Raw genomic sequence first — 72,089 nt, forward strand, 5'->3', positions numbered from 1 at the left:
TGTTAACCCGCAAAAAATCTCGTAAACCGTAGCATTTCAAGAAAGCGAGACTCGTGCCCTACAGCGGAGGAATCTTGGTTCTTTGAGCCCGATGAGTTTCTGATGGGAGATTGGTGACGTAAGAGCCATCAACAGCGACAGGCTGATCGAGGTAGGCGCGAGGATGGATAGATGGACAGATGTTGGGGCGGAACTTGGACATATTTCCACATTATTAGCCCCTACCGACAGACGTACGGCATAAATGATCAGTTAGATTGCAACTGGCAGTGGCTCAAGGATGCGCAGAAGCGTCAAAGGTAAGAACATGATTTAAACGTCGCGAATAGAAATATCAAGGCTTTGGCGGTGGTGATGTATAATATCCTAGCGCCCTGGCTTATACATTTACACTGTACTAACAAATGTGCACTCACCGGGATGCGATATGCAAGGCGAAGCTCTCGCGTCGGTCCACAGGCTGAAATCCACCGCGTGTCGAACCCACGCGCGCGACGAACAACCTTTAAAATCCGTTAGAACATCAGGCGACCGGAGCGAGCCAAGGCCACCTCAAAAAAAAAAAAAAAAAACCTCTCGTATTTCTCGCCGTTCCCCTTCCCAGCGATTAAAAAACACGCACACACACCCACCCACTCGCCAACTTACAGAAAGAGTGGACATTGCGTCAACGCTGGTATAAAGACAAAAACAAAGTTGAGATTTAACTACGATTTTGGGGGCTGCCAGGTACACCGGTGACAACAAAGTACCGAAGAGCAGATATGCGGTGGATTTATTACGCTTCTTAACCTAATAGGATCCGAAATGTCTAACATCGTGGACACGTTATTTAATTTGTGGATGTTTTGCAATTGATGAATAAGTAATGTGTAAGCGTTGTAGAAAGGCTTGTTACGGTCATACTCAACTTGTTTCAGGAGTCCCTCCCCTTCCCGTGCAAAGTGTTCACTTCCTAGTAAGGTGTAACGAATCAATCTGTAACTTCCAACTGTCCTTTTTTTCGGCGATTGAAAAAAGGTCGCAAATGATTTCTTTTTTGGACGTCTAAAATAGTTGTTCGTCTCTGCAAAAGTGCGCTAGAAAGAAAAACAAAACTGGCTATGGGGTGAAAGGACAGTGGGAGGATCAAAATGTTATGGACTTGAAATAAAAATGTTTAAAACATCAAAACGAAATGTTTACAGACGACAGCCCCTGCTTAAAGCGTTTGAATGTTTACGCGCGACGTAAACTTGTTTTATTTTCACGAGAAAGCTGCAAAACAGTAGTGGCACATAATTGTAAAACCACTATTTTCTTAATGAAGCCGGGTAGTTTGAATGGGCGACATATTAAACAAGTGATGTCTTCTCCAAAAAGGCAGTTCGTTGTCTTTCAAACGATCCTGTTTTGTGGGGAGGGAAAAAACAGAACAATTAAAAAGATTGACAGGTGGGTTTTCACTGTCAGAGTGACGCTCCGGAGGGGTGGAGTAAAGAGAGAGAGGCAGGAAAGGCAACTCGATGTGTCTGTCTATCACTTGAGACTGTCTGAACCGCTCACGCATCCTGAACGCGCGATACATATTTCAGCGAAGAGACCGAGAACGCCGTTTCGCTCCTTGGGAGTTTTTTGTTTTTTTTTTCACAAAAAAAGAGTAATTAGTCCACGTTCGCTGCGAGAGAGTGTGTGTTTTTGTGTTTATATATCGCTCTGTAGTAAACGCGTCACGCTCGCCCGAATCAACTGTCCACATGTTTCCCTGAGCATGGACGGACAGTGTGTTTGGTGAATATCGGGAGGAGCTCGAGCAGAGACTCTCCACTGCGCGCGTGGGGAATTTAGTCCGTTGAAAATGCGCACTGAGCTCGAGCCCCGTTTGTGACTGACATTAACTGTCTCCTGTCTGCCTGTCTCTTCCCTTGGTTTTGTCCCGTTTTTAGGCTTTCCACCGAGCGCGAGGACGGAAATACAGTTGGACGGGCTCTCCATAACTGGAAGTTTCTTCTTCGTTTGCTACAAACTATTGCCATATCCAAGGAGAACCTAAGGAAGCGTTTTTCTGCTGCGCCGTTAGACATGGACGGAGATATATCTGTGATCTTGGCAATCATGCTCTGACTTCCAGTCATTAAACGTGTCGGCCAGATACACCTATATTTTCTTTTTATTTTTGCAGCGTTTTTAGTCTGTAAAAGCAATCTACAACCTCTCAAGACCTATTGACCCCTCTTAGACTTTGCATCGGCTCAAAGTGACATTTTAAAGAGGTGGAATAAAGGGACTCTGAGGAGAAGAGGAGCGCCGTAAATACACACTTTGTATTACATTTTTTTAAATTAATTCTTTTCCCCTGTCACTGGCAATTTGGTTCTGTATGAGAAGTCAAGTGGAGGGTGGGACGACAGCATGCCGCGGAGAAAGCAGCAAGCGCCGAGGCGATCTTCAGGTAAGCGGTGCAAACGTTTTGTTTACTAATAGCTTATTATTGCGTAGGTTGAAACAAGTCATCCCTTAAACTGCATTGGTTTGACATGCTTAAAGTACATATTGACTTATTTTTTTATATACATTTCTAATTATTTCATCTTTTTTAAGTTTTAAAGCTTGTCAAAACAAATGTAATTTTCCAAGAATGCATCAATTTGTTTTTTAAAACAACGCGTGAGTAACTTTTTTTTTAAATTTATTTTGAAGTTGTGCCAAATTAAAACTTCACAGCCTACCGTGGCCTATGTAGTCGAGTGAAAATGCAGTTTCAAAGTGCTCCAGTTCATCTATTTAGATGCGGATTGCCATCCTTGATTTGATGCTTGATTGATCGCCTGTCATGTGGCCGCCTTTGATCTATTCATTCCTGATAAACATCAGTAAATCATTCACCATGGAAACACGCATGCGCCTTTCGGCTGCAGCCACTCAAAGGACAACTTTTGCCCCCGTCGTGCGCGAAAATAGAGAATGGAAAGAAGTTTTCGGCAGGGTTATACACCACTTTTTTTCGTCGTTCAAAGAGGGAGAGAAAAAGGGGATAAGGAGTTGCTGGGGCGTGTCGAGAGCACAAAATGTAGTAGAGAGAACATCTCTTCCCTGATAGATGTCACTGAGCAAGGCCTCTGTAAGATCTGTTTTCCTCTCAGCTCAATTTATTCATGTGAAATGTACCTGTGCTCTTTGATGTTACAAGGAGCCGATTTCTGTTTTAATGAATCTTCTGTGAAGATCAAGAGAGCGGACCTTTGATTTGTAATGAACGCTGTTGGATTTCTTTTGTTGTGACTAAATATAAAAATAGTGATATATTATACACCATTTTGTTGTATTATACTGAGGGAGTTCCACTTTGCCCTTTCGCCTGTCTTTTTTTTCGTTTTCATTCCTTCGTTTTTTTCCCCTCATTTAATCTCTGTGACTAACAGGTCCATTCTCTTCGAATGAAGGCTCTCTTTCAAGTTCAAGCATCGGCAGTCACAGATCTGCAGAATTAGGCCCTGATATTTGACTGATGAGGGAACAGCCGACATACCAGACACACTGCTGTTACCGAGGTCAACTTTATTAAGGGCTAACAAGCACAATACACAGTTGACGTTTCATTGTAAAGTTTATTGTTCCTTCGTTTTTGCCTTTACCTTTCCGCTCAGCGGATTGAAATGGTATTTTTAAGGGATCATTTTGTCTCCCTGGCTGTATGGTGAGACTGACGTGGGGAGTTCGAAAGCTCACAGAGGTGAGATGGCGCCTGGTAATCTGACCTGGCAGCTCCTCCACAAAAACAAGCCATCAGCCCCCTCCACCTCAGCTGAATATTGATTTAATTTTCTCTATTCTGACAGGCATGTTCATCATTTGCTTTAATGGTCATTCAAAAGTTGGCAGGCACAGTGTTTCCGTTTTTCCCAGAGTCTGACACTTTTCCCCTCTCCATCAAAATAAAAATGTGAGGAATTATTGATTGACGGAATAAAAAGAAACGCAGATTAACGTAACAATGCGATTTGTTTTCAAAAACTTTTAAATCGTTCAAGATGATTTTGTTAGAAAATAGGCTGTGCACTAGAACCACTTTCGTTCCACCGCTCCACTCTCCCGTTGCTCCACCTCTTTTAACGGATGAGTTTGCTTGCTATCATTGCCATTGTTTGCTCTGAGTGATTTACATGCGTCGACTGTGGGCTTAGGTCGTTTTGGTGCAGTGGGATCGGAGTGGCCCTCTCTGTGTTGGGCTGCTGCAGTCATTGTATTTATTTGCTGGCTTTTCTCTGAAACAGACACAGGCCTCCCACGTAGAGCACAGACTGTGTCTGTGAGTTTGAGCTCTAGCAGAGAGGAGAGGAGCCAGGGGAGGACTCTTCGATGAATGCGGTATCTCTCCGCTGCTCCAGGTTTCATTTGGTTTTGTGTTTTCACAACCTCCCACACAGATAGAGACACGCTCGGTTTGCGTCCATTCTGCGCTCTCTGTCCTCTGGATAGCCATAGCATAAACACTGCCATGAGGTGGTTTGCAGTATTTTAGCTGCTTTTGACTTATTTACAGATCATTTTCAGCTTTTTAAAAAAATACTTTTTATTTTCAAAATACAATTTTGTAGCAGTTTGATTCTATTTCTTTTACATTCACATTTGAGAAGCTATTCAGAAAGGGGAAAAAACACCAACACACTCAAAAGAAGAAAATAAAACGTGAGGAGGGAGGAACTAGCAAGGGGAGTCATTAAAACACATTCTGTCCTCAGCACCAGAGGCTTCTTAATTATCCGACATAAAGGTAAGGTTCCTCTGCTGGCTTCATTAGGGAGGAACCCTAATTATCTGTGCTCCTGATGGATTTGTGACAGGCTCTAACGATTAAAGCTGACAAATTCAGCGAAGTGTCAGGTCTGCAGCTGCCTTGATGTAATCAAGTTGATATTATACAGTCCCTTAGCCTGTAGTGCTGAATTAACTCAATTTTGGTGCAGGTGACAAATGGACTTTGCTACCTGACTAATCACGTCACCGTGGCAATGCTGCCTAATGACCTCAGTAATCCAGGCTCTTAACCGCACCGCTGGGCCCAGAAAGCATTTGAGGCAGCCAATCAGAACACCTCTGCTTTAGCCAATCGGCTGGGTGCTCAAAAACACGCCATCGCTCCGTCTCTGTTTTGATGGACGTACCACTGTTCTGTGTCATTGGTCACACTACCTGTTCAAGCTCTGAGTGTACCGACATACCATGCTCCTGCTGACAATAATCGCACCACCATGCTCACGAAATCTGAAAATACTGTCAGAATTTGAGTGCTGTAGAGCGCTCGCTTTGCTTAAGTCTCCAAGTGCAGCGTTACATACAAATCAGCCTGCGTTTACAGATATTTTTGTGTGCAGTGCTGTTACAGCGCCGTTGATTTATATGCGTTTTTGTAGGTTAATACCTTTTATTCTCTAACACAGATTTATTAAAGATGTGTAGGTTTCATTATAGTCTGTTAAGCAGCGTGGTTCCACTTCATATTCATTCTCATCTAGTGAGAAATGTGAACTATTCCCGATTACCATTTCTCAATTTAGGCTATATTTGTATTAAGAGATAGGAGTTGACGGTTATCATTTGTTTTGGTATGTCTAAATTATAGAAATAAATCTATAGAGGGTACATTTCGAGTTCTAGTTTGTTTGTTTTTATGTCACGACAGAAGATAAATGCGTCCAAAAACGTGAGAATGCAGCATGACATCTGGGCTCACCTTGTGTCGGCTTCGCTGGAGGGTAGACTCATCTGCTCTCATGTCATTAACAGGTGACATTGACCCATTTAGTCAATATTCATGTTGGGACCCACCACTTACAACTAATAGTTTAATTTGCATTTGGGGATCAAGCCAGTGGCCTATAGGAAATCAAAGCGTATCCAGTTATTCTGAGTCCCGAGCTTGCCGTTCCCCTTGTCCGAGATCGTGGAGGTTGAGCTTGATTAATGAAGATCGATGACAGGTTTTATGGGAAAGTGGATCAAAATGAAAATATGTTGGGACTTTGCGTGAGCCAAGTGTGATGGTATGGTAAACACTTCTCTGTGGTTTTAACAAGACACATTTGGGGGTTATCTAGTTTCAAGCAAGTTTTGTCTAACATTATTGGTACTTCAAGACTTGTGTTTGAGCATGAAGAATGTGAATATGTCTGCTGATGGTTTTTGAAAAATGAGCACACAGTGGACCACAGAAAGCTAGCATGTCACCAGAGGAGCTTTGGATTAGAGGTACTGTAGCATTATGGGAACTCCGAACTATCAAAAGGGCCAGCTGTGTTTTTTCTTACTCTTTCCCTCTCTCTCTCTCTTCTCGTCCTGTCTGTTTTGATCCCCCATGTTTCATTTCTCAGCTAATTTAGTCCACAGTGAGTCAGAAAGATGAGAGGGAGGGGAAAGAAAGACAAAAGAGAGAAAAGCCTCAAGTCATGACCCAGCAACGGGAGTCTCAAGCTTGAGGAGTACACGGAGGTCAACGTGTACCCGGGGGAGCACACGTCTGCCTTCTCTCTGTCCTGCCCTGCACTCATCTGTTGCTGCTTTCCCTTGCTTTTTTTTCCCGAGCTCACAGGAAGGATGGGGTGTTTTTAGAGGCTCTGTGGAGTTTTCTCATCCCAGTATGCCGTTTTCCTCATGGAGAGCCTTATACATCCTCATCAGATAAAACACAAACGGCTCGGCCAACAGATCTGTGCCGATGTTTTATAACGGACCAGCAGGAGATTGAGCTTTGATGTTCGTGTTGTAGGATGTGAGGAGCGTGTAGCGTCGCGGACAGGACGATGCTGTTTATGAGTTTGATTAGCTGCGTGTTTTAATAGATAGCTTAGTTAATGTGATGTTTCAACAGTTGACATCATTTTATCAAGGACGGCCGGATCAAGCCTTGCGGTCATGCGTTCATATTTAGCAACATCCATTTTGACAGATGAGCATGAAACGAAAGGAAGCTCTTTGATGATGTTAAGTAAACACCCATGAAGCCCCCTCAAACATGGGGAAGTCACGTCCTGGGACTCGCTGTTCCTCCTCCCATCAACTGCTGTATTCTCAACTCAAATATCCTGCTTTTCTGAGCACAAAAGCTAAAGACAGATGAAAGAAAAATACCTTTTTTTATCTCCAGGCCTAACTTTGGCAACAAAATTTGTTTTGTCTAGGGATGTAAGGTAGTGTCTGCGTTAGGGCTGTGTGATTTGGGGAAAACATCTAATTATCTGTTTGGTGTGTGACTTTGAATCCAAAAGATTCCCATATAACCGACGTGCTGTTTTTCTTTAATATTAATTCATCTATTAATGCTTGTGAAGTGCAGACGCCATCATCCCACTTGTCCGCTCTTTCCTGTTGTTTTTTATGTGGGGTGTTCTGTTGCACAATTCTGATTGGGCAGGATGAAAATGTGCTCATTCAATTGGCTAGTAAGACTGTCACACACAGACGGCAGTCATGAATTTGTTGTGGGGTAGGGGGGGGGTGAAAGTTAAATAACATCACAGCCTTTTGCGATTAGCTAATCGGAACTTTTCAAATCACAATTTAGATTCGATTTCAATAAATTTGCAAAATATTGTTCAAGCTACAACCTTGTGTTATGTGTTAAAGAATCATAATCCCACCTCGCAACTTTCATCTGTGCTAGTTGCGAGGCTCTTAGGGCGCACCCAGATTAGGTACAATTGCCTTGAACCGTGCCAAAGCGCGATCCACCAGATCCACCACTTTTGACGCTCATAAATTATCATAAAAGTCCTCGTGCTACACGTATTAGGTGGTTCCCTGAAGGTGCAGCGAGGGGTTTGCGTCTTTAATGCCTTACGAAAGTTTGCGTTCATTGAAAATTAAGAATGATTAATAAATCCATATGAAACAGTCCCCTAAAAGTGACATCGCGGCTTCAGTTTCAGGCTCAGGCATGATTTGCACTCACTACAAGCGTACTGCGCCAACCCCAAGTATCCTGGCTCTGGCACACCTCTTCCAACCGGGCCAGGGCCGGCCAACTGAACTGTGCCTGAGCCTGATTCAGAGCACTCACACTTCTCAAATGAATCGGGCATAGTGTGAGTGTGTCTTTTGTCTTGTTCACTAATAATTCTGTGGATAATTTCAAATGGTTTTTGCTTAACACTTGGTTAAACGTTTGGATCAAGTAAGGTCAAGTGTTGGGATAGATTTTTTAACTTATCTCTGCTCATGAAACTGGTTTATGTAATTTCATATAAATAAATCATGTTTTTAACCAATGAGCCTCAGGAATAACAGTGCGAACAGGAAACCAAGGGTTTAGTGGGGGGGGAATGGTGATGTTTAAAAATGCAGAAAGTCTGGGGAAAAAAAGGAGGAAGTGAAAAAATAAAAAAGGGAGCAAGTGATAGAAGAAAGGAGTGGTGCTCAGAAAGGTATTAGAGCTGACAGATGAACAGGAGTGGGGAGAAATTCTCCCGCAGCAGCTGGGACTGCAGTCATTATCCTGACAGGTGTCAATTAAGAATTACTGCCTGCCTCAGTCCTCTGCGCAGCCCAGCTGTCTGCGCAGCAGAGAAATAACACTTTACCCTTGTCACTTTGTTAGTTCGTAGCCATAGCCTCCGAAAATGAGTCGCCCCAACGCTAATCGATAACCAGTGTATTAGCAATTATTTTGCACATTGATTTACGAGGGCCAACGACGACTTCTGTGCTGTTATTAGCCCTTGATTAGATCTGCCCGCACACGTGAGCGCGCACACACACACACACACACACACACACACACACACACACACACACACGCATTCATAGCATGCTGCCCTGTTGCCAGGTGGATATATGTTTCCTCCGAGGCCCTGAGGTCTAGAACAATCTTAGTGCACAGTCTTAGTGGCCCTGTTGGGCCTTCCATCACCCGTGGCCGTTACAGAGACAGGCCCCTCTTAGGCCCCACATGCACCCACACACACAAACATGTACAACACCTCTGTGGGGGTTGAAATACAGCCCCATTTCAGGCAGGCCCTGGATGAACGCTGATAGGCTTTGAGTATGTGTGTGTGTGTGTGTGTGTGTGTGAGAGAGGGGCTTGTAAAAGGCAAGAGTATTAGCGAGGTGTCGTGGTCTGTTTCAGCTAAATGAATGGCCCTTTGCTGTAGAAGGTGCTCCTGGTTACAGAGAGTTATGGCTGACCAGATAGGGGGCTTCTGGGTAATGTCTGTGTGAAGGAGCGCTGAACCTCCGCTACATTTATTTTCATGCCTGCAGTTATTTAATACTCAACTTTAAAGCCGTCATCAAGAGCTTTTGTCGGGGTCTTCATGCGTATGCAACAAGTGTGGCATTGCAAGGTCTGGATTTGGATTTATTAGTTGTTAAAAGGTTAGTTCACCCAATAAGAACATTTTGTCATCATTTACTCACCCCTAGGTCATGCTAAACTTGCTTTGTTCTTCTGTAGAATCTGAAATGACGGAAGCTTTTAAGTGTGTTATCTATTTACTGCCAAAAATTTGGGTTTGAAAGGTTCTCTTGAAATGAGTTCATATGCAGAAATGATATTTTCTCAAATACTTCATTCAAATAAATGCTTGTTTTGAACTTTCTATTTACCCATAAATTTAAAAGAAATTAGTCACAGTATCCAGAAAAAAAAAATTGAACTGCACAAACATGACTAAACAGAAGAAATGACTTATGGTTGCTGAAACTTTAGCAGAAATTGAAGGCATTTTAAAATTGATGAATATAGAAAACATTTATTTCATATTGTAAAATAAATATAGCCTTGGTTAGTATAAAATAATATAATTAAAGCTTTATCAACCCCAATCTTTGAATGGCATTTTTTTTTCCACAGTAATTACTGTATATGTCTTCAAACGGTATTAGTTGGCCACCTCATAAGCACCATATTTGATTAGATCAAATTCTAATTGCATGTAAAGGAGCAATCGGCACATTCTTTAAAATGTCTGCTTTTTTAAAAAAATCTGTTATATGCTTTGAAACAAAATGGTGGTGAAGAAAATGATGCAGAATATTTATTTTTAGGAGAGCTATTCCTGTAAATATTGTACTTTCACAAGCCGTAAGGTAACTGGGTTATCGTGTCACCTGTGAAAACAAGCTTGCGTATGTGCTAGGTCGAGGTGAGTGCAACAGACTCCCGAGTCTGAAGTCGCCCTCTCACCCGTACGTAGTGGTGGATTATGCTCTTTATGCTGAGAGTGGGATTCGTGTTTGCTCGAGTGAGACCTTTGCCCTACAGGAACTAAAAAGAGAACCTAATCCCTGGGTTCCCCCTGATGTGGCGATGTAAGAATGGTGATTCCTCTCCCTCCGCTCTTGATCAGAGGCGTTCCGATTCTCCTCTATGAGCGCTAAGCCACTGGACACACAATGAGTGGATAAAGATAAGCCTCCAGCTTGTGTTGACACTCTCATTGAGCCCCATAATGCACTGCTCCGGATCGCTCTCATAAAGACTTGGCTCCCTTTTTTTACGAGCCGTCTTTGAACGCTCTCACAAAATGCCTCGATTTGTGTTTTTACCCTGACACTTTCATTGCTCGTTTTTCGTGCGGTGTTTAAGAGCGCATTTGCAGTCTATCACCCCTAAAGCTAGGTAAAGAGCCGCATGTCACCCCCCATCTCCAGCAGAGGGTCACTTTTATTAGCTCCATTTGATAAAAGCCTGTCTGTGCACATAGACAATAGCTGATAGGTCCTCCAAGTGGCTGTATTTTTTCTTCGAGTTTTATTTAAACTGATAGGACACTGGAAAGTAATGAATATCATTTTTCCTTTTTTTTTCTCCCCTCAGTTTTATGGTGCTGATAAGGCATCTACAGGAAGTATATAGCAAATGGTACTGTCTTCTATTGTTTTTTTTAGTTGGACAACAGTCAGGATAGTTTCCTTTCTCGCTGTATATCATCACTGTGTCTTTTGATTATTCCTTCAATCTTGTCTCACAATCGCCTCCTAAAATATGAATCTCTGGCATTCATATTTCAGGGCCTTTGATAAATACATGAGTTAATATCAGTTTAAAATAACTAAAGCGACTAAATAACGTCTGGTTTTCATTTCTTTCACATACAGAAGCCCTGAGGGACTTGAACTATATTCGAATCCTCCTCATATCCGTTAATAGACGGGCGAACATGTCGTGACTAGTCTCAACTTTATAGGTATTTATAGTGATTTGGACACAATCACATTCAAATGCCACATGTTCTGAGAGGCCTAAAGCTTGTTTGGAGACGGAGTCGCCCAGACAGTGTCAATCATAGTGCTAAGCCTTGCTCTGAATCTTCTGTCTGAGAAACCAGTGGGGGGTGTCTTCTTCAAATCTGCCCCCGTCTCCCTCCCTGTTTTTTGCCCTCTCCTCTACTGGCCACTGCTTTCTTTAAAAAGCCATATGCTTCGCAGTTAGACTTGTGCGCGCATACACGCAGAGGCTGCGACACACATGAGGATCAACTATTAACCTTGTCCAGCTGACTGAAAGCCATACGGTTGGTAGAACTTTAACCGAGGGACGCATCATTGATCATTGACTTGTTCTGCTCAGCCCTTGAAGTCTGAGCTTGGGAACTTGAGATGAACAGATGTGCAGTAAAGAAGAAAAGTCAGGTGACTCGAATCCAGGAAGTAAACATTTAGTCTTCCATTAACAGAACTGGGCTGTATAAAAGCAAGCCTAATTTAATCTACAGAATAATAAAACCAGGCGTTTTTAGGTCTTATTGAACGTTGAGACATGTTGATTCACAAGTTCAATGTCTAAACCGGTTTTAAACCAAAACATTACATTACATCAATCATATTTGATAAAAAAAAAACAGGAAATATGCCAGGGAATTTTTTTTTTCATTGACCGACAATTGGAAACAAGTGGTTTCAGTGTTCTGCTGAAATGTACTGTTGACATATGTGTGTGTCGGCGTGTTTTGTATGTGCATATGTGTGTGTGTAGCTCTTCTTCACTAGCACACCGTCTCCATGTTAAATTGGTTATGGCAGCGCAATCCAGCCCTACTTAGAGCCGTCAGAGCAGCCGCCGTGTGACGAGCCTCAGCGAGGACGTGTCATAAATACTGAGGTGTCGTTTCTTTCATGTAAATATACCTCTGTTTCAAGTATCGTCCGTCAATACTGCACATGGGAGAGATAGCTAGATGCTGCACAAAAAGTGTGTGCTCTGAGAAGCTGCAGCTGCACCTATTAGGCCTAGTTTTGGCTGGTATTTTTTTTGAGGGGACATTTTGTTTAAAGATATATAAGCATTTAAACTCTGCTTAGAATGTTTGTCAAGGTTTTCTTGCGCATAGAAAAGGGTAATTTCAAATTACAGATTTTCCTCCCGTCGCACGGATACAGTGAATTAAAGTCAAAATTAAATGGATAAAATACAGATTTATAAGCTTGTTAAATAGCTGAAAGGTCAGTTTCAATAAATTAAGTAAGTTATTGTACAGTCATTACTTTTTGTAGTCCACTAATAAATGATTCCATGCACTTTTCTAATAACATTTTTCATTTTGATTTCATATCTTAGTTTCTGTGTTCTTTTACATTCACATTTCATTCAAAATTTTGGTATATGTATTTTATTATATATATGTATATTTTGGCATTTTAAAATAGTTTTTTTAGTGTTTTATGACAGGACTGTTTTATTTTTTATTTGACCAGTAGTTTATGGATAATTCAATGCGAATATACTTGAAAAACAGAAATATTGTGGAATGTTCCTTGTCTTAAGAAAGATTTAATTATAATTTCGCCTATTTTTCATTGATTAATAGTAGGGCTGCATGATATTACAAAAATCAATTGCGATATTTGTTTATTCTGCAGTTTTATATATTGTGAAATGAATAGAGTTTCACCAGATGACTTGAATATTTCTGTTTGGAAATGATTTATAATTTTCGACTAAGCGAGTGTAAGGGAAAATATAATCAACAATCTACAATTATAGATAAATTCAATAAATAAAGACATACAAATAAAATAAACGGTGTCTTATTATTTTCCATAGGGTGTTAACACTTTTCAGGTATACAGTAATTGAATAATCAAATGTAAACTAATACTATGTAGTCTTGGTTGTATAAACGGTTTGATGAAATTAATCGTTATTAAAGTTACAAATGGTACAATTTCTTAGGCCTGAAAGCTTTTAAAATCCTCACACAGTCACTGGTGTCAAAAAACACAAATTATCAAATAATCCAGACTAGGGCTGGGCCGATAAATGATATTGTATCAAATCACAATAATTAATGTCAATAACAATGATAACCTCTGGACTTTTTTTTACTCCATATTGTTCTAAGAGCCAATCACACAGCAGAAATGTGCAATGCAATGGGAATCTAAAAGTGTGTTGATAGTAGAGCATAGCTGTCAACATTGGGATGTGAAAATAAGGGATATGCCCACCATAATAAGGGACCCCATATTTTTATTATTAATTATATGTATTTGCCTGTTCAATCAAATCAAATGTACAGAATTAGTTTGGGAAACAGCATCTATTTATCACTGTCAGCTGATAGTCACGCACCGCTATATGACTGTTTTAAGGGTTGCATAGGAGGGGCGATGACTGTACTCGCATTTAAGAGCAAGGGGCGGCCCCTGGTGGTTCGGTGGTATGGGTTGCGTATAGGGAGGCTTGACTCTTTAATGTTTATTGCCACCTTTCAAAGAAAGACAAAAAAAAAAAACAGGAGAAATATGGGAAAATACCTTTACAGCATGATAGCGGGATAGAACTGTAAAATATGGCAGATTCCCAGGAAAAACTGGAGGGTTGACTGGTATGTGTTAGAGATGTACTGAATTTTCGGCCACCAAAAGTTTGAATGAATGTTAAAATGAACAGCCTTTTAAAAATACTCTTACTACATGGTTTACTCTCACTTTAATCCATATGTCATAAATAAAAGAGATTCAATAAAAAGAAAAAACAACTAACTATTGAATGGTAGTGCAAGTAACTGACCTCTGTAATGGTTGTCTTCCTATACACACTTTACATTTTAATTTATTAGCAAAGTTTAAATTGATGCATACTCCTTCCCATGCCAATAAATATGATTTCATATCCATTTATTAATGCACTTTTTCCACCTTAGTTTCTGGGAATTGTTGCTTGGACCTTAAATGCAGTTAGAATCATAGGTGGTGGGTACAGTATCCAAATAATGCACTCAAGTAAAAGTACTAGTACTTACTAACAAAATACTTAGTAATCCTAATATTTATTGTCCTAAGACTAAATAAAAGCTTTGTGTCTTCTTTTAGACATAATACCTTGTTGGAGTTGCAGCCATTTGGTTTCAAAATGGCGGTGTGTTTGATGTTTAAGTGAATAGTGGCTTTGGTGCTGAATGTTAGGACACTGTTGTGGGACAGACAGTGCAGGGAGAATGGGAGGGAGGAGGGGCCAGCACTGTCTAAAACTCATCACTCATTGGTTAATGATACTCTCCTCTCATTTAGCCACACCATTCTCCCATTCCCTCCTTCTTTTAACCCTTCACAAATCAAACATGGGGTCATTCACAGTTCACAACCCCCAGGTGGTCAGGAAAGCACTACCACACCCTCGAGGGTCCATTTGACGGCTCGTCTGTGTGTACATTTCCCCCTAAACTGTTGTCCAGGTGCCTATTTCTCCACAACTTCATCGCCGCAGCTCTGTTTTTTGTCTCGTTGCCTGTTTGTCTGGTGTCAGTCTCGTGGTGTATGTGTGTGTGAGGTGTTTTTTGAGCCCGGTGGCAGATTTATTGCCTCTGCGCTGTTATTGTGGTGTAAGAGCTGAAAAGTGTCTGTCTGTTCCTGTCACTAAAATATGTCAGATGTTTTTCCTTTCGTCTTTTTAATGTGTCTGTTGATTGTAACCTACAGGCTGTATAAAGTTCAGGATTCCAGATGAAGATGTATAAAGAGAACGCTTTGTTGTTTGGTTTACACGGTTTTAGCAGAAGTGACTTTTAAAGTTCTACACACGATTGTTTATTGGATAATTTGACTAATTTGATTGTGCCCAGCCTCCGACAAGGAATTCACCATGATACAAACGATTTAAAATCTAAGTTTCAATGCTGAAAATGGCTACATATTTGCCTTGCAAAAACGTTAGCCTGCGCGAACATTCTTTGTTCGGCTCGCCTACGTCCATCCTTGAGCTTTTCCTGCAAACTGTCAACTAACAAAATGCAAAATGAAACCTCTCCTCCCTCCCTCTCTCTCTCTCTTCCTTTCCACAGTATCCTCTTTTCTCACACTAAATTTAGGTCACAGCTGTAAAGACAATGAAGCTGATTTGAGTATTTCTCTAGTACTTCCTCTGATGTTTGGTTTCTGTCAGTGACGACTGCGAGTAGACACGTTTTCATTTGATGTTTTTATCGTGGCGTGTCTCTCCGAGTACAGTTTGGTAGTTTCTTAGTAGTAATATCGCGTCTGTTTGTTTCCTCTCAGGTAAAGACAAACCCCAGAGCTGTGGAATTAAAGCTTTTACCCATAATCCATCTGACCTGTGTTTGCAATTCCCTCACCGCAAACCTTAAATCAATCTACAAATTCAGCTCCATGTCCCTGCTCATAAAAGGCTCTCCTTTCGCGTTCAAAAAAAAGAGAAGAAAAGAATGGGAGATGGGGGGAAAAACAGCCGTGTAGGAAAGCAGGGACCTTATATAAAGGGCATGGTCTGCGTCCATGCCAGAAAAGGCTGATTTCCTTTTGCAGTGCGGCCATACATCAGAGGCCCTCCCAGCTGGACTGTCACACTCTGACAGAATGACATGTGTCATTTATCAAAGGGGCCAGAGCTTGGGAAAACTCATATGACAAAGCCTGGGAGAGTTCATTCCCCCTTATCCACAACACACACACACACACACTCACACACACACATATAATCCATCTCTAGTTCTTTCACTCTCTCACACACAATTCCCTCCCACCTTTTCGCCGCTTGCCTGTTGCCAAAAAATGGGTCTGTAATATTTCTGTCATCCACACACCAACTTGCTGTTCTTTTCCCCTTCTTCCTCAGCACTCTCTAGCCACGTTTTTACTGTGCTTTGTTCTTCCCAAAAGCTTGCTACTTTTTATCCGCATAATTCCTTTGTTAATTACAGTATTCAAAGTGATTAAACTTGATCTGGTATATCCTACATTTTGCGAGTGTTGCTCTGTTGGAATCCATTCATCATTTTTGAGCAAACTTCATTCTTAAGTCTACTTGCACCAGCTGAGAAAGAGAGAGAGCGAGAGAGGGAGTGAAAGCGGGAAGGAGAGGGGTCAAATATAGTTCACACCGCTGTGTACTACTCTACAGGGCACAGTCACCCATCACTCAAAATGTGCTTTCTGTCTCTCACTCTGAGGGGCGGGAATAGATGAATTCCACAGACTCTGAGCTCTGGGTTCCAGCGCTGCGCGGTTGACCTTCGACCTCTCAAACGAGCTCTGAATATGTGGTGTGTAATGATCCTCGCGCTGTAAACATTTAATGACGCAGAGACTGTTATGGGAATCTTTGCGTTCTCGACCCAGAGAGAATGTCAAAGGGAAGATTCTGTTTGTGAGTTTAAGTCTACGAAGCGTGAGTCGGTTCTTTGTTCTGAGAATGGTTATATTTTTTCGCATAGTACCAGTCGTAGACACGCAACATCATTATTAGATGCTGACATCAATAAAACAAAAAAGTGTTAAAAAATGCAGGCAATGCACAGTTGAATTTCACTCACTCTGAGCCATTCATAATTTGAGAAAAGTTCATATTCAGGGTAGCAGTCGTCTTCTCTGAGCGCGAGCTGAAGATTCACACTCAAAGCGGAAGATTCGTAGTATGCATATTTTGAAACGTTGAGCTCTGAACAAATGATTTATGCTCTGGGGAAAAGATTTGTACACCATGAAACGCAGAAAGTTAAGGAAACTCAAACCGTTCAAAGTTCAAAACTCTTTTTAAATGAGTAGAATTAACTTTCAGTGAATTGAGTAAACTACACTCAATTCTTTTGATAAAGTTGACTGTTAGTTTTTACAGTGTACTCAAAGCAGAAGATTTCTATTTGGAGAAAACTGGTACTCTTGAGGATGTTTTCACATTTGGCAGGTTTAATTTGATAAAACCAGCAGTGTCCAAACCTTTTCCTGGAAGGCACACTGTCCTGCAAAGTTATTATACAGACCTGAACCGGTTAAGCAAGGTCTTCAGACTCACTTAAAACTTCTTAGCTAGTCTGTTGAAGTTCTTTGGAACTAATCTCAGGACAGAGGTTCTTTGGGAGAAAGACTGGACACCCCTGGATAAAACTCTGTTAGCGCAGATCACACGAGTGAAGGTGCTTTTCCGCTGCATGGAATGGGATGGTTCAGTTTAGTACTGCTCACCTTTGTTGTCATGATACTGGAATTCGATACAAATCGGTACTGACATTTTTGAATTTTTTTTTAGCATTGCATCTGGTAAAGTTCCAAGAGAGTTGTACAGTTACTAAAACGTGATGAGTGCGCATGCACAGTAGTCAACATTTGAAGTATTCCAAATGTTTCATCACCAAAAACTATTCAACATCCATTCTTGTTTTGACTTTTGAAAAACTATTTTAATCCACTTTAAATGTTGACTACTGTAACTGCTGCTCACCAATTGCTCTAAGGAAAGTATCTTAATTGTTTGTTGGGTTCACGATGATTTCACAACAGTAGAGGCAGTGCAACTATAGCGATAATCCCATCCAATTTAAGTGGTACTAAACTGGAGTGGAAACATTTTTTCAAATATAAAATTCGGCCTTGTTAGGTGTCAGGTCTAAATGTATAAATAAATCAGGTGAACCAGTGTTGAGCTCACTTTCAGTATGAATCTTCTGCTCTGACTAAACAGACTGAGCTCTGAGCATGAATCTTTTTTTTTTTTTTTGTTAGAGAATGGGAAAAGATTCATACTCAACTGTCGTCTTCAGCTTAAAATGTCTTCTGATTATCTTAGATTAGCAACATCCCTCAAAGTATCAACAGATTTATAATGTCGGTGATGGCACCAATTTCAGCAAACTATCTTTCCCTCAGAGCAAGAAAGTATTTGTACTTTCAAATATGAATCTTCAGCATTGAATGTGAATCTTTTCTTCTTCAGAGTAAAATCTTTTACATTATACATTGAGCCATAGTGCGAGAAATGAATGTGGCCGATTTCCTTCTCCCGTTTTGTCCCAAGTATGAATCTTCAATCCAAGTACAAATTAGTTAGAACTAATTAGTTAGTTCAGATACTTCATTCGCAGGTCGTTTTGTGAGCTCTTTTCCTCAGGATATGAAAATGATGAATAAAAGATGTACCGAACAAGATTAAATGAATAAAAATCTGTATTTGTAAGTGGTGCCGTGCGACGTCATCTTCCCTTTAGGAGGAATTCTCTCTCTCAGCAGGTTGCCGCTCTTCCTTTCATGAATTCTCTTTTCTCTCTCTCTCCTCCACTTCTCCTCACGTTCCCCTCCCTCAATCCCTCCCTCCCTCGCGGTGGCAGGGCAGGCCTTTTCATTTGTCTTCATAAGCCTAATTTATTTTTGCAGCCAGATGTGAGCTGACAGGCATCAGTCAGTGGGGCCGCTGGTCCCCCCCACCATTCTCAGGTCAGCAAAGCAGTCACGTCTCTCCGTTTGACTGAGTCCCCCATCAACATTACACAAGATGGATGTGTCTTTAAAGGCCAGATTGATTGTGGATATCGGAGTTATGGCATCATTTATCATGGTGAATATTATTTAGGTGCAGGGGAAGAACAAGAGAGCGGAGATGGGGGGGACGGCGTATTGTTAGAGGGCAATTGGAAGGCTGTGAAAGTTTAATTGTGTGAGTGTGTGTGTGTGTGTGTGTGTGTGTGTGTGTGTGTGTGTGTGTGTGTGTGTGCGTGTGTGTGTGTGTGTGTGTGTGTGAGCGGAAGGAGAGGTCGTTTGTTTCTGGAAGGTTTAGTGAGTTTTGCTATGCTTTCGCTTCTGCCTGGGAATATCATGTTGTGTTGAGGGATGAGCTTTTTGCACTTTTTTTCCCCTCTCTTTCTCTTTCTCTCTCTCTCGTTCTCTATTTCTCTCTCTCTCTGATGTGTTGTTATTGATTGTGTGTGATGTGGGCCTCTGCGTGATTTAGTGCTCCTCTCAGGACCCTCCATACACTCTGCTCCTCTCTCAGCCCACTTTCACGCCCGTCAAAGAAGCTTCTGGAAAAAAAAAAGAGAGTCTCCTCCTCTTTGTGTGGCTGGGCCCAGGGTCAGAGAAGAGTGTTCAGGACACCAACCAGCAAATTTATCATTTTCCATCCCTCAGGTTCAGTCTCTCAATGTGTCCAGGCTGAGGCGAGGCTTATTGTTAGATACAGCAACACATTTTCCTTTCTGCTTTTAACTGGTCATCTTTCACCTCTCTTTAGGAAAGGTTGGGGGTTCTATAAGACACCCCACTTCCTTATACCTTGGCAATGTTAATATTGCTTACTACCAGTTTTGCTATAAACTTTTTTCAGTAAATTGAAAATATTTTAGCACATCAAATTAGGGCAGGGCGATAAAATGTATATCTGTATTTATTGACCAAACACCATTATCAATATTGATAATAAAAAAAGTTCGGTATGAAGTTTCAGTATAACCACTATAGTTATATTAAATGTGGCTGCTGAGTGTGCCTTGGAAGCAATGCAAATAAGCTTAGGGTGTCAGTTTGTCATTTCCAGTGCAGGCGCACGCATGTGCATTTTTCAGGTACACCTAGTTGAAAAACATTTGAACTTTTTTGAATACCCTGAGCGCTAGAACTAACCAATCTGCTTCACACTTGAATAAGATTATGATTCTGACGGTATGATAACCTTGGATAAAAATATCACAGTTTCACTATTGTGATTGTATTGTGATTACTGCTCTAAAATATGTTCTTTTTAAAAGTCTGGGTATAAAACTAAACTTTTCCCTTTTGAACACAATATATTTTATTTTGAGAAACATTTAAAATATTGTGGAACATAAAACAAGTCAGGCTAAATGAATTATTGACTTCTGTCTTTAATTTGTTTTAATTTGTTTTACATCTTTGGATATCTTTTCTACTGGAGATACTGTTGTCTTAAAAAAACGAACGAAAAAAAAAACATAAATAAAAAAATCGTACACATACCTTAGGAACGTAATTGCAGAAAATTTTGATGGTTTTAAAACCTTGGCTTTTTTAAACCACAGTTTACCTTGAAAACAGTTATCGTCCCATGCCTAGTATGGTGTATATACACATTTCAGTAATAATGACAGACTAATTACCTCTGACAAACACAAAGCATGTGCTCATTACTTCAGGTCAGAATAACAACACGTGAAAATGAGTGCCATATTGCAGCAGTGAGGAGATTGTATATAAAAAAAGAAAGTTGCCAGAGTGGATTTTTGGTTTCATTTCTTGTGCATCTCAGCCACTAGCTTAGATTTTTTAGCATAGGGGGTAATATAGTCATTCAACTTTACAAGTTGTAATATTGCATTATGTATTTGAAAAATGTTGGCTAGTTCATTTACTTGATAGCTCAGATTTGATGGATAATTTTTCTTTAGAGTTTGACGTTTACTGTATCATTATTATTGACGCCTTACAGAAGTTGATCTACCGTAGTTGCACACACTTTGTAACATTTTATTTATCAAGTTTAAGTCTCTTTAACACTTATGTTTATTTTATTGTAAAGAGATCAGATATTTTGTTTAAATTTTAGTTTGTGACTTAAAACTATTTGCCTTAGTAATGTTAGTAAATTAAAATAAAGTGGTTAAATAACAAAAAATTGTAAATGTATTGTTAAAAAATATTCAATAGTTATCGATATCAAATGATATGAAACATGATATCATGATTTTTTTTTCTACAATATCGCCCAGCCCTACATAAAATACCATAATGTTGCCTCTAGCTCTATTTTGTTACCTCCCAAGCTTAACTCACTGATGTCATTGACGTGGGAGCTAACAGTTGCCCCTGAGCAGACCAAGGGCAAATACAACTCCAGCTCCTCTCAGAGCAGGCGTGAATCGACAATGCAGTGGATGACATCAGACACTTATTTGTTAGATTTTTTCTTTAGTAGTTCAGGCAGCGAATGGTAGACAGTAGAGTACAGCCGAGCCGTCTGTTTTATGGGACTGTATGGAGGATTATTTATGACATCGGCCCCCTTTTTTCCCCCAACGTGGAGATGCTCTTTGGAGCGCAACCTGATATCCAGTAGTAACAGCCTAGTCTTTAGAGAGCTGCTAAAGTTTACAGTGAGCTGACCCTCAGAGCCTTCCATCACCGATCATATGAAACAGGAAATCAGAAATAATGTTTTTAATTTTGCGCTCCCATAACATTACAGGATGTTGAAAGGCAATGTGTCAGAGTCCATATGTGTGAAGGCGAACATCGGCTGCCCATATTTGTCTCCATCCTGCAGGATTTCTGTCATTCCGTCGTATGTATATACACGTGTGTGTTTGGTGTCCTGGGATCTCCACCAAACCGCTGCTGCCCATATTTGTCTCTTGCATGTGCAGGGTTTCCCGGTCAGTGAAGGGTCAGGCTCTGAGAATGTATGTGTGTGTGTTAGCTGAGGGGTGGGATGACGGCACTGGCACATTTGATTGATGGGTAATTGTGCAACCAGACTCAGCTAGACTGAACTGGTGAGGTCACGGCCCGAGAGAGGAGGTGCTTTTTGTCCTTCTCGCTTTTCCTTGTCCTTCTCTGTGACGTCTTGCCATTTTCATTCTTTTTATTACTTACTCATACTTACCTCTTTCTTTCTCGATTGACCATCTTCTTTTCCTTTGCTGTTTTCCTTGTCCCGCTTCCCAGGATTCCTCCTGTAGGTTTTTCCTTAAACATGAATTATTTTCTGTGGACGCATGTTGATTACGGCCATTCATCAGAAGTGTCCTCTTTTAAGAAACTTTTTTCGACCAAGCGCTCTCATCGCAATCACTTTTGTTATGGTTTAGACCTTAATCTATGATCCGCTATCAAACCCTGTTTGTACTTTGCTGCAGTCATAAGTTACCCCTCAGAGTTAGAAACTTATCACACTGAGCGATTGCTGGACGCTCTCCTCGCTGCGTTCCCAGGTGCTGAATGGAGCCTTGCTTCACGGCTGTTTATCCTCTGATTCACTCCAGATTAGATTACAAACAACCCACCTCTCACCAAACAGCTGCATTTCAGTCACCGATTTGACAGGAAGTCTTTAACTCGTGATAAATAGGACAACAACCCCAAACACGCGTATCGCATTCCTGCTCAATTCAATTTCTTTTTTGCCACTTTTATAAATCATAGGCCAGCAAGATTGGAACGTGAAACTCGAATTACTGACATCAGAACCATGGCTCAGTTTCCTGCAAAGCGTTCAGCGTAAAGTTTACGATGCTCCTTTACTCAATGCGTGTTTGTCTCTGAGGCCTTTCAGAGGTAAAGTTGTCTTTCGAAAGCGCTCGGCGGTCTGACAGATATGGAGGAAGAGTTGAGGGAGACGGCAGCGTGTTGATGAGGGTCGTACTGCAGACTCTACTGTTTTTCATCTTTTCTCTCTCAGAGCAGCCTGATTTATGGTAATTATCCATATTTAGGATCATCTATCAACTGGTAGTTGCTAGGCAATGGGAGCAGCTGCTGCGTGTGTGTGTGTGTGTGTGTGTGTGTGTGTGTGTTTGGGCTGGCGAGATTTCTGTCAGGTACTCGGCTCAGGTGATGGCCTAGTGGAGAGACTGTGCTGGGGGATTTAAGGAGACGAAAAAAAAAAAACATTTCTTTCCTTCATCCTCGTTTTCTCGCTCTCTCTTTCTCTTGCTCTCAGTTTCCTTCATAGCTCCCTCCGCATGGGGGTTCTCTGTCTGTTCTGACATTGTTGTGTCTCTGAGCACCAGGGTGGATGGCGTGTTATCTGTTTCTCTGCAAGGGCACGGTGTAGGGGAGGCACTGGATACGGGCAGCGTGTTTGGACTCCAAACCTCTGGGTTTAGCTCAGGATTATGGATGATTTTGAACCTGTGTGACAGAACGTGAGCAGTTTTATTCTGCCTAAAGAACGAGTTCCCTATAAAGGGCCAGATGGGGACGAGACTGCAGTGCTTAGGATATAATGGCCATTGTCTCACGGCTGGGCTGCTGCTCTATGACAACGGCGAAAGGTGATTTATTGACTGCGCCTGACGGCACGACGGCCTACCAAGCACTACCACAAAACCTGGATAGGGAAAAAAAATTACAGAGAAAAAGCAAGAAGTATAAAGAAACACTGCAACGCAGGAACAAGCAGCAGGAGATTGAGGATAAACAAACAATATGAAATATTTGTGTTTATTTTACAGCTGAAGAGATTATTAGAGACAGCTGCATGGATGGTTGGAAAATCACTTATTGAAGTCATTATTGATTGCAACGCACAGGCGCTTTTTTTTTTCCTCCCTCCCCCCCCTCAGATACCAGGATCAAGCAGAACCCCTGGAAATCAGGCCTGTTATATTCATTCTTCTCTCGTCTGCCTGCTTGCATAGCCTTTCACCTCAGTTCAAGTCCTGCTCATCGAAAACACATTTTAATTGCATCTAAAATGAAATGTGTTAATGCTAAAATAAAAAAAATGTCTGTTTACAAACAGCAATTTACCTTAATTTGATTAATTCTCCGAGACATTCGAGTATTTGATTTGATATCTTGCTTGAATTCCAGCTGAAACACACATGTGTGTATCGAATGCACGTCGCACATAAACACTATCAACAACGCTAATTACGAGAAGGTAATTATTTGTGGAAGTATTCAGGTGAAGATTGAGGCACCTTCAATTACTCAGCAATCATGAGTGCTGTTTAATTAGCTAACATGCACTCGTTTAGCCTCTCCTTGTTTACCCGGCTCTCCGTAATTCACTGTGTGGAGCTCATGCAATAACAACACTCAGCACAGCTGCTTCAGTCAGACTGGAAATGCCTTGGAGTGATTCTACAGTTAGATATTCCCACTTTTGTATTACGTTGACAGCGCTCAAACATTATTTTATCTAAAGTTAATGGTGCCAACTGATGATCAACAGTAAAAATTACAAATTTGACTTTTTCCCAACAGGGAAAACCACCAACAATCAAAAAAGCATGATTATATGGTGTCATGGTTTTAATGGAAGTCAATGGGGTAAAAACAGCCATAAACAATAAATTAGGGAGCAATAATGAAAATCAATTATAAAAAACGCATCAAAGTTGTTACACGTTTAAGACTTTTGATAAAAGGTTAAAAAAAATCCAGTCCACAATTACTTTGTATATTGAAAATACTTCATTTTGTGTGTTTTTGTCTCCAAATCAGTGATATCATTTATGAATTTGGCAATGAAAGAGTTAAAATCCTGTAAATTTTCTAAGCAATTTAGTAGTTTTGATCAGGACTGAGGTTGATTTAACAGATTATGCAAAATAAAATTGAAAAAAATATTGATCTGATGCATATTTACAGCAGTTTAATTCAGTGGATGTTTTCATTCCGAACGTAACAAAAGGGTAGTAAATCTGCCCAGAGTGTATCGTTCAGTTTAAAAAAATAAAAAATAAATAAAATACAAAGCATTTTCTCAAATTATCTGTCAAAATAAGATTTGTCACAAATCATTCCGCTAGCTGGAACAGAAAACGTTAAGGCCAATTTAAGGCTCAAAATTACCCCAGAGTGGATGAAAACATCCTCAACAGTACATACAGGTTAAGAAATTACCGTTTCAGATGAAAAAAGTCCAGCAATAACAGTCTGATTTGTATGTCCAACAGTTCTTTCAGTCCAGTTTAGTACTTTGCAAATATTTAAAGGAGATACAAATACATTTTAAAAAAGTACGTTGTGTATTTTATTTTATTTGATTTAAGTTAACCAAACTAAACTTTTTTTTATTATTATTATTTATTATTATTTTTAAATCCTGTTTATTTCTCAGTGATGGGTTACAGCTGGAAGGCCATCCGCTGCGTAAAACATATGGTAGATAAGTTGGCGGTTCATCCTGCTGTGGCGACCCATGATTAATAAAGGGACTTAGCCAAAAAGAAAATTAATGATTAATACAGTTTATACTACCTACTATACAATTACTATACAGTATATACTACCTACTTTGTATGCTGAACTTGGGATCAGATGTTAAATAAGTTTTTTTTCCTTTTTTTAATGCAACATCATCCATTAATGCTATATTTAAATAGCTAAGCGAATGTTAGCCACGCGCTCTTGTGCTTCCTCCCCTTAAAGTATGTCTGACCTCCCTGTACTCTTGCAGGGTGGATTACCTAAGTAAAGTAAATTGCTGTTAATAATCTGTTAATTGAGCCCTTTCATTATTCAGCAAGCATTTTGATATGGTGCGTTCAGCGCTCTCTGGGGATGGCGGGACATGAGCACCTTGTTGTGGTTAGCGTAGCCGCGAGACTCCATTCCATTCACAGACTGCTCTGAATGAGGACGTAACGCCGGCGAAAGAAGACAGACCCCGTCTCACTCCCCCGGTGCTCCTGTCACCTCTGCTTTGCTCTTCCCTCCCTATTGTTTGAAGCTAATGTAAAACGCACTGTCTATATGACCCATTTTAGCAGCCCATTAGCATAATTTGGCTGTCGCATGGCCACCGAGTTAATGTACTTGCAAATGACAGGGAAAGTGTGTTATACGACCTTAGGGTTTTTAAAAATTAAATGACAAAGTAGGCCGCACTTTGCATAAGTATGGACTTGACATTGGAGCGTGTGTGTGAGCGTCTGTGTGTGTTAGTGAGTGTGAGTGAGTGATATTGTAGCGTGTCACTGCAAGGTGAGGCGAAAGCATTTAAACAGGAGGATTTCAGTTTGATCAGCTGCTTAACAAAACTGGGGTGGAAGAGATGTGGAGAGCATTAGTCAGATTTGATAGTTTTAACATTTTTAATGGCAATTTGATTTTTAATGGACTGAAGACCTTTGGTATCAGGTGATGAATGTAAATAAATGCAGCAAATTAAACAAATTATTTCCTAAATACCTGGATAAATAAAAAAAATACCAGGCGCCTTTTACGGAATTTAACTTTAAACTTTTTTAATCTTCATATGAGGGCTGCACAATATTGGAAAAATTTACATTGCTTATTTTTTTTCTCTTCGATATCAATACAATTTCACCAGATTACTTGAATAGCTCTATGTGCATATTAATTACTTTTAGAATGTTTGTGATGATGCTCTAGAGCAGGGGTCACCAATCTCGGTCCTGAAGGGCCGGTGTCCCTGCGGTGTTTAGCTCCAACTTGCCTCAACACACCTGCCTGGATGTTTCAAGTACACCTAGTAAGACCTTGATTAGCTTGTTCAGGTGTGTTTGATTAGGGTTGGAGCTAAAATCTGCAGGACACCGACCCTCCAGGAACAAGTTTGGTGACCACTGCTCTAGAGGAGAGAAATATAAATATAATCATTTAATTTACTTTAAAGTGAAACAAACCATGCTTTGTGGTTTTCTGGATAGAGTAACAGTATTCAGGTACAGAAAGTGAATGCAAAATACCACTGCATAGTCTTCATCATATAAATAATTTAATAAAATAACTCATTATGCACAACTTAAATGCTTTAAACTCTCTTAAAATTCTTACGCAGTCACAGGCCTTAAAACACATGCAGACGATAAACTTTTTCTCTATTATGGTTCAATTATACAGTGTCTTCACAAATGTCATGTGTTTTGGTTTCTGGACATCTATAATCCTAACTCAACATTACATATCTTGTGATATGAATTTTGTGAACGCACACATTGCAATTTCGATACTCAAACGATATATTGTGCAGCCCTACTTTATATAATAGTTTTTTCTCTCTATTTATTTCACTCCTTAATATACTGAAATGTATCAGCTATAAATGTAAATAACCTAAAAATAGTGTTACTTTTCCAAATAGAATGATTTTAAATTAAAGAGTATTTTTGTGCATGTATGCATCTTGTATCTAAATATATGTGATAATGGACTGCAAAACCAGTAATAGTGTCAAATAGATATAAATAGATGGATACATGAGGGCATTTAAAAAAAAAAAGGAATTTCTGTATCTGATATGCTGTTCATAGCAATCTTAAAATGTAAATAAATGCAGCAAATTAAAAAAAAATTACAAATTACCTGGTTTAATAAAAATACCAGGCACATTTTACAGAACTTTTAAAACTTTATATTAGGGCTGCTCGATATTGGAAAAATTTTACATTACTATATATATATATATATATATATATATATATATATATATATATATATATATATATATATATATATATATATATATATATATATTTTTTTTTTTTTTTTTTTTTCACTGGGATTTACATAAATATTGCGATATCAATACAATTTCACAGAATGTCTTGTGGATATATGAGGGCATTTTAAAAAGAAAAAAGGAATTTCTACTGCTAATAAGTTCATAGCAATCTTAAAATTACTAAATATGAATCTTTCATGCTGAAAAAAATAAGCATTTCTGCATTATAGCACTAAAAAATAATTATGTAATGACGTGTTTGTGTGTCTAATATGCAATATTGTTGTCGTATGCCACCCAACGAATACATTGATATATAAGGAGTTAAGCACTGACCCATGCAGATTGTCACACATATGCAAGGTAAAAAACGAAAAGCTACACATGTTAATATATAACGCTGCTTAATGAAACTGGGGTGGAAGAGATGCAGAGAGCATTAGTCAGATTTGATAGTTTTAACATTTTTAATGAAAATTTGATATTTTTTAATGGACCCAAGACCCTTGGTATCTGGTGATGAATGTACATAAATGCAGCAAATTAAACAAATTATACCTTAATTACCTGGATAAATAAAAAATACCACTCATTTGACAGAATTTAACATTTAAACCTATATTAATAGCTTTTCATCTGCTTATTTCATTCCTAAGTATACTAAAATGTATCAGCTATAAATGTAAATAACCTAAAAATAGCTTTACTAGCATGCCATATAATTAGAATGATTTTAAATAAAAGGGGTATATACATTTATTTGTAAATATATGTGACCATGGACCGCAAAACCAGTAATAGTGTCAGATGGATATATGAGGGCATTTAAAAAAAATGGCAATCATAGCAATCTTATAATGACAAAATACTAATCTTTTATACAGAAAAATAAGCATTTCTGCAATATACCACTAAAAATAATTTTGTAATGACGTGTTTTTGTGTCTAATTTGCAATATTTTTGTATTATGCCACCCAATGAATACAGTGATATATGTTGAGCATTGACTTATGTAGATTGTCATGATATATACAAGCTATTCTTGTAGATGTAAAATGCTGCGTAACTAAACTAGGGTGGAAGAGATGCAAAGAGCATTAGTCAGATTTGATGGTTTTAACACTGTTGATGTTTTGTTTACAACATATCTTCAAGGAACATGACCTATACATAATATTCTAATGATTTATGGCATAAAAGAAAAGTCAATCATTTTGACCTATACAATTAATATACCCGTGCAACATAAGTTACCCGTTTAGTGCTCCAGGGTTACAAATTTTGTGAAATATAGAATTTTCACATATATAATTCATCCACTTTAAAGATTATTACAACTATAAAAATTGATCTGGTTGGTTATTTGGTTATTAAAAGTTTTTATTTATTTATTTTTATTTTATTTTATTTTTCAAGAACAACCACTGAGAAACACATACAACACAAGGAGTCAGTGAGCAAAACAACAATGACAACATAGTTTAGCGGCTGACAACAGAACATTGTCTTTCTACCTGTATTACGCAATTAAAAATTTACATTCATGTCAGTACATAACAGAATTATCATCAGTCCACAATTATCAGAGGTATTTATCCTTGTTTCCACCTTTCCATTTGTTTCAATCTGCTGTATTTTCATTGGTGCGGTCTGTTGCCCTAGTTATATACACCTCCATCCATACTCGTCCGGAAGTATCTAAAGCGAAAAGATGAATTTGGAGCGCAGAATGGAATGCCACACCAGTTCTTCAGGGGCCTGAAGCGATTCCGCCATATGGTGGCCTATTCCACACGGAGGACGGAGCAGGAGGGGGGGGTGGTTTGGGGAGGCTGGGCCAGCCTTTTACAAGAGATGCTTAAAGAGGCAAAGCAGATATTAATTCAGAGAGCCTACTCCAGAGTGTCCGCAGGAGCACAAATCACTGTCAGCGGATACGGAGAGGTGGGCAGGGTCCGTGTAAAACGCCCGTCTGCACTTCAAAGCCTTCTTTTGTTTAGTCTGTAATAAAGTTAGATGTGTCTCGCAGAGAAAAGGGACGAAAAAAGCCCGGAGACAGAGCACAAAGGAAGTGCTCAAAGAGGACGATTGTGTGGAAGATGGTGAAAAATGTGAAGGCTTTTCTCCTCTCGTAGGTTCACATTGGGCAAGGGAGAGAGAGGGGGTCAGATCTACAAGCCAAACCCCCCTCAAAAATCTGTCCATCTCCACAGTGCCCTTATTACTTTGAACAGCAGCCATCAATCAACACGCGTCCGCAGAATAGAAACAACGATCATTATTCACCATTCAGAATAAATGGAATGAAGGAATGAAAGAAAGTGCAAAAAAATAGGTTTACAGGCAGGGTTCAGATTTAACACTTGCCACACGATGAATGGGGGGAAGAATTGGCATTGGAGATTAATTGAAACGCAGCTGCTTGGATAGAATTGCAGCATAATATAAAGCTCAAATTGAGTTTTGAAATGATAGTCTGACATTCACTGACTGGGAGTCGAACAATACAACCCAACTGTTGCGACCTTTGCGTCATGTTGCGACTTTTACGAATATATTTTGCTTCTTAGTTGATCTGAGATGCTTAATGTTTGGATTCAATTTTAATTTGATGTGTTTCTTTTATTTCATACAAGGTGACAAAATAATCTATGTATTTTTTTTTTAAGTTTGTAATTACTTACTATAGGCATCAGGATGTTAAATAATCTAAATCAAGGCAACGTATGTGTTGGAACAGGCTAAAAAAATGTCAATATGTCCCTCATTTTATTGATATTAATATGGATGATGACCTTACTCTGAAATGCGGAAGTAGGTTCATTTTTGCAATTGTTTTAGAACGTCCGAATCCGTTGCTTTTGGGAGAACTGACTAGGAATAATAAATGCCAGAAAACGACAAACTACTTGCTCTACAAACAAGTGTTTGCATGACTGTACAAACCAGAATAATATAATAAGAAAATATCAGTTTGCAACATCAAGCTATTTTTATGTCTTTTTAACGTCTAAAAATGAATTGAAGTGAATGAGATGAAGTCTCCAGCCAAAGAGATTCAAATGGCTGCGCCCACTTGAGAATATGAGGGAATAAAAAAAAAAAAAAAGTCATTTTTTACAGCTGATTAGGTTTATAACAATCTTAAAATGACAGAAGTTTTTTAGACTAGAAAAAATAAACATTTCTGCATTATGCCGCTAAGAATAATTATTTAACGGTGTGTGTTTTTGTATTATGCCACCCAATCAATGTAAAACATTGACATATCTAGATTATCAGCAGTGCGAAAGTGCATTCATTTTTGCAATTGTTTTAGAACTTCCGAAGCAGTTGCCAAAAAATGACTAGGAATAATAAACAGCAGAAAACTGACTGTACTGTGTATGACTGTACAGGCAAAGCTGAATAATATAATAAGAAAATATCAGTTTGCAACATCAAGCAGCATAACGAGCTGTTTTTTGACAATGTTTTTTTGGACCAAAAAATAAATAAAAAAATCTGCAATACGCCATTAAGAATAATTATGTAATGACGTGTGTTTTTGTCTAATATGCATTATTTTTGTATTGTGCCACCCAACCAGTGTAAAACATTGATGTATCTGACTTGTCAGCAATATGTAAGGTAAAAAATGAAAAGCTATTCTTATAAGTTTAAAATATGAATACATAAGCAGTTTTTATTGCAAATGTGTATTCATTAAAATCATGCTATTTCAAATGTAAGTGTGCACCTCATTACCAAAGTATTCCTTTTGAACTCTTTGCCAGGATTGAGTTTTAGACACAATGACTATGCACGACATTGTACATCTCTGTTCATTTCGCTAAACTAATCTTTTTTTCACCCAGTAGTCATGAACTGTTGTAATAAAGTGTGTTTTTGTGTTTAATATCTAATATTTTTCCATTATGCCACCCAGTGAATACATTGATATATCAGGAGTTCCCATATAGATTATCAGCAATATGTAAGGTAGAAAATGAAAAGCTATTCTTATAAATATAAAATGTTAATACATAAGCAGTTTTTAATGCTGTGTATTCATTAAAATAATATATTTCAAATAAATATACACCTCAATACCAAAATTTTCCTATTGGATCATATTTGCCAGGACTGACTTGTACACAAAATGACTATGCACGGCATATTGTACATCTCTGTTCATTTCGGTAAACTAATATTTTCTTTTTTCACCCAGTAGTCGTGAAGTGTTGTAACACACACTCGGCATTCATATCAAGAATCTGCGCAGTTGTCATCGCCAGTTCCTCCGACGGCCCTGCCAGATTGCAGCAGGCCATAAGTGGACCGGGGCAGACAGCATCATGCTACCCAAGCCTTGTTTTAACTGCCCTGGAAAAAAGGGGGAGAGAGAGGAAGAGAGAGAGATTGCTGCATTCTCACTGACATGCAGAGCATTACCATAATTGGCTTTTCTACATGATAGGACAGAGGAAATAATAATGTCATTTTATTTACAGCCTTCAGTGTCCTGCCCCGCCCCCCCTCCTGGTTTTCTCCTTCTCCCTCCATCTCTCTCTCTGTCTGCCTGCGTAGGTCAAAAGACATGGTTTGATCAGCCCTGTCCAAAGGCATCAAAGTTGAGTGGCATGTAATGGAGACCCAGTGACAAACCACATCGGCCAGCCAAATAAGACTTGCCAGTTTTCCCATTAAAATGTCGGGTAAACGGCGCGGCTTTCCTCTGCACACTCCAAAACCACTCTGACCGGCTAAATCAGCCGACTGAGGGAAGGCAGAATTGGACATTAGTAGTGCAAATGACTGTAGTGATTGCCCCCTCTCCTCCTCAATAAAATAAATAAATAAGGGGAAGGAGGCGTCGCGGGTTGGCCCGCGCAATGACAGTCGGCGAAGGAAAGGCCGTCCGTCGGCATCTGCGCTCTGTCCGCAAGCATTCTCGTTCACCTCTTCCAGTTTGAACACTTAGGCCTGACACTTCTCAAGCGCACCAGAAAGACCAATCAGACAGATCTGGTTTTGTTGAGGAGACCGCTTGGAAGTGGCGGAAGGAATAGAGTTTTGAAAAACAGCAGATGTTTTCGCTCCGCACAATGGCGGGTTTGAAAATGTAGCGGTGCTTTAAGGCATCTTAAGTGGGATGTACAGTTGAAGTCAAAATTATTAGCCGCCCTGTTTATTTATTTTCCCCAATTTCTGTTTAACAGAGATGAGATTAACACATTTCTAAACATAATCGTTTTAATAACTAATTTCTAATAACTGATTTATTTGATCTGTGCCATGATGACAGTAAATAATATTTTACTAGATATTTTTAAGACACTTCTATACAGCTTAAAGTGATATTAAAAGGCTTAACTAGGTTAACTAGGCAGGTCAGGGTAATTAGGCAAGTTATTGTATAATGATGGTTTGTTCTGTAGACTATCGAAAAAATATATAGCTTAAAGGGACTAATAATACTGATCTTAAAATGGTGTTTAAAAAATTTAAAACTGCTTTTATTCTAGCCGAAATAAAACAAATAAGACTTTCTCCAGAAGAAAAAATATTATCAGACATACTGTGAAAATTTCCTTGCTCTGTTAAACATAATTTGAGAAGATAATACTTTTTAAAATAAAAATAAACAATTTAATTACAAACTACAGAATTAACAGTTTTATACATACTTTTTTTTTTCTCTTGAGTTTTGCTCAAAAATTGTTTTATTTATGATTTTTTTTCCTAACAAATAAATTAAGGTGTACTAATTTTAGACCGTTATCATAAGTTATTTGGTTAGATTAGCTCCAGATTTGGCTTCAGTACTGACTAATCTAATGTATATGCACAAATATAATATTGTAACTTAATTTAAATGAGAGATTTATATAGTACAGATTGTTTTAAGGCAACTTCACAGAAATAAATGAAAATAGCTGAGTCAGCGATCAGCAAACTTTATCAATTTGGGCTCCGAGTTGAGCTCTTTGTTTTGGTGTTTCATTTAAAAAGTGACTCAATTATGAAACAAGGTCATCTCCATTATTAGCAGCTCAACAGAGGACAATAGTGTCATTATTCAGCTCAAGTCAGTTCAATGTTGATTCAGTTTAGTTCAAAAACAATTTGATCTTGTGTAATTGATAAATTAGGAATCAAGGTTGTTTAGAGAAACTTGCTTAATTTTGCTCTCGTCCAATAATTCTTAAGAAAAACCATGCTTGGTGATCAGCAATGTGTATTGAGGTGCATCTGGGAAATCCTGGTTCGGATTCAGTCTCATTTCCTCCTATTTCAGCTGGAAATAATGATTAAACTGAGGTGTAATGTCTATTTTCAGAGCCGTGCCTTCAAAAAAAAGATTCAATCTCATCTAGAGTCACGGCTTGCTAATTCTCCGCTGTTTGTTGGGCAACTGTATGCGGATCTGAACGCTCGAGTGCGCGTATGTGGGCGGTGTTTCTAAGAGCTGGCACCGGCTGTGTTTGTGTGTGTGTGGTGTCATGGGTGTCTATAGCGAGAAGGTTCACTCTGCGGCTGATCTTTGTTGGCTGAGACGCTGCGTATGTGTGTGTATGTCCCGCTCGTGTCCCGTTGCTGTGTCACCTGTCTAAACTCAGTGAGATCTCAGCAGCCACAGTGACAGCTCCACTCTGGACACAGATGGCCACGCTCTCCTGCACATCACACACACACACCTCATACATGCACACAAACACAAGGCCCTGGTGCTCTGGCTGATCGTTTTAGATGTTGGTGGGCACTCAAGAACATACACACCTTTGTTCTCTCTGTCCATACTGGTGTGTTGTGTTTGAAAGAACATATGCAAGCATGTGGGCGCAGGAACAAACTTAACGGTTTTGGAAAGAGCACATTTTAAATGTTATCATACTGTATTATGAATATATATTTATTTTTTTGAGCTGGTAAGAAGGTACATATGTTAAGTAGGTCTAAAGTGTTACCTGGTGGTGTCTAAAGTAACCATTTGTTGATATAGACAATTTTGAGTGATGTAAACAATAACAATGGTCTTAACGCATTTCCTGTTTTACATTTTTAATTTCTATAGCTTCCAAGAATCCAAAAAGGTCTGTAAATTGATAAATAATGTTATGAAAGCTATGTTAATGTTAAGTTATGATTGAATTGTATCTTGATATACTTATGAAATAGTTTGACAACAAGCAGGACATGCTCATGGGCCAATCACATGACCACATTGAAATGGTCTATATGGGTCAAAGATGAGGTTTCATTTTTGATTCAAAATTTAATTACTAGACGCTTTTTTATTATTTACACAAAGCACCTTGAATGCATGTAAATTGTGTACTTAAATGTTTCAAATAACGTTTTTTTAAGAGAATGCCAAAATATGAGTGAAATAAAGGCTTACTTTAATGGTGACATATTGACCTGTACTTATTAAAATATATAATGTAAATAGAAAGTTTCATTTTATTTCTTTAAAATTCAAAGGTTTTTATGTAGAACTTAAAAAGAAATGCATAAAATAACAAAATAAACGCAAAATTTTCAGATGTTTATATACATTTTTACTAAAACAATCAATATTTGGTGGGTTACCCTTATTTTTAAATGACAATATATATTTTTTCTGACAATAGAGAAACTACTTTTGAAGATATTTCAAGATAGGGCTGTACGGTTAATCAAAAAAAGATTGTGATCTCGAGTCAACCCTACAGATGATCTTAATTCAGCTTTTCTAAGATTCAGCCAATTATATTTTCAAGTTCAGCAGAGAAGCGTCGCACAAGTCTTCACATTGTTTTACATACTTTGCTCAGCAACATGGACACCTCCAAATGGTGTTAAAAGTGCCAGATACTGTATTTATAAGGTATAAATCACCCAAAAAATGTGATTTCCGTCTTGTTGTAATGTATTGGCGGTCGCGAAATCACGCATGAGCTAACGTATGTTTACCTCAGAGAGGACGCGCGCATATATATGCCATGTCGGCTTTAGTAAACAGAACCTGCATAGGCTGTGCATAACAGGTTGTAAATAACGTTCAGTTTGTTGCACAACGCGATCGTTTGAGAGCACGCGGCAGTGAAAGTGAAACCGGAGTGCACATCATTTAAATGACATATCACATTTTAGAGTTATGATTACGACAAGTATTTATTATATTTTTTCTTTCATAGCAAACACAGTGTTGTCTGTGAAAATAAATGTTTACTGAGTCAGTATAACTGTAGCCTATATAATGCAAGAGGGAAACTGATAATGACAAATGTCTCATTTTGTCTAATAATGTTGTCAATGATAAATGGCAAGCATGTCTCAAAAAAATAATTCAACATTAGAATTATGAATAGTTGTATGTCGGTATGTCATCACTTTACTGTACATCAAAGACCAGGACAATTTTAAACAGTGTTCAAGTCCACCAGCCCAACATTTTAATATTATTATTGCTGCTTTACCATATGTTTGAGAAATAACAATACTAATAGCTTACTCATATTAACCTTTATTGATATCTACAGAATCGGGAGAAAATTGTGATCTTGATTTTAAGCAAACAAATTGTGATTCTCATTTTAGTCATAATTATGCAGCTCTAGTTGTAGATATAAATAAAATCATTCTATAAGTAGAATAAAACAAATATTAACATTTCACTTAAACCAATATAGAAAATTCAGGAAAAAATTACATTTTCAAGTAGTGATATTTACCATAGCTGTATATATTTATTTACTTGAAAAAAATGTTTTGTTTTGTCTTCTATATTTCATCAACATACAGTGTTCAGCAAGATTGAGTACACCCCATTTTAAAAATGAATATTTTTATCCATTTCTCAGTGTATATAGGCAATGTATTTTGGTGCATTTAAACAAAGCAGATTTATTAAACAGATATAATTATTAAAATAATATTTTCGTCACCAAACTTATTTAGAAATTGAAAGATAATACTATTAAATTCAAGCAAAATATTGCAAAAATAAATGACAAAAGTTCAATTAAATTATTACATCTTTTTGCTTCTCTTGATTTTTCCTCTTTTTAAAATTTGTATTTAATATTTTTCTACAACATATAAATTTGGGTGTATTAGTTTTTTGAATCGTAATCGTAAGTTATTTTGTTAGATAAGCTCCAGATTTGGCTTCAGTACTGACTAATCTAATACAAATGCACAAATTTGATATTGTATAGCTTCCTATCTAAAATATGAATTTAAAAGATAGATTTGTGTACATAAAACACATACAAGTACTTGTATATGCTGAGCACTGTATAGTTTATGTGAATACTGAATATATTTGTGTGTAAACCCATTTTAAATACTTTAAAGACTTCAAATCTCATAGAGCCTAAATTCAAAAGAAAAAAAAAAAATCAGTCCTACTGATCAACATTCGTTGAAAGCGTTTCTGGCCTTGTATTCTCGTATGCCATCTGTGGAAACTGCCAGTTTCACTCAGTAAATCAAAGTCTTTCTCGTTCTCCGTCGCATCAAAAGCCTCTTCTTTTTATAGCAACTATTGATTCACTTAATTGTGTGTATTCTTAACAAGTTATCTGTGCCGTTTTCTCCCGCCAGTACAATGCGGGCTTATTTTTGACTGACAAACACAACAAGCCCCTCCCCCTCCTCCTCTCCTCTTAATCCCTCTCTTATTGTTCGGCGTGATGTTTAAAAGCAGGCCCCCGATAAGAGATGTCAGCAGTCAAACTTCTGATTGGGTTATTAAGTGTGAGCTGTCGTTGCCGTCGTCTGGCGGGTTTTCTTTTTTTTTTTGACGCAGATGGCAAAAAATTGCCAAGTCGTGTTTGACGGCTTGATGCGAGGACAGTGACATGCCAACGCGCATGCCTGTCAGATGCCACACGGTGTCAGGGGCTGAGGAGACGCGCTCGATTTAGTGTCAGGTTCTGCCCATCTCTTTGCGAAAAAAGCCCTCTCGTTCTGGCTTTCCTCTGCGCCCCCCGTCTCACTTTTCTCTCCCTCTCAGCCCCTCGATCACTCTCTCTGTAATTACAGCAAAGATGAAAAACTTCTCTCTTTGTTTTAACGTGATAAGCTGTCTTAAATGCTGCAGCGACTTGAGGGAATTATCAGGGCTTCAATCCACTGAACCGCGTTGTGCGGCGCCAACATTTCTTTTAAAGCGATATTTGGATAAGTGATATTTATTTGACAGTTCCTAATGTTTATTTCACCAAATCCTTTTTCGCTCTACGCCGCCTACTTGATTTCTCTGTGGAATTGACGGATTGAAATCCATCGGCGGATTCCTCCAGATCAGAAGGCGTCCTTTTAAGAACGGGAACGCCACGTTGTTCCCAGCTGTTCACGCCCCTACAGCTTCCTGCGCACAGCTGTAAATGGCACCTTACAAACATCAGGTACCGAGTCCGTTCTGATTACGTGTGCTCAGCTGCACGCCGTTTGAAGCTGACAGCGCATCTGCTTCAACCACTGAGACGGATCTTGGCATCTCGGACAGACATCTCCTGGTGGCTCGCTGAGATAAAGGAACAACTCTTCAAGCGCTGCCTGTCTCTTTTTCTTCTCTTTACTCCCTCCATCTCCTCTCCTGCTCCCCTCTTTTCCTGCTCTGTCTCTTCCCATTGCCTTCAAAGTTGTGCAGGCTGTTGTTGTGGCTTTTCTTCTCGTGTTGTGTTCAAAATGGCTGATGGTAACAATACCACTCTCACAAAGCGAACAGGAGGCTTTTTTTTATAGCTGGACATGCTGTGAAGATGCACACACACTCACACACGGGCATGCTCGAAAGAGGTACTTTAATGTGTTTCGATGACGGAAAGCTCATTTTGTTTATCTCCCACTGCAGATCGAAAGCAGCTGATGAAACAGGAATTTAATCCTACCGCTCCTCATTAAGCACTTGGTCTCATGGACCTTTATTCTCTTTTCATTAAGCGAATTAAACGAGTAGCATTCTCTCTCTCTCTCTCTCTCTCTCCCTCTCGCTCTTTTTGTCTCGCAGCTGTGGGTGCCGACAGTGGGCTATCACTCTGTTTTTTCTGTCATAGCTCTGTCGGCACACAATAGAGTGAAGGAGCTTTTTTGTGGCTGAAACATGAAACCTTACATTTGTGAACATTATTGTTCTGTTCCTTTCCCCCCATGTAATACATCTGACAGTACATCTTATTACCACACATTTAGCTGAGGAAAATAAGCATTTTCTAGTGTGGCGTAGGCAACATTTTGCTGTATCCTCTTTTTACCTTGAGAAATAAATGTGCACTTAGCAGTAATACGCAGAGCAAGAAGAGCCACATTTGCACAAATAAGCATGAATGTGTTTTTCTGAAGCACGCAATTGTGGCCCGATGCTGTTTTTGCGAAAAATCAATGCATTAACTGGTTCTTATCAATCCGGTGGGACTCTTTTGGTCAAAATATCGACAAGAGAGGAACACATTGATGCCAGTGTTTATAAAACAGGAAGAGCAGGGTGGATAAAACGGTACAGATGTACAATATAAACAATTTAACATCAACATGAAATAATAAATGACTGTTTACAACCTTAAAACGATAGTTTAGCCAAAAATGAGGTCATTCCATACCTATTTATTTATTTATCATTATTTTATAATATTAAATTCAGTGGGCTGGAAACCAATGATTAACTTCAACGACATTAATTCATTTTGAACACATTACTATAAGCACAGAATTAGGCCTGGGCGATTAATTAAAATCGACATTCAGAACCTATAATCGATCAAATTTTTCCAGGTCGATTACTTTCCTTACTGCGTGTGGAGTCTTGTGACCCCGCTCTGTTAAGTCTAAGGCTGATTTATACTTCTGTGGCCACTTTGCAGCCACATCTGATCACTGGTCAAGTAGGACCTATTCTTGAGCCTTACTTTGCACTACATTGACAGCGACCTGAAACTGCGCCAGAGATGCCATAAGATGGCATATTTTAAGGCTGCATATATTTAAATCCATTGGACTTTAAACTAATGCTTGACTATAACGACACTAATTGATTTTGTCCACATATTACATATGCACAGAATTGGGGCTTGGTGGTTTAACTGAAAAGTAATCAAAATTGACATTCAGAACCTATAATCGATCAAAATTTTCCAGGTCGATTACTTTCATTTTCGCATGTGGAGTCATGTGACCCCGCTCTGTTAGGTCTGTGGCTGATTCATACTTCCGCGGCCACTTTGCAGCCACATCTGATCTCTGGTCTAGTAGGACCTATTCTTAAGCCTTACTTTGCACTACATTGACGGTGATTGGAAGCCACGCCAGGGCTGCAATGAGATGGCATATTTTGAGACTGCATATATTTAAATCCATTGGGCTTTAAACCAGTGCTTGACTATAATGACATTAATTGATTTTGACCACATATTACATTTGAAGAGGATTAGAGCCTGGCGATTAATCAAAGTATTCGAAATTGACATTCAGAACCTATAATCGATCAAATTTTTCTAGGTCGATTACTTTCCTTCCCGCGAGTGGAGTCACATGACCCCGCTCTGTTAAGTCTGTGGTTAATTTATACTTTTGTGGGTACTTTGCAGCCACATCTGATCTCTGGTCAAGTAGAACCCATTCTTGAGCCGTACTTTGCACTACATTGACTGGAAGCTGCGCCAGAGATGCCTTGAGATGGCATATTTTTCCATTACATTAAAATTCTGTAAATAAATATTATTAAAATATTTATTTACAGAATATGCAAGAAATGCAGTGTTTAAAATATTATTTACAGGATATACAAGAGTTATATTATTTAGAAGAGATACTGCTTATTTTCTACTTTTATTTGAAAAACATTGAAAATTTATTTTGTTTATAAGAAAAAAGTGACTTCGTTTTAGGCAATGTGTGTTTTAATTTCAGTTGTTCAGCGTTGATGATCGATAAATAATCATACATAGTAGATAATGTGTGTTTCCTTCAATTATTTTAGTAATGCACCCTTCATTCAAAAATCTCTCACTTGTTATATGTGAGCATATTTACTATACAAAACTTGTCTGTGAACTATGAGGGCAAAAAAATAAAATAATCTTTTGTTAATCGTAATCGAGTTAAAATATTCAATTAATCGATATTTTGATTTTAGGCTGATTCGCCCAGCCCTACACAGAATGCAATAAAATTAGAAAAAAAAACAACGAAATAAACAGAAAGCCCACCGACATCATAAGTCATCCCTTACAATTCCAGTTTACAAAGACGTGTTTAAACTGTAGAGTATTACAAGATCAAAACATTACATAGAAATTATGCATTAGTAAATAGGGTTTCTATCACATAACAGATAAAAGGATGGAGGACTTTGTCAAATTGCTCAATATTTCTCTTCAATCAGTAACTTTTTTGCTAAAAATTAAAAGTGGAAATCTTATATCCAAGCCATAGCTTACACGTAAGAGTCTTTTTTTATTCCAAAACAATAGTAATAACTTCTTGACTGGAGTAAAACTGCTCGCATAACTTGTCTTTGTACTTGATAATAAATGTATTTATTCTGAAATTCTGGGATAGTTTACAAGCACTTTTACTAGAACATAAATTGGAAAATGCTTGCTTTATGTACAGTACAGATTTTATAAATCAATGTTGACTGAAAAACAAATACTTCTAATCACCCAGGCTGATATGGTTACACGCAATGCTTAAATAACTGGCCTATTACAATAAGGAAGGTGCTCTAATGATGGTTGTGCATCCACCTGTCTTTTATCTCACTCTCTATTTCCCCTGTGGCTGCTGCACACACTCTTAAATCCCTGAGAGTTAGTACAGCATGGACCATGACAACATGACATGCCATTTCCACTTGCATTTTAGCATGACTCGCTGCGAGAACTTCCATCGCCTCTGCCAACAGCATTGAGGCAAGCTGCACCCCGCGCTGCATCCATGGCAATAACTCAGACGCAATCTCACACTCAGAGGAGTCTAGCTTGGCTAGTGCATGGGAGAACTGGATCAATGTCACACAGAGTCTGTGCCCTCCAACTACAGGGGAAAAGGAGAATGAGAAACAGTGAGAAAGAAGTCGATATGGTGTTCATATTTAAGAATAATTAATTTATGTAAAGCAAGTGGTAGGGGGTAAATTATGTATTGTCCAATTGCATCAATTTCGAAATATGTAGTTTTTTTTTATTTGCACTTAATTCCATGATATTAAAATGATAAGTAAAAAGAAATGGGGAACGGTTAACCTGTATTAATTTTTCTAGATGTCTTTTCGCTCTAGAGGTCTAACTTTCAAAGGAGGACTCTTCTCTGCCCTCTTTACCCTTGCTGAGCTGTTACACAGGATAGCTTTGTTAGTCTCAGCAGTGAAGGGTGCTATCTATCATAGTCAAGATATGGATGTTTGCCACTTTATAATTGCAAACTTGCGTCCTCTGCCAGGACTATTGACAAAAATCTCTCTGGGATCATTATACAGGCATGCGTATACACGCACATGGGCAATGATACGTTTTCTCATACATATTCCTTTTGAAGCAAAAGAAATGTAAAGTGATTTCACTTATTCTACAATTCATGTTAAAGTTGCACATCTTGGGGACCATTTTGTCTAATCATCTTTTTTTTCCCCTCTGTTTTGTTTTCTCAGCCTATGTGCCGGAGGATGAGCTTAAGGCAGCTAAGATCGATGAGGAGCACCTGCAGGACGACGGACTCTCCTTAGACGGTCAGGATGCAGAGTACCTGTGCAATGAAGAAGACGATGGGCGTGAACAGCTGAGCTACCAGAACTCTCCACTCAGCAATGGCACCAATCCAGACGCTGGGTATGGCTCACCTCTCAGCGACACCAGCGATCACCTGGCTGACTTCAAAAGCACCTCCTCCAAAGAGGGCCAGGATAAAGAGGAGGTTGAAGACATGGACACAGATGCCAAACTATCTTTGCAGGATAGCCTGGCACAAATGAAAGCAGTCTATGCAAACCTGATTTCAGATGCTTCCTGGTCGAGCATTACAAAGGACATTATGAAAAGCAAGCAGGTTAGTGCTAGTAGCATTAACAGTACTTCAAGCAGCCACAAGGGGAACAACAGCATCGCGAACAGCCATGCAAGTACCATTGCAAGTAGCGGAGCTAGCAGCAGCAGCAACGCTAGTGCTAGCACAAAGACAAACGTGACACAGAGCAGCAATTCTACAAAAGCCACCACATTAACCAATGCCAACAATGGAACCATCAATGGTGCTAACAGTGGGGGTGTTGCATATGACTGGCACCAAGCAGCACTTGCTAAAACCTTACAGCATACACCCTACCACTTAATGCCTGAACCAAGTCTCTTCAGCACAGTGCAGCTGTACCGGCAAAATAATAAGCTGTATGGGCCTGTGTTTACAGGTGCCAGCAAATTCAGATGCAAGGACTGTAGTGCAGCCTACGACACGCTTGTAGGTCTCACGGTACACATGAATGAAACAGGTCATTACCGTGATGACAACAAGGATAAGGAGGAGGACAGGGGCAAAAAATGGTCTAAGCCAAGGAAGCGATCCTTAATGGAGATGGAGGGCAAAGAAGATGCACAGAAAGTTTTGAAATGCATGTACTGCGGCCACTCGTTTGAATCCCTACAGGACTTGAGTGTCCACATGATCAAAACTAAACACTACCAGAAAGTGCCTCTTAAAGAACCAATGCCAGCTCTTGCCTCAAAGCTGGTGCCCTCCACCAAAAAGCGAGTGTTCCAGGACCTGATGTCTCCATGCTCACCTGACTCGATCTCTAGCACCCCTGGCATTCCATTAGCAGAAACTGCACCCACCAAAGATCCCAAAATTTCAAATCCATATGTCACGGCTAATAACCGTTATGGCTACCAAAACGGTGCAAGTTACACCTGGCAGTTTGAGGCCAGAAAAGCTCAAATTCTCAAGTGTATGGAATGTGGGAGTTCCCATGACACCTTGCAGCAGTTGACAGCCCACATGATGGTAACCGGTCATTTTCTAAAAGTCACAAACTCTGCGTCAAAAAAGGGAAAACAGTTAGTGTTTGACCCAGTGGTGGAAGAGAAAATCCAATCCATTCCTCTTCCACCCACAACAACACGCTTACCAGCTCCTGCTATCAAGTCCCAACCAGACTCACCAATACACCCCTCCATTATGGATGACCGGAAGGAGTTGGAAGAAGAGAAATTTGAGGAACCTGAGGAGAAGAAAATCAAGCAAGAGAAGGAAGATCCTTCTGAGAGAGTTGAAAAAACAGAGAAACTCAGCCATTACAAATATCTACGAGAAGAGGATCTTGAAGAGTCTCCTAAAGGTGGACTAGATATTCTCAAGTCATTAGAAAATACAGTCTCCAGTGCAATCAGTAAGGCTCAGACCGGTACGCCCACCTGGGGTGGATATCCCAGCATTCATGCTGCCTACCAGCTCCAGGGGTCTGTGAAATCATCAATACCTGCTATCCAGAGTGTCCAGATACAACCAACATTCAATGCCAGCAGCTTGAAATCTTTGACCTCTGACTCCAGCACTCTGATTCATTCTCCTAGCAGCCCATCACCACCTCCAAACCATAAAAGCAATGTCCTAGCCATGGAAGAGTTGGTGGAGAAAGTGACAGGGAAAATCCCTTCAAAGAAAGACAGAGATGAAAAATCAATTGAACGTAGTTCCAAACATCTCACTGCTGAATTACCCTCTCCGGTCCTCAAAGATAGAAAAGACCTGCCCAAACCAGATGATCTTACCAGGCCAACAAAGAATGGCATGGTAGATAAGGACCTAGAGCACACTCCAGTTCGAGAAGGAGAATACAAGGAAAGCCATGCAGATAATCCAATAAAAAATGGAACGGATGTCCTCAAAACGCAAGTCAGCAATGGTTGCGGTAATTTAGGAATCATCACTGACCACTCACCAGAGCAGCCTTTAGTTAACCCCCTCAGTGCTTTGCAGTCTATCATGAACACTCATTTGGGTAAGGCCTCCAAAACAGTCAGTCCACTCCTGGACCCATTAGCAATGTTGTACAAGATTAGCAACAACATGATGGAAAAACCCATGTACAATCCAGCTCAGGTCAAACAAGTGGAGCCCATCAACAGATATTATGAAAATGATGACGATCAGCCCATGGACTTGACAAAGTCCAAAAGTGGCATTGGCCCCACAAATAACTGTACATCCACCATTATAAGCAACAGCAGTATCACAAACAGCACCCGACCCATCTTATCAACGTTGGCTGAACAAGTCTCCTCTCCTCTTCGGGAGAATGCCCTAATGGACATCTCTGACATGGTGAAGAACCTCACGGGTCGCTTGACACCAAAGTCATCAACACCTTCCTCTATATCAGAAAAGTCAGATGCAGACGGTTGTGCTTTTGAGGATGGCCTGGAGGATCTTTCACCTATTCAGAAAAGGAAAGGCAGGCAGTCAAACTGGAACCCTCAGCATCTGCTGATTCTTCAAGCTCAGTTTGCATCCAGCCTTCGAGAAACCCCTGACGGAAAGTACATAATTACAGACCTAGGTCCTCAGGAGCGTGTACATATTTGTAAGTTTACAGGTCTCTCTATGACCACCATCTCCCACTGGTTGGCCAACGTCAAGTACCAACTCAGGCGGACAGGAGGAACCAAGTTCCTGAAGAACATAGACTCGGGCCATCCACTGTTCCTGTGTAGTGATTGTGCCTCCCAGTTTAGAACTCCCTCCACATACATTAACCACTTAGAGTCCCACTTGGGCTTTAGTTTGAAGGACCTCTCAAAGTTATCAATAGACCTCATAAGAGACCAGCAAGCAGTCACAAAAATGATTACAGACAAGACATTCCGTGCCCTTGACTTGAATGAGGAAGACTCTAATTCCATATTTCAGTGCAAACTGTGCAATAGGACTTTTGTCAGCAAGCACGCAGTGAAACTGCACCTCAGCAAAACACACGGAAAGTCACCGGAGGACCACCTGATCTTTGTTACTGAGCTGGAAAAGTTAGAAAAAGCCTAAGGAAAGCAGGCTGGTGGCAGTGAAGTGACTGAATTGAGAATCATTGCACTACATCACTGTACTGCACTGCGCCTGAACTGAGCCTTCAAAATCAGTCCAACTTGTCGTGAAACTGCCTGATTGGACCATGATCTGTTTCAGTTTTTTTTTCTTCCTCGTTGTTTTTCAGTCTCTTTGTTTCTATTTCTTGCTTTGTACTGTATTTATCTGATACGTGTTGGTTATGTGCATGTTCTGTTTTTTTTAACCTTTACTTTCTTTCTGAGTGACTTTACATTCAAACAGAATTTACAATTTGTACTCTGTTGAATTGGGAATGAAACGAACATGGTATCCATGGGCATGGTCTAAAACAAAATGGCAAAAGAACTTCTGAACAGAACGATTTGCATTGTACTGAACACTTACTATGTCAAAAAAAAAGACTGACTTCATTAAAGCACTCCGTAGTGTTGAATGTTATGAGAATATGTATAAAATGAGACAGAGCTATTTTGTTAATTTGAGCTCAGATTTTTAGATATTGGCTTGACATAAATCAAACTGCAACCCTTTGAAGTGAAAACAGTGCATTGTAGATTTTGTTGAGTCTTCTAAACCTCGAAGGATATTGAAGATTTTGACGGGCTGCCTATGATTATACACTTTGGTTTTTTCAAAGACATTTCTTTGTTTTTAATAATCATTGTTTTTTTGTTGTTAAGTATCATTTTATACAGTAGCAATTTGAAACGTATGCTTTGGTACCACTATTCCTCTTTCTATGGTTTGGCTTCAGATTCAACCTGTAAAGACTTAATTGAAATCTTATATACAGCACATATATTTAAATGATCAGCGAAGATGTGTAAATTTCCATCGTCATATCTTGCCAATTGCCGCAGCTCGACATTGTTTGTATGGTGTGCATTCTTTTATATTATCATTTTATATATAGTAAACGAAAAGGAAATAATATGTACAGAGATGTATATGCAGTATATGTGCTGTAGAACCACGATTCATCCTTTAGTTGAACTAAGTTCTCTGATGTGGTAAATATGAATTGACTGAAGGAGTTGCATCGCTGTCGATGCATGGCATACGAGTTGGAACCAAGCAATGCAAAACATGAAATACAGTACATTTCAATGTTTTCTCATGCCATTGTGAAAAGTCCCTTAATGAAAAAAGAAAAAAAGGAAAAAAATGTTTTTGTCCCTCAATTGTAAAATAAAACCTGAAGCATTTCTTGATTAATCCTGTTCTCTGATTGGTTATTCAAATGTCTTTTTCTTTCCCAGCTAATTTGATTGTGTTTGAACAAACGTGGAGCTTCCACCGAATTTCAACTACATCAAGTTGAAATATTCAAAGATCTATTGTCCATTTTTGCCTTTGTTATTCTTTGAATGCAACACCTTTTCTCTGCTGTATGCAAATGAGAAAGATGTTTCCAGACACAACCCTGCTAGTAAACAGGAAACGCTCTCTCGCTGGAGCCAAAATGGGCACAGAGCTTGTGGATTTAACGCTTTTCCGTAAAGCCTGTATATCTGGCTTCTCAGGACCGATTCTGTAGCATTGATCCAGTCCTTCCTCTTTTTTTTTTCCAGAGGATCTTAGTGCAGTCCCTGTACGTATTCTATGTAAATTACAGCAATCATGACAACTGCGACATTGTGAGTACCTGCAGAGCAGAGTGAAACATCGGCAGATAGACGCAGTTTAAGCAGATTTGCATATTTTTTTTCTCTCTCCTGTTCACACAAGCACTCTCCAAGCATTTCACTGGGTTTTCAGACTTAGAAATAAATGCCCAATTTCTAGTGGGAATCAAAGATTTACTCTTTTCAGCTCAATTACTGGGTGATTATACGTGTGGACACAGGGGGCTTGAGGGGGAACGAAACAAGAACGGCAAAGGACTGAAATATGCAGTGTTTGCACAATAATCTCAATCTCCATTTGAAGCCGCTTTGGGGAGTTGCAGTATCAAACCCCTTGTTAGTTGCCCTATTTGAGAGTATCCTCTCACTCAAATTGGCATGTTTTGATTTCCCAGTGGTCCCATACTGAATATTCTGAGCCTCCATCTGCTAGTTTTGCTTTCCTCAATTACTGCAATTCTTTTTCATTTTCATTCAAAAGGCAGGATATCTGTGCAAACTATTGGAAATATTAAGCCGTATAAATCCACAAGTACGCTGGTAAAAATAAAGCTTCCAAAGGTGTTTTTTGCAATGATGTCATATAGAAAAAAAATATTCTTGGCCCCTCAATGTAACCATTTTAAAAGAAACTTCTTTTTCTTACTGTGAAGAACATTTTAACAATCTTTAAACCCTTTTGAGGATTTTCAGTGTTTTCCATAAGGCGGTTTCACCACCAGGCAGTTATAGGAACTAGTACCTGAGAACTATATTTTCACTTCAGGTCATTTTCCTGGTTGCATTTGCACCATCACGAAGAATCATGAAGTGATTCAGTATACTGTATGTTAAATAACTATTCATTCATTTTCCTTCAGCTAAGTCCTTTTATTTATCAGTGGTCACCACAGCTAAATGAACCGCCAACTATTCTGGTATATGTTCGACTTTCAGATGAGACGTTAAACTGAGGTCCTGACTCTCTGTGGTCATTAAAAATCCCATGATACTTCTCGTAAAGAGTAGGGGTGTAACCCCAGAGTCCTGGCCAAATTCCCTCTTGACCCTTAAGCATCATAGCCTCCCAATCATCCCCATCCACCAAATTGGCTGTATCACTGTCTCTTCACTCCCCCTATGACTGGTGTTTGGTGAGCACATTGGCGTTGTTGTCCTGTGGCTGTCGTCACATCATTCAGGTGGATGCTGCACACTGGTGGTGGTGTGGAGAGAGCCCCTCCCCCTCATGATTGTGAAACGCTTTGGATGTATAGCCATACATGATAAATGCGCTATAAATACACACATTACATTACATCAACGGTCACCACAGCGGAATGAACCAGCAACTATTCCGGCATATGTTTTAGGCAGTGGATACCCTTCTAGCCGCAACCCAGTACTAGGAAACACCCATACACATTTACACACACTCATACCGCATGTCTTTGGACAGCATTGGCCCAGCCGGGACTCAGACCAGTGACCTTCTTGCTGTGAGGCGACAGTGATAACCACTGAGCCACTGTGCCGCTCTATCAAATAACAATGACATTCAATTCAACATTAAAATCAGCAACTGGAGAATGAAGGACGTTGTTAATAAATCTGTGTTTTTGTTGGGTGCTGTGGATTTTAGGGAATGGAGTTGGAATGTTAGTGGAATACATTATGTAATTGATCAAGCAAATAGAAGGGAAGAACTATAAAGGTAGAGAAAAGTGGTAGGTCAATGATGCTATTCAATAGTTCTAGGAACTATGAAAACACTATAGGGGCTTTTACACCAAAGGAATTTCTTAATTTAGCTAGAGTTATTGATGTAAGTACCCACTTCTTTACATGTTTATACTGTAATAATGCATATTTTTTAGAAATGACTTCTTGGGCAACTGAATTATCTCGTATTTCACAGTAGGGCCTAACCCAGCACTACCAATGAAATAAAAGTTCACTGATTGGACAAATGCATGCCAAGCAAAAAAACAAAACGATAAATATACAGAAAGCTACAATGTTTCTGACATTTACCTGTTGTCTGATATGATATGTGTAGCACTAAAAGCATGTTAAATGTGTGTTATCTACATGAGCTTTTAATCCCATACACGCCTAAGCATTTGATGCTGCTCTTTGACTGCTCAGTCAATGTGGCTAAAATTTATGGGAGACCAGGCATTTTCTTTATTGGCACCTAAATTGTGCAACTCTTTACCCTCTGATTTTTGCAATGCAGAATCCCTGAGTATTTTTCTTCTCTCTTAAAATTCACTTTTTTAGGGTATCTTTTATTTGACTATTATTACTATTTTATGTTTTTAATTCTTTTTATTATTACTTTTTTGCATTCATGCTTGTGTCTTTTATTGCTGCACATTTTAAGTCTGTAAAGTGCCTCGAGATGCTTTTAAAGGCGCTATTTAAAAATAATGTTTATTGTTATTATTATCATTCATTCATTTTCTTTTCGGCTTAGTCGCTTTATTAATCAGGGGTCAGCTTATCCAGCACGTTTTACGCAGCGGATAACCTTCCAGCTGCAATCCATCACTGGGAAACATTCATACACACACATACACTACGGACAATTTAGCCTATTCACTTCACCTATACCGCATGTCTTCGGACTGTGGGAGGAAACCCACGTGAACACGGGTAGAACATGCAAACTCCACACAGAAATGCCAACTGACCCAGCCGAGGCTCAAACCAGCAACTTTCTTGCTGTGAGGCGATCGTGCTACCCACTGCGTCACCATGATGCCATGTTTATTATGATTATTATTATTATTATTACCATGACATACAATGTAAACACTGCTTTGATCACAGTGACCATCATCCTCTTGTTTATTTCTTCAGACGCCTTAAATGACTTTGGAGATCAGAGTTTTGTTTTGTTTTTTCCTTCAAAGACCACACTAGTGTCTAGTTCCCATAACTCCGAACGATTAACTTAATTATCCTACCAAAAAATGTGTAATTTTGCCAATAGTTTTCTAGAGTTTTCCTAGGGTGTGAAAGCCCCTACAGGAAAATAATTTCTGTGAATATTGAATTTTGAATATTGAAGTTTTGCAGCAAGGCCATAGAAAAGTTTGTTTTTTTGGGGTTTAAACAACTTATTGATAGTGTGACGAGTCAGTGGACCATAAATCAAGAAACTATAAATGGCAAAAATTTTTTTTTATATATATATATATATATATATATATATATATATATATATATATATATATATATATATATATATATATATATATATATATATATATATACACACACACACACATATTTTTGAATAAATAGCCACAGTAGTCATGCAAGCAAACTATTTTTCACATTTACGAAGCAAACTCACATTTCTGGTGTAACTTTTTTCCACACGTTATAATAAAATCCCAAAATCCTGAAAGCAATATTGTTATTGAAATCAGACCTTTTGAGCATGGAGCAGATTTAAGTGTATTATAAAATTAAGCCTTCCATTTCCCTCTACATCTGGGGTCCTGACGCACATGCAGATAAAGGGGCCATTCCACGTTTCTCCTAAAGAACTGACTTTCCGCTTGGATATCACATGCTTTGAGAAACAAAAGGTTGTCAAACATTTTACTGCGTACATTTGTGTCTTAAATCTCCAGGTTAAATGCAAATGCAAACACAATGGAAAGATGAATGCTAAAGACAGAACGAAAACACTTTTTTTGATGCCTTGCAACTTTTTTTATGAAGTGACGAAACATAGCAAATCTCTCTCTTTTTCGTCCAAGCACGTTAATCATATAAGTGATACATTTGCTTGTGAAAGAATCCATTTAGAGTAAGATTCATAGTTTTAGTGACAAATGTGTTTACTGATTAAAGAACACGCTGATTGATTAATCAGATAAATATGTTGTTTAGATGTCAAAATAGACTCCCACTTTCGCTCGTGCCCATCATCATTCTAAAACACTAAGACGTTTCGCATCAAGACAGGTTGAAGGGTTGGAGGAAGGCAGAATTTTGAATAGGAAAGTCTTTGCACATGTCAAACATCAGTGTCATTACTGATGCAGCTCATCACTGCGAATTCATCAGCTTAACCTTGTGTCTCATGTTTTGTTATTTCACTTCAAGCAAACAGGAAATAAATCATCTCGCTCTGTTTCTTTTCTGCTCGACCTCACAGACAGACGTCGAAGCATAAATATGATGCCAGACAAAAGAATTCGTTGATAGTGGGACTATGATGAATTTTAGCTGGTTACAATTTGCCGTTTTCACAAGGCAAAGCAGTGAGATCTCTGTGTAATTTGAACATTGCCTATTGAAATTGCCCACTCTTTCCTGAGAGGAATAAGTTGACAGCTTGAAAATAATGAAATCTGGGAAAATGACACATTGTGGTCTTTGAATGACAGAATTTTTGAATATCAAATGAAGAACAAAAAAAAATAAAAAATACACCATGTCAACCCAAGACTGCATGATTTTTAGTCCTGCGTTGAATGCAGGATGAAATGTTTAGCAGAATGTTCATGCTAATGATTCGTTTGTAAACTAAAATGACAGTTCTTATTTTATCTTATTTCAGCGCATAGCTAAAATAATACTTCTCATTTTAAATTAAATTAAAAATAAAAATCCATATGTAAATATTATGAATTATTCATACACATTTTTACAAATTTCTTAAAACACAAAACCAATTTTAACCAGCAAAATTAACTAAATCAAACTATATACTACCACACTTGGTCACCATTCATACACTGTGAAACCCAATAAGTTAAGTTAACTCAAACTGTGAAGAAAGCGATTGTGGCAAACCATTTAAGTTTGAGTACTGTAAACTTATATAGGCCTATATTGAATCATATACACATATTTTATTTGTGTTTATATTGTCAAACATCTAGAGGTACATTTTAAGTTCAGTTATCAAATGAATTCAGTTAATAGAATGAATTGAGTCCAAACAACTATATACTGTAGCTACTCAAATGGTTTGGTATTGCTAGTTAACACAAAAAATATAAGTAATTCATTCATAACTCATTTGGTTTGAGTTCTACTTGATATAGGGTAGCGTGGGGCACAAAGTAACGCGCGATAAAATGTAACGCAGAGTTTTAAGGTATTTGCTCAGGGTTGACCATGGCATGCTTCAGATGTTTTCACCGCAGTGTCGGCAGACGTCTTCCTGACAATTTTTGAAAAAAAAAATTAGCATGAGAAACACAGGAGAAACCATTTTTGCAGCATAAAAGTATTTTTTATTATACTCAATGTTTTTTTTATGAAAAAAATTGAAATCCTATATTGTTGTGATTACCGTCTTCTACGCTAAAAGAACCATTTTGAAAGATGTAAAACACACAGTGTCTGCAGGGTTAGTTGTAACAGGGTGTTACAATTAGCCACACACTGTTGGACACCAATTAAACAAACAAAATCATTTTTGAATGTGTAATGATGAGAACTTTTTAAATGCATTGTATATTAATGGATAATAATGCGAATAACTCTAAATGTGTTTATCCAGCCTGATCTCACAAGAAAACTGATTTTACGTTTTGTCAGTTTAGTGGCTAATTCGTACAAGTTCAGTCGTATGAAAATATACGATTTTAAAAAGGATCATGGCACCCCTAAACCCAACTGTCATTGTGTGATGAGCAAATCGTACTAAATTGTATGAATTTGATCGTACGAATTCATACGAATTAGCCACTAAATCAAAAAGTTACAAACTGAGATTGCGTTGGTTTATCCAATAAAAAATAAATACACATGCTGTGCTATATAGAATAAAAAAAAATAGTTAAGTACTGAGGAAATATACTATGTAAAGTAAACTGAATTTACATTAATTGTGTGAAATCTGCCTTTTTAAGCATGTGTTACAACTAACCCTCTGTCTGTTACAACTTGCCTCGTAGGTGGGGTAAACAGTAACATTTTTACTCCTGGCACTTTTGGCAATACTGCACAGAAACCATAGGTCTGGTGATCATACTTTCAGTGTCCATTTGTAGGAGAGGCTTGTGTGATGACAATATGGTTTGTCTAACCCCATTAGTTTGTTCATTATTTGGCCAAAACCAAAAAGTGTTACTTTGTGCCCTGCTCTCCCCTATCTTTTTATGAGTTACTAGTCATTTTTGTACGTTAAACTAACTTATTTACAGTGTATTCGTAGTAAGTCATTTTGCTAAACTTTTTCTTCTGTGTTCCACAAATGAAACCACCTCATAAGCAGTGTTGCGGAGTAACTAGTTACATGTAACGGCGTTACATAATTTAGTTACAAAATAAATGTACTTCATTCGTTACAGTTACTGAGAAAAAAAAAGTGTAATTAAATTAGCTACTTATGAAAATATGAATACAAATGGGGTTACATCTAAACATTTTCTTTAAAACTTTCTTTAAAAATCTGCGATATGTTGAATAATATTAATCTGTTGCTGTTGCCTGTTTTTGATGTGCACGATGCCTTCTGCTAAGGCCATTTATATGCTTTTGGTTGGTTTTCTGGTTTGAATTTGTGGCGCACCATGTCTACAAGTGACGCTACTAGCTTAACTACATTTCTCAGTAGTGAGGCGGTAGTGTCGCTACTTTATAAATCTATTTTATTAGCCAAGTAGCATAATAGTGTCCACACAAGTTACATTTACCATTCGCGGAACAATAAGTGACGGCACCGACATTCACAGAGCTGTGAGGCCGTTGTGTAGCCGATGAAAGTAAATCCATATGATGGCGAGAATGACGATTTCTTCTTCCTGTTGTTTGGTGGTCGACAACAAACTTTTTGGTGCGTTGCTGCCACCTCTCGCTCTGGTCAGAGACGCCACCAGCCCATTAGGCTAACACGAGAAATTTGCTTGATAGAAAGATGACTAAGTGAGAGGAGATATATATATATATATATATAATTTACTGTAGTAAAGGCCAAAGTATACTATCATATATATATATATATATATATATATATATATATATATATATATATATATATATATATATATATATATATAAATATAATGTCAACCTTGCCATGAAAAAATTAAGTTTTCACTAAAATATTGAATCCCTTTCTATGGTTTTGTGTAGGCTAGTATTTTACAGTGCTGTAAAAATATTCTCAATAAAAAATGTCTCTGTCAATGTTTTCAAACAATTATATTTGATTCACCAAAATCACACAAGTGGCAATTTTACATATGTCACATCCGTAACGGAGAGATGTCACATCCATAACAACAATTTTATTCTCATAAATGCAAAAATGTTGAACAAATTAAAATAATCAAGTTTGTTCTATAGAGAGCCAACTTTTATTCTTTAGATTGGCATTGTTTCTTTTGGGTTGTGCAGTTTTATTCACAGAATTTCTACAAAGTATGACTTATTCTGTAAACTCGCTAACTTTTTTTGTCACATCCATAACACATGCTTATTTCCCTCATTTAAAACCTAAAAGTTTTTTACAGATTGATATTTTTCTGATCTGATGATCTGATCTGTGGTGAGTTGTTTTGGAAAATATAAAGAGATGTTTCAATATATTGTTAACATTTACTTTCTCTGTGAATTTATGCACACACACACACACACACACACACACGCACGCACACGCACGCACGCACGCACGCACAATATAATGCTTATTACTAAATATTTCTCTTTACTATAAATTACTATAGTAATTTAAATGTGTAACACCTGGTATTTGATTTTTTTGTTGTTTGTTTTTGCTGTTATATACCATAATTTGTTTTAGTTTGGTACAGCATATTTACCATAAATAATTGAAATGAACAATAATGCCTCATATGTTTCATTGACAGTTTTATTGATCACTCAGACATGATTGGCTTGGATTTAAGTATTGCTTCGATTTAAATCTGAAAATTGCAACAACAGAAAAAGAAAAAGAAAAAACATATTGCAATGCCACAAAAATCACCCTGCACAACTAGGTAAAATTTAGATTTTTAACAACAGTAAACATTTTTTTTTTTGGTCTAAGGTCTTGTTTTTTGGTGGCTGTACTTAAATTTTTTATTACTTTAATCTTAATTCAAGTGATGAAAGATTTTTAAATTCTAACAGTAAACAGAGTGCTACTATGCTAATGATTTAGTTGAAAATATCCATTGGAAACTTAACAGTAAAGAAAAAAGTAATCAGATGTAATCAGTTATTTTACTTTTTTAAAGTATTTGAAAAGGTACACTACTAATTACATTTTAAAAAGGGTAATTTGTAATCTATTACATTTTCAAAGTAACCTCCCCAACACTGTTCATAAGTAAGTTTAAAATGATGTGAGAAAACAACTTATGACTAACTTATGGTATAAATATTTTTTCCATTCACCCAAAGCCTACCACGAGTAAAAAAAACACAATTTTAAAAACATACAATTTGAAACTCACCAACATTGACACTTTAGGTTCCATCTCCAATACTGAACTGTTTTAAGCCTTTTAAAAACTCATTTAAAACCTTAGGCGCGTACAATATCCAGTCTGAATTTGTTATTCTTAAGCTGTCCGCAGTGAAACCCGTGTTCCCGTCAAACGACAGCTGTCAAACTACAAGGCAGAATGTGTAAAACTGAATCACAGTTGAACACTGTAGAAAAACAAAGGCCTGTCAGATAAATGTGCGTGGCAGAATAAATTGTGAGGCGGTTTGATTGGCAGCTCCAGGACGAAACGTACATTTACAAGAATAAATATGGCGGTGGAAAAAAAAAAAACATCAGGTGATGGACTGCGGGATCATTGCATTAAGACTTACTTGATGCTTTTTCTTCCCCAACGGATTTGTGAAGTGTTGGGAAGACGGCGTCACAAACGCTTGTGTTCCTGTCAGAAGTGAGCCGTGTTTGGAGATGGAGCGTCCCGCGTGTTCTTCATCTGCGGACTGAAGAATGGAGATGTGACAAAATGGCTTCTTTATAGAATAATGACGGCTGACACAGGGCCTAATGGATGCAGTGTTTTTAATCTGTATGAAGGTGATGGACTCGCCTGCCAGGCCTACAGGTGTGCTGTGACAGCCTGTCTATTCTGCTGCTCATCACTCACGCCGAGCAGACACACTTCAGCCCAATCCGCTCAGACGGATGTATGTATTGGACTCGATTGCAAAGCAACCACAACCTGGGTGGAAGGAAAGACACACGAGGTTTTTCTGGCTTATCAGCTAGAGAGACCAATGTTCCACATACAGGGTGTTTTAGGATGGGGAAGATAGCAAGAAAGTGTTGTTTAGGTAAGTCAAATGTTTGTTTGTTTTGTAAACTGTAGATACATTGTGCTTATGTGAAGATACATGTTAAAAGGATATAGTTCACCCAAATATCACAATTTTGTTATAATTTAGGCTTCTAATCCTTCAATTGCCACAAACATGTCTGAGTTTCTTTCTGTTTAACAAAAAAGAAGTTATTTTGAAAAATGTTGGAAACCTGAAACCTGACTTCTGTAGCGTTTTCCTCCTATGGAAGTCAATAACTACACGTTTCTAGCATTCTTCAGAATATATTCCTGTGCTCTAGAGAAGGAAACTCATAAAGATTTGGAAGCACTTGGGTGTAAATTGTGAGTAAATTATTATATTTTTTGGGGTGAAAATTCATTTAAGATCATTTTCCAAACAAACAAATAAAGCTATGCAACATATTTTATACAGGCATGAAACTCCTTATAAAAGCATATACAATTTTGCACATATCCTGGTTCCATTGAGCTCTTTTTAAGGCTTTTTGCATATGACAAACACAGTTTAACTTGTACTGTTTTTCAATAATTGTTTATTCAACACTTGTTTTTCTTGTTTGCTTTCCACTTTTATTACTATAATTAAGACTAAAACCACTAAACTGGAATTAAATGTTGTTTAAATTAAATACATTTTATTTAAATTCGATAAAAACAATTTAGCAAGTTGTTAAGAAATTATTTCTCATTTTCATTTAGTCTGTAGCTAAAAAGGAACAAACTAAAACTAAATCAAAGTCATGGCCCAGTAGATACATTAAAATCCATCAATCAATGAATAATTCAGATGACAAAAAAAAAAACCAAAACAAAAAAACAAAACAAATGACAACAAAACAGAAACATTAAAACACAAAGTAAACAATAAAACTATTTACAAAAACACTGTAATCACACTGGTATGGGGTTTGACAGTTGTGTGTAAAATATAATTATTACTATAAGTCATTTTAAAATATTGGTCCCCTATTTTTACTTTAGTTATTCACTATTATTATTATTATTATTATTATTATTAGTATTATTATTATTAGTAATAGTAGTAGTAGTAGTAGTAGTGACTATTAATAATAGACAATTTTGACAACTAATTGACAACTTCGTTGATATTGAAAGGAGGAAGCATGTCAAAAACTGTTCAATGGCATTGCATGTGGTAAATGTTTTTTTTTTTTTGTCATTAAAAATAGTAGTAAGCATTTATTTACTTGATAAGTAAGTAATAAGCTTAGCCAGAAATCTGCCACAGCAAAACAGCTAAAAAATCCCTCCAAGTCAGTTAAAAGTACATTTTTATTTAACTTTATTTTCAAAAGGTCATGATCCGCACTCACCGAGTAATTTCATTATATATTTTTATTTTTTTCTCATTCTCCAGGAAAGAACCACAAAAGTTTGAGCTCAACACCTTCCTCAGTGTGTGAAACATTTTTCTCCCTCCACCCTCTTTTTAAACTGTCAATCACATTACATCATGAAATTAATTCTCAATCATTGAAACAATCTAATCCAATTATATACTGTATAACAAATGACATAAGAAAATATCACATCCACTCACACAAAACATCATCTCCATAATCAAAGAAAAATGTTTTTTCTAAGAATCACAGTAAGATCATATTAATCATCATTACATCCTCTTTCATATTTTCACCAAATGATACGACAATGTACTAGGATTTTAATTTATTTTAAATTGTCTAATCTGAATCTACTCATTATAAAATATGTTACAATTTGCTTATTATAATTAGAGGTAATACATGTTTTCTGATAATATTGACATTTATAATAATGTATTTACAATTTCTAAACCTTCTACAAAATGATCCGTTTGCAGCTGGAAGTGATTTCTTAGCCGTTCTCTCAACAGTAAATGATTGAAATCTGAATTTTTGCAAGACTGCTTTGTGAGACAAAGCTCCTGCAAATGTTGCTGTGGGATTTGTGTGCAATTTCAGATTAAATTGATGTTGGGAAAAGTCAGCGAGTGATGCAGAGTGAGAAAAAAAGAAGGGAGGGAAGGAGAAAGATCTCTGTGAATTAATGAGCACAAATATGCTTCCGTGCCATTATTCGTTGGTGAAAAATGTGTATTCTTACTCCCTGACGGCCCCGAGCAGCTGAGAGAAAGTAACTGACTTTGTTGTTGCATTTCTGTGATTGTTCTTTCAGATTCAGCTGAGTTTCCTCTCAAAGGCTTTCGACTGGCTGAACGCATTTGTTTATCTTCGCTCTGTACAGGTAAAAGTAAAGTGTTTCTTCTCTTTACTTTACCATGCAGTGTTCATCAGCTGAAAGACTTAAATGACAGCTGGGTGTTACTATTGTCATCTTTGCATCTTTCATTTATACAGTAGTAAAAGAAACTTTACAACAGTTATCTTTTTGTATCTTTTTAATGTTTTCAATGTGTGGAAGTACTTCCAACAATATATAACTAAATATAATTAGCTAAACAGTAAAGCTAAAAAGCAATACACAAATGAATGTGCTTCTAAAGACAAAAAAAAATCATGATTTACAAAAGACTTATATAAAATATTTATATGATTATATATTGCAAAAGCTGTTGCGCTTTTATACTTTTTTTAATCAATAAAACATAATTTCGTACAATTACTTAATCTTTAGTTATTTTAGAAAGAACAGGTCAGAATAAATGTACTTTTTAACAAATATCACTTATAAACTAGGGATGCTTTGATCGATCGCATTTAATGACTCGATCGGTACTTGTTGATCTGGCCGATCTCTTGAACCAATCGCAATTGTTTGTGTTAGTTGGAGTTGAGCAAAATATTTGATTGACCTTGCATGTATTTAGGCCTTTTTACATACAGGAGATGAAAGTTCTGTGTTTTTAAAGATATTGCAAGTTCACCAATATTATTAATATTATATATATAATATTATATATAACTATAATATATATAACTAATATTACTAATTTCTTGGCTCGAAATATAAAACATTTTGTTTTAACATAAATATTTAATAATATAACTTCTTGTAATATACTTATTGCAATATACAGTAGTTTATAGGCCTATTTTCTTTTAGTAAAAGAAGAAATGGACTTACAGTATACGTGTGCATTTTAACTTATGCATTAAACATGGACTCCTAACTTTTTCTTCATTGAAACATATTGAATTATTCTTCCATCAATTGCAATTTTTCCAAATTGCATTGTTCGTCATTTTTCTTAACGTTTTTTTTTTTTTCATGTTTTGTCTATTATTTTCTGTAAATCTGCTTCTGACCATGACATGTTCACACCTAAATGGCTGGAGTCACATTTAAAGGATTATATGCAACATCCTTAATTTATTATCTGAGGTAAGGAGAGATCTCCACTTACAGTAAGTATAATACTTACAGTGAAAATGTGCTTAATGCATTATAAAGCTTGAAGCATCAGAATCTGTGCTCCATATCGGCCGAGGACCATGACAAAGAATCGGTACTTGGTATCGGCTGCAAAAATCCTGATCAGAGCATTCCTACTATAAACATAAACTTTTTACATATTTTTTTCTGCCACAAAACTTGATTTGTGTAACAGCATTTATCTTGAAATATACTTTTAAGAGTATACTTTTAACACTTAGCTAATGATTGATAATAAAGCATGTTTGGCATGCTGTCCTGGGAGAGAGATCTGAGCTCAGAAGATCCTTGAGCCCAGGGATCACCCCCATTTCATCCGAAGAGAGGGGAGTCTAAGCTCAGGTAAGTCTCGAGAGCTACCCCTAAAATTGTTCGCTCTGCCTATTCCTTGATTATTAGGGGTTACCACGGGGGAATGAACCACCATCTATACCAGCATATGGTTATGTTTTAAATGCCCAGTACTAAAACAATTATATACTGTGCCAATTTGGTGTATTCAATTAACTTATACTGCATGTCTTTGGACTGTGGGAGGAAACTGGAGTACCCGCAGGAGAACATATAAACTCCACACAGAAACGCCAACTGGCCCAACCAGGACTCGAACCAGCGACCTTCTTACTGTGAGGTGACAGTGCTAACCACTGAGGCGCTAACCACTGGATTATTCGAGGCGAAGATGACTAAAGTAAAAGAAATCTGGTTATTTATATGCGTTTGGATTCGTCTGATTGGTAAGTCAAGTTATAGCTAGGGCCAGACAGAATCTGCGAACATTTTTTGCTGTTTCTGCTGAGAATTTTGTAAAAATCTGCAGATTTTTGGAGAATTATTTTGGGCGTATCGTAACTAAAAACTTAATGAAATAAAAATAATACATTTTCAACTTTTATTTAATGTTTACAATGCAAATCCATCTAGATCCACTTATTTGGTAAACAAAGCAGTCTCTCATATAATATATCTACTACAAGACAGAAAATATTACTTCATGAAATGTATTGTAATTAAATCAACACTTTTATATTGAACTTTCAAAACTGAATAAATATAAATTTACACACATTTAAATAAATAGACTCAATTATGGGCTAAAAATCTGTGGAAATCTGTGGATTTCTGTGTGCGCAGATTCCGTGTGAGCCTAGTTATAGCTAAGGTCAATCATAAACATGTGATCTTATCGACGTTTGTTTATAAATAAACTTCATTTAAAGTCCCCGTGTACCGGAAGCAGCGCTCGTTATTCTTTTTATAATGTGACAAAGTTCCTAGGGAAAAGTAATATTAAATAAGAAAACAGTGGGCGTGGCTTGTTTTTTCTACTGCGGGCTGAATGGACGTGGTATTTCATTCAGAAAGATCAAGAAAGGGGTTTTAGAAGAGTTATTACAACCTAACAGACTCCTCCTGCTCACCATTTCTGTTTGTTGTCAAAACTGACAGTTGGAGCAGCGTTAGCCACGCCCATTACCTCAAAATCACATATCTGACAACTTAACTGAAAACAAACAGGAAGTGCATTTTCAGATTTCAATTAAAGATTACAAGGGTAAAACATATTTTTTTTCCTTAATGACACGCACAGAATAATTTTTTCACCACAAAACTAGCAATGTGAGCTAACAAAATCATATGGTTAGTTTTGATTTATTGGGGACTTGATTTATTGGGGTGCAAGATAATATTTTACAAGAGCTTGTTTGATTACTGACACTGTTCACTTTGACATCCAGGGTTTAGTTTTCTTGTTCTTAGTTTCTGGAAAAAGCTCTAAAAACAGAATGACTGCAGTCTAATGAAACAAATGCAGTTAAGTTGTTACTTTTAGTACTTTGGCTGTTAGCTAATTTGGCTGAAGTATGCAGTTGGCTACACTCTTTTTCTACATACTAAGGGATTTAAACAGCATAGCTACAATAACGCTAATGATAACAGTAGCTATATTATTAACACTGTTCAATTTACTTAGCAATAACACAAATTAGCTGTTAGCAATTAGCTGCTTGCTAATTGCTAAACAAATTAGCTATTTGAAAATTGTTAGTTTTATCTTACTACCCCTCTTTTACATGCTAAAGATTTCACAACAGCATAACTACAGTCATGCTGATGAAAAACACAGTTAAGTTACTAGTATTATTACTTAAGTTAGCTACCACTTGAACTGTTAGCTAATTTAGCTTAGGTATATGCTGTATAAAGCTTTTTTCTGCATCTTTTTCATTCAGTCCAGTCTTCTTTTTTTAGACAAAATTCTGAAAGTTTACACAATGTCCTGCCTTACAACATGTCTGCTGTTTTTCTTTCTGTTTTTATGTAAGATTCACGAAACTTCCTACCTTTACAAATAACATAGTCATGTCCACCACATCACCTGCATGACCTGAAACATTTGGTTTTGTTTTTATTGGACTGATGGTCTCTCCTGGTAGAGCTAACCTAGAGCTAATATTTTAGCTAACCTAGGGTGACCATATGCTAGGATTTCTAAATCGCCTAAAATGTCTGAGGTTCTGCTATTGCTTTTTACAATGGTCATTAATTGTATACTTTTTTTTTTTTTCTTTAGGTCATGTCTTGTCACTTGCTGCCTTTGGTCAGTCAGCACTAAGACAACAATCAATAGAGAGAGAAGCAACTTTTAACCAACCTGATGCAGCTTATAACCAACCTTCCAGGAACTGAGTTTGACACTCGTGCCGTAAGCTAACCAACTTTGTTTGGTAATTCAGCCAAATTAGGTTGTTCAAAAATAGTATGGCTACACTCTTTCTTCAATAAAAGATTTTAAAACAGCATAACTACATTAATGCTAATTAAAAAACACACCTACGCTATTGTTGTCATCATAATTAGCTACACTTAGGCTGTTAGCTAATTTGGCTAAAGCAGGATTTTTAAAACTATTTTCTGGTAAGGAAAAACACCATAACTGCAGCCACACTAATTAAAAATGTTGTTAGTAGTAATGTTACTTTTAGCTAGCTAACGCGCAAATTCAGCTGTTTAGCTAATTTGGCCAAAAAATAAAAATAATAAAAATAAATGTGAACTGTGCTAGTATACAATATCCTTGTCTTCAAAAAAGGCATGCAATTGAAAATACAGTTAGCATAGTGCTACTATTAGTTAACTGCTACCTAACTTTGGCTGTTAGCTAATTTGGTTATTTTTAATATTAATATTTTTTAGTAATTTGGTTATAATTTAAAATGTGTAACTAGTGTTTATACAACAGCCTCTTCACCCAAGTGTATTACTCCGCCCACATAAAGAGACAAGCAGAGGACACTCTACAGTTTGACAAATATTGCTGCTGTTGGACAACATAATGTACTTTTGAGGCTTTTTGTAGTTGTTAATGTAGTTTTTTAGATTGCAACTGCGCAGTTTATTTATAAGGATAGTGCCTATTTTTAAATATTTATAATTTCAGAGTATCGGATACAGTGTATCAGATTCAGTGATAGTTGACGTTCCGCCACAAGATGGCAACAGAGACCGCATCATAAGTCTTTGAGGAGAAAAACAACACTTTCTCTGCCCAATCCGAGTTCTATTATTGTACCCTTACCCCTTCCCCTTCCCCTTGACCCTTACAAGCGAGGGTTAAGGGGAAAGGCATCAACATTTACCCCTAAGAATTGGGACACCACTACAGCACTTGCACACGTCATCATATGTCATCGTGATCTCATGCTTCATGTGAGATCAGACAATCGCGACTGCCGTATTTATTCCAGTTGTTATTTTTTTGTATTTATCTTCAGAAAATCACTGAAGGCATATATCATGTTATCATAATGATCTAATGTAGCAATAAGATCATAACTGTACTGTGTATTTACACAATGGCCATAATCATCAATGTAAACACACAAAAAACTACATTAACATTATAGCAGACACTGTAAAAAGCCCATTCTCAGCCACTAGACATTACTGACAGGGTATACGAGTGTCATTGAGTGTCAGAATGTTGTGGCCCTGCTGTACAGGAGTTATTATTAGGGATTATAGATCGTGAAATTTTGCGTTTTTTTTTTTTTTTGTTTTGTTTTTTTCGTTTTTAAAAAAAAGCATGACGGTAAAACATGAACGCGGTCATGAATATATTAACACATATGTTTGTTTGTTGTAAAAATTCGTACTAATGACAAAAAATACAAATTTGTGGATCTCCTTACTTCTGGGTTCAGCAATGCTGCTGTGGCAGGTGTATTCTGGGAAATTTTCTTACCCCTTGGTTTCGAGTGTGGTCCTGAAAAATCTTTGTTCGAAGGGCTATTCACCCCTTCCCTTAGCCCTACACCTTCAAGCTAAAGAGAATTGGGACACACCTACCCCTTGGTGTGCACACGCAAAACGAGGGGTAGATGTAAGGGCTAAGGGGTAGAATTGGGATTGGGCCTAAATTTCAAACTACAGCTGAACAAATCTCAGGTAATTGACATTTTGAGTCGATTTCTCTCTCTTTTGTATTTTGTAGTACTGCATTTATACCACGGAAACTGGTAGTGTTTTCCTTTGGCTTTTTTATGGTTAATACTGTAGATTGAAATCTACTGAAAATTTAAATCTCTGTAGACTGATGGCATTTCATACCGTTCAGCCTTAAAAATCTTAAAAAGTAAGCAAAAATCACCTGTTTTGTCATCACTTTAGACATTACGCTAGAGAATCATTCAAATACTAGCTCTAAAGTGATATTTGAGAACTGGTAACGGTTTCTGCTGTTCTGACATCAGCTGCAGATGTGAATGAGTGGCGGAAGAAAGTAGTTCCTCGTACAAAAGGATTTTTGAGAGTTTTGATTTTCTTTTTTATACACACGATTATGCCATCAAACTGTTGTATAAACACAATATCACATGAGTAGAAGTGCAATATGGCTGTATATCGACACTGGTGGGGGGGCTCTAAGGCACCTCCTACCAGTGCCGATATACAGCCATATTGCACTACTACTCATGTGATAATTCTCATATGGCAAGGTTTCAAAGCAGAAATAGTCATGTTAATGCAAACCTTGTTTAAGTTTGAGCTGTTTCTTTTAATTATATTGGTCATAAGCTAATTTGGCTAATGTTGGCTGTTTGAAAATTGCCAACTGTATCTGGCTGTGTTCTTTTTTTCCATAAGAGTTCAAAGCAGCACAACTAAATTCCTACTAATTTAAAAAGTGCTTAAGTTCTAGAGCTGTTTCTTTAATTAGCCACTACACACCAATTAGCTAATTTGGCCATGTTTGAATACTATCGAATTTGAATGGATATGCTGGGCAAAAAAAAAAATACACACACTTTTTTTCAGTCACCAGTCCAGTCCTTTTTTTTCTTCAGACAAAATTCAAAAAGTTTACACTGTACCCTGCCTTACAACATGTCCGATGTTTTTTTTTTCTTTTTGTCCTGTTGTGTTGCAAGTCAGACACTCAAAAACTGTGTTCCACCTTCCCACCTTTACAAACAACGTGGGCATGTCCACCCCATCGCCAGCTTAACCTGACACGCGTCTTGTGCTGTGTTTTTTCCTCTCGCCTGCTTTTTCTGGTTTGGTTTTGTTTTAATCAGATGGAGGGTCTCTACTGACGGTGTCACGTCTGGGCTCACACGCGCATACACACTCAGAAGGACAGTGGGCTGTCCGGTGTAGCATCATTAGCTCAGCGGAGACGTGGCGGCCCTGACACATGTCGAGCGGCGTGCAGCCAACCCACGGACGAGCACGAGTCGCTCCTGCATAATTTGAAGGTAACGCCGCATTTCTGTGCAGGCATGCTGTCAGTGGTCCACGGAGAACAGGGGACACTGGGGTGGGGGGAGGAAAGGAGAGATAGAGAGAGGGGAAAATATGTATCCAGAGAGCTGCAGTGGTCTTCCTTATACTTGCTTCTCCTTGTGGAAAACATACCTGTGCGCTTCTTCTTCTTCTTCTTCTTCTTCTTTTAACAGGAAATGAACATAATTCAGCATCTGACAAGGCTAAGTTTCACATGTCAAGCACAGCTGATTCACTTCTTTCTTCTTTTAAGAACTCATGTGCTTTTTGGAATGCCAGGCCTTACATTTAAATGAGAAATACTAAACCATGAAAGTTTGATGCCATGCTAAAGCTAATGGTTAGCATTCATGTTCATCTTGGTTTTCGAAATCTTAATCTTAGTTTATAGATGTTCAGTTGCGTTGTCGTGGTATTTTTAAATGAATCCTTTTACAAAGGCTCATTGGAAATATGTGCTTACATTTAATGAGAAAACCAAACCATGAAAGTTTGATCCCATGCTAAAGCTAACTGTTAGTATTCATGTTCATCTCAGCATTTAAAATCATTAATCTTAGTTTATAGATGTTCAGTTGTTTTGTCGTGGTATTTTTGAATCAATCATCCAAAACCGACTCATTGATATACGTGCCTACATTTTTGAAAAAGTGGAAAACACATTGCTCCTGGTACATTTCGTTACAGGTTTGAAATAACAAATTCATTAGAGGTCACTGTCTATATTTTTGTGAATCTGAAATACAATATTAGAGTGCATTTAGTAAGTTTTTTTTCCATTTAAACATTCTTCTTGTATATGTGCATGTATAGGTGGGGCTTTATTGTATAGATCACCTTGTGATTGACAGATCTAAACCCAACCGATGATGTTTACAAAAGTTTTCAAAACTTAAGAGAAAATTTCATCATAGCTATGTAGTTTTGCCATGATTTTACATTACTTGCATCTGTTTTGGGGAACCTTGCTTGGCCGAACTTGAATCCGAGTGCTTTGTTTACAAACGAGTAAACTGACCATGGCAGAATAGTTATCCATATAGAGATAAACAGGAGATGCCCTCATAAACAGTGTTCCCTTACAAATAATAGACACTTTTAAGTTGTTTTGTGGTATTTATTTGGTGTTGTGCAAAGAACTGCATGCAAATAATCCCTTATTCATTGATATGACTTCAGCTCTGCACAAGAAGTTTGGCCAGAGGAGAAATGGTCATGCCCAACTGTGCCTGGTTTCTCTTGGGGTTATTCTTTCCTTCACTTTCGTCAATTGGTGAAGTTTTGTTCCTCGCCACTGGCTTGCTTGGTTCGGGACTTGTGGAGGTGGCATCGATGGATTTGCTCTTCAGTGTTTGGATCTTGAGCAATGAAAATTAAACCACACTGAACTGAACTAAACTGATCTTCAACTCTAAAAACTGGACTGACACAGTTTCAATTTACTGAAACTTCTATGTTAAGCTGCTTTGACACAATCTATATTAGCTATGTTTCCATCCAGCTATTTTTATGCACATTTTAACTGCCGTCAAAAGTATATTAAAGTACGTTTTTGCAGTTTCCAAAAAATGTAAGTTGAAGCACATTTTTACTACAATATTTTTGTTTATAATGAAATAATCAGGCTTCATGGTGGCACAGTGGGTAGCTCGATCGCCTCACAGCAGGAAGGTCTCTTGTTCGAGCCTCGGCTGGGTCAGTTGGCATTTCTGTCTGGAGTTTGCATGTTCTCCCCATGTTCGCGCGGGTTTCCTCCGGGTGCTCCGGTTTCCCTCACAAGTCCAAAGACATGCAGTACAGGTAAATTGGGTAAGCTAAATTAGCCGATGTGTATGTTTGTGAATGAGAGTGTATGGGTGTTTCCCAGTGATGGGTTGTGGCTGGAAGGGCATCCGCTGCGTAAAACATATGCTGGATGAGTTGGAGGTTCATTCTGCTGTGGATGGCGGTTTATTCAGGTCAGCCTGATATCATGAGGAAATGTAATTATTTTACATTTTGTCATTTAGTGGCTAATTCAGGCATACAAAAATGTACGATTTTAAAAATGGTGGCACCCAACCCCATCCCTAAAATCAACCGTCATTTGGGGATGAACAAATCACACTAAATTGTACGAATGAGATTGTAAAAATTCATACGAATTAGCTACTAAATCAAAAAGTTACAAATTGCCGCGAGCTCATGTCGTCTTTGAAAAACAGTTATGACACCGGTAAAACCAGAGTTTTTAGAATCAAAGTTATTTAACTGATGATTTTAACACTGTATTTTTTATCAAATGCACTTCACAGTTATTTACTGTAAAAAGGTACACAGTGGTACAAATAATATTCCTTAGGAACAGTTTTGTACCTTTGGAAAAGTTGTAACTTGTATGCTACAGAAAAGACCTCTTACAATTCTGTTCTGTACAATTAAAATGAAGGTACAAAATTGTTCTCATGAAAAAAGGTACATAAGTGTTGGAGAACCCCTAATTTATTACAGTATTTACAAAAATAAACATTACTGGAAAGGCAAAGTGATTTATTAATAATTTCCATATAAAACATGAATCATCATTTAAAAGCATATGTTTAAAGAAACTCATAAACATTAATTATTAAGTTCTATAATATAAAACAACTGGTAAAACAAAACTATAGGCATTGTAAACTAAACATTTAAGGCACATTTAATAAACATTGGGTAAGTATTTTCTGATAAATACATTTTCGTTGTTGATTGTTGATTTCATTATTGATATTCGCACCTTTTGGCGTTTGCTTTCCACTACGCACGTGAACTGGCAAAAATCCTGCCTATGCAAAGTGTTCATGCAGACATTTTAGTATTGTAAAACTAATCAAACATTGTGCATCTCGTTACAATACTTTTGTATAATTCTATTTCTATTTTAAAATTAAGTAAATTAAATGAACTTTGTGATTACGAAGGTATTGTGTAAAAATTGAAGAAAAAATGTTTTATATTGTAAATGGGAGAATGTATTTTGTAGCATTTTTGTGAAAAGTGAAATGCTTAGCAAAAAATAGATCCTTTGATTTATGTTAAAGTATTTTTTTTATTCTTTATTGTAAATGGAAAAGGTGCATTTATACAAAAAGAAACTAAAAAAAAAACATTGTATAAAAATGTATCTGATGTTTTATATTTACTGAAAATAAATTTACGCTTTTTGAATATAGCAAAATGCCTTTAAATAGTTCTTGAAGGAACACATTTGGCACTGTTAGGGTACAAAGTGTCTTGTCACTGTAGTGGTACCTTTATGGATCAGATTTGTACCTTTGATGAAGGTACAATATTGTATTTGCAGGTTTTGAATGAATCTATACATGTGTCTCATTTTGGACGCTACATACTAGGTTGTAATTTTTCTAGCACAAACACAATTTAGACTGCATCATTTCAGACAAGTGACCATTAAATTCCAGGGTACGAAAGATTTTATAGTAAAGTATGCCTTAGGAAGAATAACAATATATTTAATAATGTTTACTTTTCTGAAATGAGACAGCAAATGCAACAAAACACAGACCTCGAACATGGCAGAAGTTTTGATTCTAAAACTCATTAGGAAAACGCACCAAGCGACAACACTGTTGGCCAATATCAGCATATTATGTTTATAATAGCCTCTATGTATAGCATATATGTAACCTTGGACCACAAAACCAGCTTTATGCTGCACGGTACATTTTGGCAAGAGCCGAAAACACAATGAATGTGTCAAAATTTTTGATTTTTCTCTTATGCCAAAAATCATCATTATATTAGTATACTACTGTAATTAATACTTATATTGTACTTATATACTACAATTTTTGATTAGTAAAGATGCCTTGTTAAGCACTATATTTATATAAATATTATATTTTTATACATTTTTGATAAATACACATTTTTCTTTAAATAAATATATATTTCTCTTTAAATAAACATATATTTCTTTTTGATAAATATCTTTTTTTTTTTCACACACACTCAACACTGAGATTCAAATAGTTATTTCTCTGTCAAATATTGTCCAATGCTAAAAAACATACACTACCGGTCAAAAGTTTGGGGTCAATATGGTTTTTAAATGTTTTAAAATAAGCTTCTCCTGCTCACCAGGGCTGCATTTATTTAATAAATAATATCGTAAAATTGTGAAACGTTATTGCACTATTAAATAACTGTTCAAAAGTAGTTTATAATTTAATTTTAGAATTTATTCTAGTGGTTTTAATGATAAATTATCATCTTCACTACTCCAGTCTTCAGTCACATGATCTTTCAGAAATCACTCTAATATGAATTATTATTATTGTTATTATTATTATTAATATTATTAATGGTAAAGGAAATAAAAGAAATAATGACTGGAGTTATAATTTAATTTGAAACTACATACAATAAGTAATAAATACATTTTTAAATAAATAAGTATTTCACAATTAAAAAAAACATTTAATAAATGCAGCTTTGATGAACAGAATAATTTTCTTTAAAAAACAAAAAACAAAACATGAAATAAAAAAGAACAACCCCAAATTTTTGACCGGTAGACATCTCTAAAAGCTTATTTATTCAGCTTTCTTTTTTTTTTTTAATTGACACTTATGACTTATGGCTTTGTGGTCATATTTAAATGAAATGCTAGCAATAGTTAGTATTTTGGTTAAGAAAAAAATTCCATTCTAATATTGCTAATTATGAATCACCATCAATAGCAAAACATCCTTTAACTTTTTTTTTTCTCAACTAAATTTTGTTATCATAATTGATTTTATTTATCACAATGTACCCAAACCTTAATTTCTGAATTCTGATATTGATAGTGTATTTATCATGACATTGAACCTGGTAGTGCTGACGGCCAATGCTAACATTCGGCTCACGCTTGCTACATGCACCTCTGCTAAATGGTTTCAAAGTCAAACTGAATGCAAGGAACTGGAGGATGGAGGTGAAATCGACCAGGTTTAGCAGCCAGTGAGGGAAAGGACATGAAAAGGGAAAGCTTTCTAAAGATGAAGCAGCAACAAAATTTCTGATCAGTTCAGAGCTTCGAGAGCAGGTCAGTTTAGTCTATAAATGGTTTTACGTTTTACACAAAATATGATTTGCTAAATGATATGATTATTATTATTTAGTTTAGATTTACAATATAGGGAAATATTCACAGCAAACAAAAGGTAACACAGATAAAATGATTTGACATTTAAACAATTTTTCCCAATTATTAGACACAGTAAAGGTGGTCAGCCTGCTACTAAATGTTGTTTATAAGGAGCAGGATAAAAAAATAATACCTTGTTTGAATATTTGGTTCGTAATTGTCTTTTTTTTTAAATCTTGGAAATTTAATTTATTAAAAAAAAATAAGGCAAAAACATATTGTGCTAAAGTAAAACGTGTCACCTGCTGACCTTCCAGATTAATATTTTGTATAGTCTTCAGTATTTTGCATTTAATGTAGGCTACATCAGAGGGTGAGAAGTAGGGAGAAATTTTAGCATAATAGATATACACTCACCGGCCACTTTATTAGGTACACTATACTAGTACAAGGCTGAACCCCCTTTTACCTTCAGAACTGCCTTAATCCTTTGTGGCATAGATTCAACAAGGTACTGGAAATATTCCTCAGAAATTTTGATCCATATTGATATGATAGCATCATGCAATTGCTGCAGATTTGTCTGCTGCCCGTGCATGATGCGAATCTCCCGTTCCACCACATCCCAAAGGTGCTCTATTGGATTGAGATATGGTGATTGTGGAGGCCATTTGAGTACAGTGAACTCATTGTCATGTTCAAGAAACCTGATGATTCACGCTTTATGACATGCCATGTTATCCTGCTGGAAGTAGCCATCAGAAGATGGGTACACTGTGGTCATAAAGGGATGGACATGGTCAGCAACAATACTCAGGTAGGTTGTGGTGTTGACACGATGCTCAATTGGTTCTAATGGGCCCAAAATGTGCCAAGAATATATCCCCCACACCATTACACCACCACCATCAGCCTGAATTGTTGATCGAAGGCAGGATGAAGCCATGCTCTCATGTTGTTGATGCCAAATTCTGACCCTACCATCCGAATTTCGGAGCAGAAATCGAGACTCATCAGACCAGGCAACATTTTTCCAATCTTCTATTGTCCAATTTTGGTGAGCCTGTGCAAGTTGTAGCCTCAGTTTCCTGTTCTTAGCTGATAGGAGTGGCACCCTGTGTGGTCTTCTGCTGCTGTAGCCCATCTTCCTCTAGGTTCAACAAGTTGTGCGTTCAGAGATGCTCTTCTGCAAACCTCAGTTGTAACAAGTGGTTATTTGAGTTACAGTTGCCTTTCTATTAGCTCTAATCAGTCTGGCCATTCTCCTCTGACCTCTGGCATCAACAAGGCATTTGCACCCACAGAACTGCCACTCAATAGATATTTTCTGTATTTTGGACCATACTCTGTAAATCCTAAAGATGGTTGTGCCTGAAAATCCCAGTAGATTAGCAGTTTCTGAAATACTCAGACCAGCCTGTCTGGCACCAACACACATGCCATGTTCAAAGTCACTGTAATCACATTTCGTCCTCATTCTGATGCTCAATTTGAACTGCAGCAGATCATCTTTACCATGTCT

At 37.6% G+C, this 72,089-nt stretch overlaps 1 protein-coding gene across 1 annotated transcript; it reads left to right on the plus strand.

Annotated features, from left to right (window-relative positions):
- The first annotated feature begins 2,168 nt into the window (after positions 1 to 2,168).
- tshz1 (teashirt zinc finger homeobox 1) lies at positions 2,169 to 46,600 on the plus strand. The gene is made up of 2 exons (XM_056479700.1): positions 2,169 to 2,431; positions 41,977 to 46,600. Exons 1-2 carry the CDS (start codon positions 2,392 to 2,394, stop codon positions 45,354 to 45,356), a joined length of 3,420 nt encoding a protein of 1,139 aa, XP_056335675.1. The 5' UTR covers positions 2,169 to 2,391; the 3' UTR covers positions 45,357 to 46,600.
- The last annotated feature ends 25,489 nt before the right edge of the window (positions 46,601 to 72,089 follow it).

This window comes from Danio aesculapii, chromosome 19 (assembly GCF_903798145.1).
Source record: "Danio aesculapii chromosome 19, fDanAes4.1, whole genome shotgun sequence".
Taxonomy (NCBI): Eukaryota; Metazoa; Chordata; class Actinopteri; order Cypriniformes; family Danionidae; genus Danio; species Danio aesculapii.

What these genes read in the sequence shown, in the direction of transcription:
- tshz1 (XM_056479700.1), top strand. Translation starts at nt 2,392, where the DNA reads ATGCCGCGGAGAAAGCAGCAAGCGCCGAGGCGATCTTCAG. An exon ending in AGCGCCGAGGCGATCTTCAG is followed by an intron (nt 2,432 to 41,976) that starts GTAAGCGGTGCA and finishes TTGTTTTCTCAG; the next exon opens with CCTATGTGCCGGAGGATGAG.